General features: G+C 39.7%; 1 non-coding gene and 1 pseudogene across 1 annotated transcript; both read left to right on the top strand.

Annotated features, from left to right (window-relative positions):
• Positions 1-10,041: 10,041 nt before the first annotated feature.
• On the top strand, positions 10,042-23,375 carry LOC110148667 (phosphatidylinositol 3,4,5-trisphosphate 5-phosphatase 1 pseudogene; annotated as a pseudogene).
• On the top strand, positions 21,624-21,730 carry LOC139032290 (U6 spliceosomal RNA). The gene has a single exon (XR_011484825.1). It is a non-coding gene; the product is annotated as a U6 spliceosomal RNA (small nuclear RNA).
• Positions 23,376-65,230: the final 41,855 nt, after the last annotated feature.

The following is a 65,230-nucleotide window of genomic DNA, read 5'->3' as shown; positions in this document are numbered from 1 at the left end:
GATTAGGGTATCCGGTCCCATCACTTCAAGCAAATAGATGAGGAAACAACAGAAACAGTGAGAGGCTTTATTTTTTGGGGCTCCAAAATCACTGCAGATGGTGACTGCAGCCATGAAATTAATAGACGCTTGCTCCTTGGAAGAAAAGCTGTGACCAATCTAGACAGCATATTAAGAAGCAGAGACATTACTTTGCCAACAAAGGTCTGTCTAGTCAAGGCTATAGTTTATCCAGTAGACATGAATGGATATGAGAGTTGGACTATAAAGAAAGCTGAATGCCGAAGAACTGATGCTTTTGAACTGTGGTGTTGGAGAGGACTCTTGAGAGTCCATTGGACTGCAGGAGATCCAACCAGTCCATCCTAAAGGAGAACAGTCCTGAATATTCATTGGAAGGGCTGATGCTGAAGCTGTAACTCCAATACTTTGGCCACCTGATGAGAAGAACTGACTTCTTGGAAAAGACCCTGATGCTGGGGAAGATTGAAGGCAGGAGGAGAAGGGGACGATAGAGGATGAGATGGTTGGATGACATCACCGACTCGATGGACTTGAGTTTTAGCAAGCCATGGGAGTTGGTAATAGACAGGGAGGCCTGGCGTGCTGCAATCCATGGTGTCGAAAGAGTCGGACACAACTGAGTGAACTGAAGTAGTCACAGAAGAAAATCACCCCGCCACACAGTCAGCATGTTTTCCCTGTGGTTGAGAAGCATTATAAAAGGAGGCTTTAGCGTCCTCTAAACTTTATCATTATATTCACTAAAACCACCACTCTGCATCAGGTGGCCAAAGTATTGGAGCTTCAGTATCAGTCCTTCCAACTAATATTCAGGGTTGATTTCCTTTAGGATTCACTGGTTTAATCTCTTTGCTTCAGAGTCCAAGGGACTCTGAAGAGTCTTCTCCAGCACCACAGTTCAAAAGCATGCACAACAAGGGATGGCAGTGAGACAGGCTGGGACCTGAGACCTCCAGCTGCAGTGCTGCAACGCTTCTACCTGGACACAACTTTCCTCCAGCAACAAAATACAAAGAAACTATATGGAACTAAAAATAACTATGTGCATGTGCAGCTGGGGCAAATTCTGGACAAAAGATACAAAAACACTGAAAAACCCCTATGGCCACTTTGGAAGAGCCAGGAGCACCAACAGGGTGTTGGGAGCAAAAGCAGGACACTATGCATGTCTCCTGCACTCGACAACACCAGAGGGTTGGGCAAACCACTTCCGCCACCCCTCCTCCAGAGCCCTGGACACACCCCTACCCTCATCCCATATAAGGACATCCCCCCACAAGCTCACCCCCTCCTCAGTGAGCAAGAGAACCTATTGTTTGTTCTCCCTTTCCTCTGCTGTAGCAGGAACCCCACTAAAGCCTTGTCTGAATTTCTTGTCTGGTTTCTAGTCAATTTCTTTTCTTTTTTTGGGGTGTGTGTGTGTGTGTGTGTGTGTGTGTTTGTGTGCGTGTGTGTGTCAATTTCTATTGATTGGGGAAGGCAAAGAACCCTGGATGGTATCAGCAGGGCTGTAACAAGACAGTTTCATTTTCCTACAAAATGAAGTGAAAGTGAAAGTCGCTCAGTCATGTCTGACTCTTTGCGACCCCATAGACTGTAGCCTGCCAGGCTCCTCTGTCCATGGAGTTCTCCAGGCAGGAATACTGGATTGAGTAGCCATTCCCTTTTCTAGGGGATCTTCCTGACCCAGGGATGGAACCCAGGTCGCCTCCATTGCAGCCAGATTCTTTTAATGTCTGAGCCACCCAGGAACCCCTTCCCAGGTGGCATAAGTGGCAGCGAATCTGCCTGCCTACGCAGCTTTCCTGGACTTTAGGCAGAAACTGGGTTCAGAAAGCTTTTCAACTTCACAGAACGCCTTCTCCTTTCCTTTTTCACATGTTCAATAAAATGGCAGTTTGTTTTCTGAGATTTCCTGGCTGTTCTTCCTTGCATCCCTTTTCATCTGAACCATCTCTTTTCTTCATCTCCGTTGCCCCAGTTTTATTCAATTTTGCTTTTCTTCTAGTAATTTCTCTTCAGGCTGGACCCCTGTTCTGGAAGTTAGCCCGAGGGCCAGTCGTGTGCGTTCACAGGGGCTACCCTGCCCCAGCCTCTTCAAGACTCCTTGGAAAACTCCTTCTTTGAATCCACTGCTGGGGTAGCCATGACCCTTTCAAGCTGTGGACTTCAAATGGACCCTTCACGTTTCCCAGGGAAATCTCTCTACTTTTGTGTTCTTTCCTCTTCTCAGATTTATCAGATGCCCTGATGCTTCCCTGTGCTTACATCTATTCAGAACCAATAACATACAGATATAGACTAGGCCTTTGGCAATTTGGCCCCATTCACTTATATTTTGGGGTATAAGCCTTTTCACATAATTTAGTTTTTCTCTTGTTTCTTTTCTTTTTAAAAAATGTTTATTTATTTAGTGCATTGGCTGGGAATGTTTTGTTTTTAACTGAGGTGAAATTCATATAACATAAAATTAACTACTTTAAAGTAAGTGTACAGTCCAATGTCATTTAGTACACTCACCGTGTTGGGCAACAATTACTGCTATCTACTTCCAAGACATTTTCACCACTCCAAAAGAAAATCCCATAGCCATGAAGCAATCTTTCCCTGTTCTCCCAGGGCCCCAACCTCTGGCAACCACCAATTTGCCTTCTTTCTCTGTAAGTTTATCTATTTTGGACATTTCATATGAATGGAATCATACACTATGTGACCTTTCATGCCTGGCTTCTTTTACCGAGCATAATGTTTTCAAGGTTCATCCACTTTGTAGCATGCACTCTTACTGCATTTCTTTTCATGGAATATGGTAATATTCCAATGCAGATACATAGCATGATTTATTTACTCATTCATCCTTGTCACTTAGTTTTATTGAAATGTCTGTGAAGTTTTGATTTTTCTTTCCAGTTGCTCTGTAGTTTTGTGTAGGGATTCAGGAAGATCCCCAAACTGCTGCTGTTATTTCAGCCATTTCTCTAGAACCCTATGGGGCTTTACTTGAGGTTTTAAATGCCTGCATCAGATATTGTTAAAAATAAAAGGAATAGCATTTGGTGGCACATGAAAGGAAAAGTTCACAAAATCCTGCTGAGACCCTGGTGCTCTCCTTTTCTTTATTTTGAGGCTGATTGTCAAGCTTTCCTTTGAATTTCCTAAGTCTGTATCTTTATTTCCACCACCACCACTTCCATTAATTTTAACCAGTTTGGGTGGGTATCTGTCATTTGCAGCCCAGCAGGCCATGACCATCACCCCTTACCCCAGTCTAGGATTTGTGCTTCTTCTGCAATTCTCCCTGGGTTCAATTCCTTCTTGGGAACAATAGCAGCAATACCTCTGAGTGTGTGATTCTTCTCCAGCTGACATGTTCTTTAGCAACCTTCTAAAGTAACAGATGACTTTCATACATACTTTGTATGTATGAACATACATATCTTTCTTCTGCTTTTATGTTTGGTTGTTTCCTCTGCTGCTCCCTGGCTTTGACTGGATTTGTTAGATGCCAAACCAGAGACAGTAATTTTTGAGCAACTAATTTATTGAGGCACTGCTTTCAAGTGGACACTGGCAGGGAGTAAGTGTAGCAGACTGAGATGGGAGACAGGCAGAATGTGACTTTAGCTGAAGCCCAGCCTCAGTTTGACCCCACATGGACCTCTGGGGCATGAAAGACACCAAGAGTTGTCCCACCTTGAGAAAGGGAGGCGGACCTTTGGTTTGGGATTCTACCAATTTAGCATATTCTTTGTGACCCCATGGACAGAAGCCTGCCATGCTCCTCTGTCTGTGGAATTCTCCAGGCAAGAATACTGGAGTGGGTTGCCATTCCCTTTTTCAGAGGATCTTCCCAACCCAGGGATCGAACCCTGGTCTCCTGCATTGCAGGCAGACTCTTTACCATCTAAGCCACCAGGGAAGATGCCTCTTCTCTAGTTAGGGGTAATTTGATGGAGAAGGGTTCAGCACTGAACTGTTAGCCCTCATCTCAACTAGTTGGGGAGCACCACTTCAGTAATGAGGATCTTGGTGGAGGACCAGTTGTGTCTACTACACTTTTGTCTAGCTTGACACATCAAGAAATTTTTCTTTCCTCTACATATGTTTATCTGTATCTATAAATTCCATGTGCATGTAACACATGTAAAGATATACCTATGAATCTTTGTATTTATGTATATGTTGTGCACTTGTATATTTGTATGGTTATAAATACATGCCTTTTAATTTTGGTGCTTTTCCCGTTCTCCTTTTAGTCTATTTAGACAAACTTGTAGTACAGAAGTGTCATCAGGTACAGGCTTGAAGAAGGTGTGAGGCAAGATTTGTCCTCCGGGAATAGGGTCTGGCAACTCCAGTGACTTCTAGGAAGGTGCTGCCATGAGAACTGGTACATAAACGGCTGAGGGAGGGCAGTGGGATGGGGGGAAGTCTTTCCAGGAAGGTGAGGGGTTGAGGGGTTCCTTAGGAAGGCTTAGCACTGCTACCTGTGAGTGTGGAATCAAAAGGGAACAGGAAGTGGCCATTTATATACATCGGTCACTTGTAAGTTGACTTTTCTCTAAGAGGCAGTTGTGTGTTTTGGAAATTTGTGGTATCTCATATTCTGAGGCTTAAACAGAAAGATATTCTTTGGGTTGTGGTGTGGGGTAAATGTGGAGGCAGGAGGAGCAGGGAGGGAGGGAGTAATTAATGTCTCAAGGTCAATTTCGTCTTTACAATTTGTGGTTCTGTGGCTTCTCTTTGATTTTGTTCCTTTCTGTAGTAAAACTTGTTTTAGAAGCAATGGTGTTATGGAGACCCTTTTATGAGAACTTCAAGTCAGCGTAAGGCACCATTAAAGGTCTTTTGACAGTTTACATTATTTAGTTCAAATGTGTATTTTGAATTTTTGTGGTGAGATATTACACATATTTGCCTTTTTAAAGAGATGTATGGGCTGCTTATGACATGTTAAGCCCCCCAAAACTGTTTAAACACTTCGATATATTAATAAATTATCTGTAACTATCTACATATAGAACTTGACATTCCCTATCCAAATGGGTGAAAAGGAGGGGGAGGAAAGGCAAAGACATTGCTGTTTTTCGTTTTCTACTTTTTAAGAATTATCAAAACCTCTTTGTTTCTTTTCCCAGCATGGACCCCGCAGGCAGAAGTGGAGGGTAATTTTAGGACTGGATGATACATAAGGGGGCCAAAACCCCAGAGGTCATGACCTATGGCTTCTATAAGTGAAGAGTTTCTATTTTGGGAGAGCAGTGTTTGCAATGTTCTCTTATTATCTGCAGATCTCACAGTGAGGAGTGTCATAATTGGCATTCAACTTCATTTTCCTACTGACTTTCTGAGGAACACAAGACAAGCCCATCTGGTATAGCCTTTCTCTTTCTACACTTCTGCACTCCTGCTTCTCTCATAGTCTGACATATTTTACAATATTTTGCTAATATATATTAATATAATGTATATATACATTATACATAATATAATGTGTGTGTGTATATATATATGTACGTGTGTGTGTATATAAACAAATGGTATGTGTATATACATACCATTTCACTGGAGACTGCTACAAATTTCTAGCTCATTTTTGTGGTCCCTTTTTTTCCCCACTTGGTGTAGATCCTGTTTTGAATTTCCAGCAAGAACCTTGTTTGGATTATAAGGATCTTGATAAAGGACTTTGTCTCTGTAATTACTCTTCCGTTCAGGCTTCAGAGCTCCAAAACTGTAACTTTCTGGCTATTGGGCAAGAGCTGTCTTCCCTCACAGAAGATTCAGCTCATGTTTTTCTTTAATAGGCTTCTAATGTTTGAAGCTGGTTGAAATAAAAGAGCTTTCATCAGTTAAGAAATGTCAACAGTCCAAATGTCTTAATCCAGCATGAAACTGAAGTAGAGTGTACTTTTTAAGTGCTCTTGGGAAAAGGTGACATTTGAAATAAATAAGTGAAATAAATTAGAGGATGATGGCCTCCTGAGCCTCAGTAGAGGTTCCTGGAAGTTAACTTTTAACCATGTGATATGAGATAACTTCTTTCCAAAGAATGGGTCCATTTAGGCAACAAGGCGACCCTGTTTCCCACGACTAGAAAATACTACGCAATATTTTTGATCACATGGTTTCATAAATATGTTTCACGCCTAAGTGCATGGGACTGGAATTGGGTGTTTAAAGTTTCCTTAGTTTAAAACTACCAAGGCATCAGTTCAGTTCAGTCGCTCAGTCATGTCCTACTCTTTGCGACCCCATGGACTGCAGCACACCAGGCCTCCCTGTCCATCACCAACTCCTGGAGTTTACCCAAACTCATCTCCATTAAGTCGGTGATACCAAGTCATAGAACTTGTTTTTTCCTGTGGTTTAAGAAGTGTTCTGAAGCCCCTTTATACTTTCCCATTGCAAAGCAGACGTGCTCCTCAGCGAGAAGCTTGTAGTTCATGGTAACAACCTGTTGGGGACAGAAAGTCACAAGGCAGATTCTCTGACAGCAGATTTTTTTCTATGAAGGGGTAGAGAATAAACATTTTAATTTTTTCAGGCTAGCAGGCAAAATCAGGGATATTATGTAGGTACTGATGTCACAAAACAGAAACATTTTCCAAAGATTTTTTTAACTGGCAAGATTAAAAATATAATAATCATAATACTCACTGTGTATAATTTTTGTAATGCAGGCCCACTAATGAGAAGAATGTATTTTTTTTTGGGGGGGGGATAGCATTTCATTTGTGGGCTTCCCTGGTGGATCAGTCGGTAAAGAATCTGCTTGCAGTGCAGCAGACCGTCTGCGATGCAGGAGATGTGGGTTCTATCCCTGGATTGAGAAAATGCCCTGGAGAAAAAAATGGCAATCTACTTCAGTATTCTTGCCTGAAAAATTCCATGGAGAGATGAGCCGGCAAGCTACAGTCCATGGGGTTGCAAGGGTTGGATACAACTTAGCAACTAAACCACCCCCACTGCTGCTGCTGCTGCTAAGTCACTTCAGTCATGTTCGACTCTGTGCGACCCCATAGACGGCAGCCCACTAGGCTCCTCTGTCCCTGGGATTCTCCAGGCAAGAATACTGGAGTGGGTTGCCATTTCCTTCTCCAATGCATGAAAGTGAAAAGTGAAAGTTAAGTCACACTCGTGCCCGACTCTTAGCGACCCCATGGACTGCAGCCTACCAGGCTTCTCTGTCCATGGGATTTTCCAGGCAAGAGTACTGGAGTGGGGTACCATTGCCTTCTCCGAAGCCATCACTACTACTCAACATTTCATTTAATTGGGGTTCCAAGTTAGCGGTTCATCATCAAATCATTTGTAAATGTTCATTTGTAGGACCTCTTCTTGACCGAGGGGGTCATATGCAAACAGGTGGCGGTGGGATTTGGTCCTCTGGTGCTTCACCAAGGAACCCATCCTAGGCACTTCTTTCTAAGTGCTGTGTTTGTTTGTTTCTGCTTTCTGAAGAGGCATAACAAAAGTAGAGAAATATACATGTTTAAAAATGTGTATGTATGAAGGAAAATTATAAATCATCTCCAATTCCTTTTTGTTTTTTAATTCAAAACACACAGTTCCTTGTGTATTTGCTCACAGTGATACATTCTAGCCCCCCTCTTTTCCAGTGTGTGTTAATCCCAGTTCACCCTTCGGCTAGGTGTGGCCTTTGGTTGCAGATAATATTGTGTCTTTCTCAACGTTTCCAATTGCCTGACCCATATCAGGTGGTGGGGATACAGTGGCAAGGAGGGGTGGTAGGTCCTTACTTTTAGGAACTTGCATTTCAGTGGACAACTGGCCAGTCAACGTTGGCTGTTGGCGTCTACCAGTGAGCCATGACTAGGTTCAGCACTCCATTCTCAACATCATATTTAGTTCCTACAATAACCCCTTGATGTCCTATTTTCATTCTCATTTTACAGACTGGAAGTAGAACTTTAAGGTAATGGCTAATGATAACTGGGTACTTGGTTTGTGTAAGACTTGGATCTAAGTGCCTCACATACATTTTCTCATTAAAACCCAACTCTTATGTGGCTGGTGGGCTTCCCAGGTGGCACTATAAAGAATTCACCTGTCAATACAGGAGACTGAGAGACGTGAGTTTGATCCCTGGGTCAGGAAGATCCCCCGGAGGAGAGCATGGCAACCCACTCCAGTATGGAGAATCCCATGGATAGACGAGACTGGTGAACTATGGTCCATAGGGTCCATAGGGTCACAAACAGTCCAAAATGACTGAACATGCATGCAAGGCATGTGATTGGTATTACTGTCCTCATTTTATAGACAAAAAGAGGCAAAAAGAAGTAGGGAGCTGCCCAGAGTTGCTCAGCTGATCAGAGGTAGAGCCGGGATCAAACCCAGGCAGTCTGTGCTCTAGCATCTAAGCACTCAACATCCTGTTTTTTCAATCTTAGAAAGATTCTGTTACTTGCCCAGGATCACACAAGTAGTAAATGGTGAAACTGAACTTTGAGCTAGAGGAGACTGACTCCAGAATTTTTTCAATCACTCGCTGTATGCAATGATTCCCGTTTTCCAGTTTGTCACTGGGATTGATCCTTCATTCATGAACGAGTTCCTTCCAAGGTAAAGGGAGGGAGTGGGTCTAGTTCACTAGGAGATAAACACAGGCAGCAAGGATGACAGAGTCCCATTCCTACAGTTTCTGTATCAACAGAGAGAGAACCACAAAAAATGGATGCTCCATGGATCCTGAGCTTGACTCAGGGAAGCTTGACTGACCTGCTTATTCTTTCCATTTGTTGTTGATCTTGGACAAATCACTTAACTTCTCTGATTTTCAATGCCTTTACCTCTAAAATGCTGCTAATAAAACATTCGTGAAAAGGAATGTAATGAGAAGTGTTTAAAACATTCTCATCTTCTGTGATGCTTCGTTTTCTATGTCAGCTTAGCTAGGCTGTTACCCTGAGATTTTTTTCTTGTTGTTGTTGGAGTTTAATTGCTTTATAATGTGTTAGTTTCTACTGTGCAACAAAGTGAATCAGCTCGATGTATATACATATCCCCTCGCTCTTGGACCTCCCAAGCCAAGCTCCCTGTGCTAAATAGCAGCTTCCCACTATCTTTTTTTATTAGGTTGGGGTAAATGTGGTTTTGCACTGTTGAACTTTGCTGTTTGACACTGGAATGCATTCTTAAATAAATGTGGTTATGTTATACACCATTTTAATGTGCATTTCTCCTTTTATTTTCTTTGTTAATGACTTATTACTTGCTGTGTATTTTATATTTATTTTAGACTATGGAAATCATGTTAAATAAGAAGCAAATTTAAGCAATCATCTTATTCAAATTCAAAATGGGTCATAAAGCAGTGGAGATAACTCACACCATCAACAATGCATTTGGCCCAGGGACTGCTAATGAATATACAGTGTAGCGGTGGTTCAAAGGGTTTTGCAATGGAGATGAGAGGCTTGAAGATGAGGTATATGATGGCAGGCCACTGGAAGTTGTTAACTGAGAGCTTCATCAAAAGAACTCAATGTTGACCATTTTATGGTCCTCAGGCATTTGAAGCAAGTTGGAATGGTGAAAAAAGCTTGATGAGTGGGTGCCTCATGAGTGAGTGAAAGTTGCTCAGTCATGTCCAACTCTTTGCGAACTTATGGACTGTAGTCCGCCAGGCTCCTCTGTCCATGGGATTCTCCAGGCAAGAATACTGGAGTGGAACCCCATTCTCTTCTCCAGTGGATCTTTCTGACCCAGGGGTTGAAACCAGGTCTCCTGCATTGCAGGCCAATTCTTTACTTTCTGAGCCACCAGGGAAGCCCTAGAGTGCCTCATAAGTTGACCAAAAAAAAAAAAGAAAAGAAAAAAACCCATCATTTTGAAGTGTCATTATCTGTCTATGCAGCAACAAAGAACCATTTCTTGATTTGATTGTGATGTGCGACGAAAAGTGGATTTTTTGTGACACCAACAATCACCAGCTCAGTGGCTGGACTAAGAAGTTCTAAAGCACTTCCCAAAGCCAAACTTGCACCAAAAATGGTCATGGTCACTGTTTGGTGGTCTGCTGCCTTTCTGATCCACTACAGCTTTCTGAATCCTTGCAAAAGCATTACATCTGAGCAGTATACTCAGCAAATTGATAAGATGCACCAAAAACTGCAAGGCCTGCAGCCAGCATCGGTCAACAGAAAGGGCCCAATTCGTTTCCATGACAATGCCCTACTGCGCATCACACAATCACCGCTTCAAAAACTGAATGAATTGGGCTACGAAGCTTCAGCCACCATATTCACCTTAGCTCTCGCCAACCGACTACCACTTCTTCAAGCATCTCAACAACTTTTTGCAGGGAAAACGCTTTCACAACCAGCAGGAGGCAGAGCATCCTTTCTGAGAGTTCGCCAAATCCCGAGGCACAGATTTTTATGCTACAGGAATAAACAAATTTATTTCTCATTGACCTTTGTAAAGGAGACCACCTTTGATAATGTATGCAGGCTTCTTTAAATCAGTTGAAGGCCTTAAAGGCAAAAACTGAGGTTTACTGGAGAAGGAGAAATTCTCTTAGCAGCATCGACTCCTGCCTGAATTTCCAGCTTGCCTATCTGCTCTACTAAGTTACCTCTCAGAAGGACCTTGTACGTGGTCACTAGGTAACTATAGCTATCAATGTCCTAACCTAAGGCCTGCAGAAAATCTTTGAATCTCAGAGATATAAATAATGGAAATATCCACATTTTATTTTATGTATTGACACATTTCAGGCCTGTAAAATAAAAGCACTCCTACCTTTGAATTTCATTCCAATTATAACTTGTATTCACAACACAATTTTCTTTGAGCTGTACCGCTATGGCAAAATACAGATAGACTTCCATCATCATAAAGCCCGGCTGATGTGCTGATTAAAGGAAAATGGCATGGTGAATTGAAAGATGTTTTAACTACTGTATCTAATTACAAAGAAGAACATGTTACTTACCAAAATTCAAATGTGTTCTATAATAAAAACAAGGGCAATTAACAATCAAACAGGCAACTGCTTTCTTGACAGGCAGATGACACAGAACAGGACTAAGAAAATGCAGAAAGTCTTTGCTTGAAGAGGAAAACTGAGATTTTCCTTCAAATTGTAAGGTAAGATCCCAAAAGCAGATGACTTTGTGGTTATAAGGCCAGGAAGGCTCTCAGGAAGCATTGGAATTGCTATGTTTGGTTCTGCGTTACTGAAGCAAAGTCCAATTTATTTCTAAAATGGGGGGAAATATGTATTTACAAGTTTCTCAAGATATTGGATGCAAAAGACATTTTATTTCCTTGTAATTTTGCTTGGAGATAAACTAGTATAAATACCTATTTTAATATATATATTTCATTATGGTATTATCCTTTAGCATGTTTAAGTTCAGAATTTCATAGTCTCGCCTTCTGACAAGCCCATAGGATTCTGTCCGGTTAAAGAAGTTAACATCCATGAATTAACATGAATGCTGAGAAAGTTTCAGAAAAGTTAAAAATTTCCTAATAAAGCCAATTCTTTTCCTTTTCAGGTGAGTATATGTGATGTGATCTCTTTTTCCTGGACATATAGCTGCTACTTACCCTGACAACTAATCTTAGTAAGTCTGAGAATGGGCTAATGAGTTTATTATTGTCAACCAAGGGGATGGATCTTTTATACTCAATCTTTGGTCTTGAGCGCAAGGAGTGCATATGATAGCTTAGATATAGGCATATTTTCTGGCCCACAGGCCCTGGTTTTCAAGCTGTAACATGCACAAGAATCACCTGAAGAGCTTGCTAGAAATGTAAAATCTTGAGCTGCACCTTTAGAGATTATGAATCAGCAGTTCTGGGGTGAAATTCAGGAATTTTAATTTTTAACAAGCATCCTAGGTGACCCAGAGGCAGGTAGGTCATGGACCACGTTTTAAGAAATATTCATTGGAGTGGGTTATCTACCTCTCCTTTTTTTTTAAAAGCTAAACTCCTAGTAGTAATATTATTTGTAACTTTATTTACAAATAATTTTATTTTTAAATAAAATAACTTTATTCACAAATTACCTAAAATTACATATTGCTTTTTTATGTACACACATTCTGTTCATCATAAAACATATATAATAATGGAAGTTAAACATTTTAGGATGCTCTCAAGATGAAACAAATTATATTTTATAAATTTTTGAGCCTTATCTTATTCATTATTCTATATAGTTTACTCTTTTTGCTCTCACTAGAATTATTATTAACATATTTAATTCAGTTAATACTATGTTTTAATGAGAGCCATGTGATCATACACGCTCTATTATTTTGAAAATATGGTAACTATATCATGAAACAGTTATCTAAAAATCATCTCAAAGTCCAGTTTATTTTGACCCTTGGTTATAACAGATTTCATAGTTGGAAGAAAAACCTTTCAAAGATGCACTGATTCAAATGAAAACATACATCTATGGCTGGGCTTTCTAAACTATGATATTCATTTCTAAATTCCATCCATCCATCATGTAATATTTTTGTTGAAATTTTGCTGATAAATATCTGTATTCTCTGATGTCATTTAATGTTTTTCAAATTAATTTAAAAAATTGCTGAATTTTTACATTTTAAACAACTTTTAAAAAATTCTGAAGTTTCTCATTTGGAAGATTTCAAATCAGGTTAGAAAATTCTCTTCCAGGTTTGAGTACATAAATCTTAATTTTCTTAGTGATGTATTTTTTTTTCCTTCCACAAGTCATGTAACAATGAAAACATTTTTAAACTTTGTTTTCAAATGCTTAAAATTCATAGCTTGAATTATTCTCTAAAAGCAACAGCATTACCCAGTTATTATTGAACTATATAAGTCACCTTCACTTTGGAAGAACAGATGAAATTTAAATATGTACATTTACATTCTCCAGGGGATCTTCCTGACCCAGGGATCAAACTCAGGCCTTCTGCATTGTAGGCAGATTCTTTACCATCTGAGCCACCTGCGAAGTCCATGCACATAGACAGGTAGACAGAAATACATAGAGATAATATGATATAAATCCGTTAGGTAACATGCAACTGAGAATTACTGGTTATTACAGAAAATGTTGACAAATTTGAAACATTCGTGTTGTAGTAAAATATATATATATAACTTTTTTTTTAACTGAGAAACTCACAATTACTTAATTAAGGGACAACGAGGAAACCTCTGTGGTACCAAAGCTTTACACTGTTACTCTGTCTCATGAAAAGCATGATGAACATTCTGTTATAGGAAAGTGCTAATTTTTGGAAAAGAAGGCCCTTGAAAGGCTTCCTTGGGAACTTGGTGTGCATCTGACTTTCACTTTGTTGCAATAATTCTGAGTGGGGTGGGGTCCAAGTTTCAAGCGTACTAATATCCCTGTAATCTTGGTCCAAAATGATGTGTTTGTGCCAGAAAAGCATTCTTCTCTTTCATTATCATACAAGAAACCTCAAAAATGACTTCAAAACCTTTCCCATTAAGTTTCAGAGACATTTTGTAAAGCCCCAATTGAGTATTATGTGTCTATTCTAAAACTGTCGAAAAAAAGTCACAGTTTGGATTTCATGTTCTTGATGCTTAGGTTTTAAATTGCCTTCTTAATCATTGTGACTGAAATCCATTATCAAATAATATCTCAGGGCCCATCAAACACATTGAAGGTAAAGGCATTGATGAATATAGGGGATAAAAACTCATACTTCAGAGTTTTGACTGTGTCCAGTTTTTCTGGCGGTCCTCTCATCAGATCCAATTAGACTGTCATTATTTTTACTGATGTGATTCCAAAGAGTTTTTACTGGGGACAGGAGAAGTCTCAGCTCTGCCTTTTATTTTAATTGTTCCCTTGTATTTCATTATTTGTGTTATCTTCAATGCATACTCCTGTTTTGTTTTTTTGCCAGACTCTTTTTAATCCACTTGTCCATTTTGTTAAAACCGGATAATGTCACTCCTAAAACAGCTTAGTCTTGCAAGCATAAACTGCAGACTTTTCCAGTCTGCTGCATGTGAAGGTCAGAGCACAGGTGTTACCTGCAAGTCCCATTGGGTTAGGAGGCTTCTGTTCCTCTCTCAGGTTACCCTATGTGGCATATAGACTAGTGCCAACCTGTATATGAAATATTAGCAAAGTATCATATATCTGTTTTAATATTACAAACTATAAGTACTGCCTATCTCTTTTTTAATATTACAGTCTCTAATATTACAAACTATAATGTCTGAAGTTGTTTTCCTCCACCTCAGTCATCACTTCAAGCATCCCTTTGGGTGCACAGTACCACTCCTTTGACATGACAACTGGAGAGGATAACTGGGGCAAGTGCTCACAGATGTAGGACAGACGGATACAGGATGTTCAACCCTGATCCTCTGGGATGTATCCCCAAGTGGTGAGGCCCTTCTGAGATATATACGACATAGCATGCTACACTTACTCCACATATGTGTGTGTGCATGTGTGTGCACATACATGGTTCTATCTTCCTAGTTGTTTTGACAAAGGAAGCATGTATTCTACATTCCTTGCAAGGTTGCAGATTATTATAAACTACCTAAGTTAGACAACTTATCCAAAGAATTATACTGGCATGACTATGATTTAAAGATAACATATCAAAAATATGAAGAAAATGACTGTTAAGGCCTTAGTACTGATGGTATTTTATATAGTCCTCATCCTTCCCAGATATACAGAAGCCTATGTTCCATGAAGGCAGACTCATGTGTCTTGTTCACTGCACTGTCCCATCTCATGGAGATGATCATTTTTATTTATTCAGTAAAATTTGTTGAATTAATGAATGAAAGAATAAACAGCCCATGCTTCATGTACTTACTCCTTTCCTGGCTTCACATTATTTTCTTACCCTTGTTTTCCTTTTGCACTGATTTACTTGTGCATTTATTTCATCTTGTTTATTTCATACATATTTATAAGCTTTCTTGAATCAACTAATAAGATGATAGAAATGAAAACAATTATAGGTATCCTTTAATGAGTGAGTGCTAAGTGTTTTGCTCAGTACCTCATAGACAGCTGCTTATTTAATTCTCACACAGCCCCGTGAAGTAGGGACAACTAGTTCAATTTTATAGCAAGAATTAAGTTTGGAAAAATTATATTACTCACTCAAAATCACACTGGGATGAATCTGATGTTCTGGGATTTAAATTCTGATCTATTTATTTCCAGATCTTATGTTTTTAGCATGTTTACAATTGATGAACTTGAGATTTGTTAAAAACTGCGGTGGGGGAATATGTTAATAATAGTAAGAGTCTTTGATTGTTTGCAAATCCATGTTTCTTCTAACAGCATGTCTTCTTGGATTTATTGCTTTGACATGTCCTTTAAGATTTTCTCTGCATTTGGGCTGATTTGCATGTAACATATCTTACGTGGGCTACTTAGATTATAGTTAACTTGATATTATTACTTGAATTTTATATAGCTGTCAAAATAAAGAATTTACTTTTTCTTAGGAAATATTTAAAAAATCAGTCTTGGTTATATAGTTAGTACCTTCATTATTGGGAAAACTAATATTCACCCTTCATTTAGTTTGTGAATCAAATGATGACTTCCTAGATTTGGAAGGAAGCAATCAAAAGCTGCATGAGGGTTTTCAGAAAGACACTATGTTGTTTTTTTTTTAATCTAGGGATCTCTATACCAGAACACATTTAATTGAATATTTCAAATCTGAGTGTGAAAATTTTTTTCCCATCCTCTGAGCATGAGCTTACATTAATAAGTTTATCTTTAGGCTACAAGAGTCTCATGAAAAGGATTTGTCTTTTTCTCCTTCAGATGTCTGCCATTCATTCTAGGTTTTCTCAGGATAAATAGCTTACTTTTTATTTTGGAAAACAAGAATCGTAGGTTTTTCTCTCTTCTTCCCCATCTCCTCAAAATGTGAAACCATCTGCAAGCTTGAGTGTTGTGGAAATTACTCACCCTCGGAGAATTTCATGGCCAAAACCACAGCCACATTCCAGATAAATTAAGTGTGCATGAATTACTGCAGCTCTGATACTCCACTCATTCTGCACCTTCCACTGTTGCTCTGTGTCATTAGCATATCAGACGTCACAATCTTCCTTAATCCAGTGACATACACCTCCACCCAGGTCTCTATGATTTCAAGGCAAACTCTTGTTTTTTTTTGTTTTTAGATAAAACACCAAGGCATAAGACAACTTCACAATCTCTCTAGTGGGGTTTCCCTGGTGGCTCAGTGGTAAAGTAGTCACCTGTCAAAGTAGGAGATGCAGGTTTGATCCCTGGGTTGGGGAGAAGGCCCTGGAGGGGCAATGGCAACCCACTCCAGTATTCTTGCCTGGAGAAATCCATGGACAGAGGAGCCTCTCGGGGTCGCAAAAAAGTCAGACATGACTTAGTGGCTAAACAACAACAATAATAATCTCTCTAGTAGGTTCTGTAGGGTTTAAAAACAGAAATGAACCAGTTATGTTTGAAAACGTGAAGGAGATACCCAAACTGATATCATCGGTGGATCTTGAAAACTTGAGTGTCTGAATTGCCCTTAGATTTCATGCTGGATCTCTTGTGAAGGGACATATGATTAAAAAAGCATGTAAGTCAAGGCAAAAGATGGTTCTTTGAAAAAAGAAATAAATGTATCTGATTATCGATATGAAACTGTGTGAGCCCTAGAAATGGATCTCACTGGGGCAACTGTTGTAAGAACATATCTTCCGTGATATTTGCTTGAGGCTGAAAACATTTTCATCTACTTTAAAGAGTTAAGTACTTGAAACAGCACTATTTCCTTATGTTAAGATTCATATGACTTATCACATGAAAAACAAAAAGGGTAGGATGAGTTTTGTTGGAGGCCCCCATCCCCCCAATTATTCCTTTAAAAACATGTTTTCAGAAGGCTAGAGGGAGAAGTCGCATACACAGAAATGGTTAAATTCTTACTGGGACGTCCATGGGAATTAGCAGTCTGTAGACCAAGGCCCTGGCCGAAAATGTCATGGTTGGACCATGACTTCCTATGGGGTTGCTGTTCATGGCCAGCTTCTTGTTTTTCTTTCTGCAGTGTGTATATATGCCCAGAGGCTATTTGTAATGGGAGAATTTTAAGAAATTCATAAATTTAAAACACCCCACACATACAAAATTCTTTCTGAATGTGTCATCCTAAAATTCTTTTCCCAAATCCACATAAAATAAAACAGCATAAGAGCCATTTCTTTGTAATGGCCTATCTTATGCTTATTTTTTATTGATCTTGACCTACAATACTAGGTAACATCATGAATAGAGCAATATAAATTGACTATCTGAGTTTAAATGGCAAAAAAAATAATCATCTTTTTATGTTTATTTCTTTGAAATAAATGCATCTTGCATTTAATTTCAGAGGTAACAAACATAGCCTAAAGAAAAATAAGAATTTGTATGCCTGGACAAAAGTTTTAACATGTACCTTTAAACATGTATTTATACAATATGAGTTAACTTGCTTTGTATACAAAAGAAATATAAACTCTTCAAAGAGCAAGCATCTGATCTTTAAGAACAGAGTTCATTGAGGTTAAATTGTGCTCAGAGAGTTTAAAGGAAAAAAGAAAGAAAAAGGAGATTATACCTCTGCTCATGGCAGGAAAAAGCTCATTTCCAGGGTAGAAACTCCTGAAATCCATAAAATATGTTCCAGATCTGAGACGTGGTGAATTTGTGCATCATATCTGAATACTTCTGCTAAAGAAAGACCAGGGACCAATTTCCTTTCTACTGAATTGGGATAAAAATGTCCAAAGTATATGTGAGAGACAAGTTTAAAAATTAAAGTAACTAAAATTTTGTTCTGTTTAATCCTAATGAATCTGACTGCAATGCAGGAAATGTGGGTTTGATCCCTGGGTCAGAAAGATCCCTTGGAGAAAGGAATGGCTACCCACTCCAGTATTTTTACCTGGAGAATTCCATGGACAGAGGAGCTTGGTGGGCTATAGTCCATTGGGTTGCAAAGAATTGGACATGACTGAGCAACTAACACTTTTATCCCTAGTGTTCTCTTTTATAATTCCAATATTTGAAACACTGAGAACTCAAAGCTATAATGTGGGACAAACCCAGAAACACAGAACATTGATGAATCTCTGCTAAACCAGTAGTAAAATATTCATTAAAATTCAAGAAGGAAGATATCTGAATCCCATGGGTTCTTAAGCACTTTCATGCCATGGACCCTTTGGCAGTCAGATAAGTGGTCCCTTTCTCAGAATATTGTTTCTAAATGCATAATACAGAACACACAGGATTACAAAAAAAAAAAAAAAATCAATTATGTTTAAATAAAATGTTGATCAAAATATGTTAAAAAATATCAAATTTGTGACATAGCAATATCTGTGGTTTTTTATGTTCTCTGTGTGAAAGTTTTTTTATTGAGATATAGTTTATGTACAATATAAGTTCTGAGTGTACAACATAAAGTCACAAATTTTTAAAGTTATATACCCATTTATAGTTATAAAATATCAACTATATACCCTGTGTTGTACAATATAACCTTGTAGCCTATTTATTTTATATGTAGAATTTGCCTGCACCACTGAGTGGTCTGCAGGAGTTCCCCCAACCAGGGGTCACACTTGTACCCCCTGCAACAGAAGTGCAGAGTCATAACCACTGGACCACCAGGGAAGCCCTTAGCTTGTACTTTTTAATCCCCTATGCCTAAATTGTGCCTCCTCCCTCCTCTACACACTGGTCATCACTCGTTTGTTCTCGATATCTGTAAGTGAGCTTCCCTTTTGCTATTTTCTCTTCCTTGTTTTAGTTTTTATATTCCACATATACATGATATCGTACAGTATTTGCCTTCATCTGACTTATTTCACTTAGCATGAAAGTGAAAGTGTTAGTTGCTCAATCCTGTCTGACTCTTTGCAACCCCATGGACCCGACAGAGTAGCGTGCCAGGCTCCTCTCTGTCCATGGGATTCTCCAGGCAAGAATACTGGAAGGGTTGTTACACTCTCCTCAAGTGCATGCTCTCCTCAAGTAAACACTACTCACTTGTTAAGATGCCCCAAATATTAGGCTAAATATTAACCAAACTCAAGCACATGGAGGTCAAGAAGCAACAGTTAGAACTGGACATGGAACAATGGACTGGTTCAAAATTGGGAAAGGATTACGTCAAGGCTGTATATTGTCACCCTGCTTATTTAACTTCTGTGCCGAGCACATCATGTGAAATGTTGGACTGGATGAATGACAAGCTGCAATCAAGATTGCTGGGAGAAACATCAATAACCTCAGATATGCAGATGACACCACCCTCATGGAAGAAAGTGAAGAGGAGCTGAAGAGCCTCTTGATGAAAGTGAAAGAGGAGAGTGAAAATGCTGGCTTAAAACTCAACATCCAAAAAACAAAGATCATGGCATCTGGTCCCATCACTTCATGGCAAATAGATGGGGAAACAAGGGAAACAGAGACAGACTTTCTTGGGCTCCAAAATCACTGCAGATGGTGACTGCAGTCATGAAATTAAAAGACACTTGCTCCTTGGAAGAAATGCTATGATAAACCTAGACAGCGTATTAAAAAGCATAGACCTTACTTTGCCGACAAAGGTCCATATAGTCAAAGCTATGGTTTTTCCAGTAGTCATTTATGGATATGAGAGCTGAACCATAAAGTAGGCTGAACACTGAAGAACTGATGCTTTTGAACTGTGGTGTTGAAGACTCTTGAGAGTTCCTTGGACTGCAAGGAGACCAAATCAGTCAATCTTAAAGGAAATCAGTCCTGAATATCCATTGGAAGGACTGATGCTGAAGCTGAAGCTCCAATACTTTGGCCACCTGATGAGAAGAGCTGATTCCTTAGAAAAGACCCTGATGTTGGGAAAGATTGAAGGCAGGAGGAGAAGGGGACGACAGAGGACGAGATGGTTGGATTGCATCACTGACTCAATGTACATGAGTTTGAGCAATCTCTGGAGGATGGTGAAGGACAGGAAAGTCTGGCGTGCTGCAGTCCATGGCGTCGCAAAGAGTCACAACTGAGTGACTGAACAACATCTGATCAAGTAAGTTGTTACAAATTCTTCAAGGGGAGAAACGTGTCTTATGTTTTCTTTTTGTGTTTAGAATATACCTTGCAAAGTGATGTGCATAGAGCAGAAACTTACTATTTTCATATTGAAAGAAATGACAGGCTATAAAATACCAATATTCATTGTGCACCCTTTGAAAACCTTAATCATAAATAAATCATAAATTATTTGAGCTTTTACTTCATTCATCCTTTTACTCTTCAGAAAGGAAGATGTGAATGAGAAAGAAGACAAATAGAATGGGGCTTCCCAGGTGGCACTGGTGGTAAAGAACCCACCTGCCAAAGCAGGAAATGTAAGAGATGTGGATTCAATCCCTGGGTCGGGAAGATCCCCTGGAGAAGGGCATGGCAACCCACTCCAATATTCTTGCCTGGAGAACTCCATGGACAGAGGAGCCTGGCAGGCTGTGTGGTCTATAGGGTTGCAGAGCTGGACAAGACTGAGCAATTTAGCACACACACACACACACACACACACACACACACACACACAAATTATTCCATAGAAAACTTGTGAGTTTCATGAAACCTTATCATTGTAAATTAATAGATTGTTTTGCCCAGTTATCTGCCAGATTAACACCACGTTTTTACTATATGGCCACCTAGCTCTAAAGACTCTATGGCAGGGAACTGACTACTTCTTGAGACAATTTTTTGTAATCATGTGCTGTTAGGAAGCACTTCTTTAGAATGAGGAATATTTGTCTTCCTTTCACTTTTAGGAAATCTTTGTGGAAGAATAAGCTGCAGAGTACCACGAGTCAAGAATTTTGCCTGAAGGGTTCTCTGTCTGAGAACTGGAGGAAACAGAAAAACACATTGATTCTCACTGTAGCCACAACTAAAATGATGGCAACAAAATAACTTTTAATGATCCCGTGTGACTAAGTCATCATCTTTTGAAAAAGATTCTATTGCAGAGTTTATCAGATGACATGTCTGAGTCAAGCATAACAGATCTGAATCCTTGTTTTAACTTGATGAACTGCTGTAAATTACTAACTGCTTTTTAAGTTGTCAGTCCTCTGAAAAGTGGCAGTAGTATTATTTCTGGGCTTCCCAGGTGGCATGAGTGGTAAAGAAGTTTATTATCCCACATAATAAAAAGTTTGGAAGTGGAGATATTTTAGGGTTTGACTTACAGGATTCAACCACGTCATCAGAGGTCCAGGTTGTTTTTTCGTCTTTCTGACTTGGCTTTCCTCATCAGGTTGCTTTTATTCTCCGGCTTGTCAAGATGTTCAAACAGCTTCAAATATCATGTCTACACAATAAGACCACATCAGGTCTTCTCTTGTATCTCCCTGGTCAAGATACATCATCACATGCTCATTTCATATACCAGTTATTGGAAAGGGGATGAGATTACTGTAATTGGCTTAATTAATAAAGTATTACCTTCTGGGGCTGGGAAGGATTACTCCACCCTTTTCTAGGAGGTGGCTACCTGATTACTGTACAAAGAATATTAACAAAGAAAGCATGGGTGCTCGCCTCGGCAGCACATATACTAAAATTGGGATGATACAGAGAAGATTAGCATGGCCCTTGTGCAGGGATGACACGCAAATTCGTGAAGCGTTCCATATTTTGACGCCACACTGAAGACCAAGTCCCAGACCAAATTCTACCTGGAGTTCCACTCCAGCTGCTTGGAGAGTTTTGTCAAGAGTCAGGAAGGAGAAAACAAAGAAGGAAGTGAAGGGGAGTTGGTGGTGAAGTTTGGCGAGACCCTCCTGAAGCTGAAGCCCATCATCTCTGACCCCAAGTACCTGCTGGACCAGCATATGCTGATCAGCATCAAGTCCTCCGACAGCGACGAATCCTATGGCGAGGGCTGCATTGCCCTTCGGTTAGAAGCCACGGAAACTCAGTTCCCCATCTACACGCCTCTCACCCACCACGGAGAGACGATGGGTCACTTCCGGGGGGACATTAAGCTGCAGACCTCCCAGGGCAAGATGAGGGAGAAGCTCTATGACTTTGTGAAGACGGAGCGGGATGAATCCAGTGGACCCAAGTCCCTGAAAAGCCTTACCAGCCATTACCCCATGAAGCAGTGGGAACCTGCCAACAGGGTCCCTCCATGCAGTAGCTCCGGCATCACGGAAATCATCAACCCCAGCTACATGGGGGTGGGGGCCTTCGGGCACTTGAAGCAGACCCTGTCCCCTGACCAGCAGCCCACTGCCTGGAGCTATGATCAGCCGCCCAAGGACTCCACCCTGGGACCTGGAAGGGGAGACAGCCCCCCAACACCACCCTCCCCACCACCCGTATCACCCAAGAAGTTTACATTGTCAACGGCAACCCGGGGCCCCTGCCTCAGGATGCAGGAGTCAATGCCCGGCGATGTGGCAAAGAGTTGTAGGGGAACCTTTGCCTCCGGAGGAGCCGCAGCTGACCAAGCCCGAGATGTTTGAGAACCCCCTGTACGGGTCTGTGAGCGCATTCCCGAAGCCGGCTCCCAGGAAAGAGCAGGAGTCCCCAAAGATGCTGAGGAAGGAGCCCCCGCCCTGCCTGGACCCGGGAATCGTGTCACCCAGCATCCTCCTCTCCAAAGCCCAGGAAGCCGAGGGCGGCAAGGGGACCGGCAAGCCGGCGCCCCCGCCCACCCACTTCCTCAGCCCCACGCCCCGGGTCCGCTCCTTCGCCTGCTCCACCTCGGATGGCCGCCCGCCGGGCGGGGACAAGAGCCAAGCGAAGCCCAAGGCCCCGGCCGGCCCGCAGGTCCTGGTGCTGCTCAAGAGGCCCATCAAGCCTTCCAGGTAGGAACTCAGCCAGCAGCCCCTGCCCGCCCACGGACAGCGGCCGCCCCTCCCGGTCAACAGCCCGGCCGTCCTGCACCTGCAGCACTCCAAGGGCCGCGACTACCGCGACAAGGCCGAGCTGCCCCACCACGCCGAGCACCGGCCGGAGGACGCGCCGCTCAGGCGGAGCGCCATGCCGTGAAGCCCTTGGTGAGCCGCCAGTGAGACAGGAGCCCAGAAGAGCAATGCGAAGCCACTAGGACCCTCTCCCAGGACCCCTGTTCACTCCTCCTACCCAGCTTCCTGCGCAGGGCTTCGTGTTTTTCCGGAGAGGGCCTAGCTTCTGTGTGGTCAGCAGGGCGCACTGGCTGTGAAACCTGACCGTCGGTGCGGCACCCAACAACCGCACACCTGGGCCCCCAGCTTGATCTTGGTACTTGGGACCCAAGAGCCTTGTTGCAGCTCGCATTTTGAAGAAAGGAACTAGAGTGCTGATTCCTGGGTGGAGATACAAGTAACAATAATATTAATAATAATAATGGCTACATGTGCGGAGCACTCAGCACCTGCCAGGTACCGTGCTAAGTGCTTTATGAACATTACAAGTGGAGTCCTCAGTCAACTAAAACCACATTCCCAGACCACCCCACCCCTTCCAGTTCAAAACAGTATGTCCTGAGTGGTTTGGACAAAGCATTAAAAATGAAGGCCAGTGCCCTCCTGGAATGAGGCAGGGCTTGACCTTTAGGGAGCTCTGAGTGTGTGTTTAATTTGGGTACAGTGAACCTGGCCTTGTCTAGCTTCAGTGATGCAAACTGCTATAGCTAAAGCTGCTGGGATCTAGCTGAGCCCGTGTGAACGGGGATCTCTCTGGGTCACCCGAGTTCTTCGGTCAGAAGTAGAAGGAAAATAAATTCCTGCTCTCCAGTAAAGAGATCCGGCGTCAGCCCACACTGGCGATGCCAGGCTTGTGCCAAGTCCCCTGTGCCCTGCTCCAGGTGGGCAGGCACCGCGAGGCCGTGGAATGAGCCGCGCCACGAGCAGTTTCTCATCGCGCTGATGGAAAAGTCTTTGCTGTTCCTTAGTTGCTACAGAAAACCAGCTTTCCCACTCGCTGCTGGGGAGGGTGGGCCTCTTGGTTCCTGGCCCTCAAAGCAGTCTTTTCTTTCTGAACTCTGTGGCTTTTGGCCCTGCTTCCTTGGTTACTAGGAGGATGGACTGGTGACGTTTTTGTGTGTCTGTTGCTTTTTGACCTAACGAAATTAATGTAGGAAACCAAATCCAGAAGTGTGCGTGAATTCAGGAGGATGGATACGCATCTCACATCCCCACGTCTGTCAGTCCGCGTGACCAATAAATTGTGCTTTTCTCAGCTCCAAAAAAAAAAAAAAAGAAAGCATGGAGAAATGAATGCTTGAAGTTAACCATTAGTCTGCCATATTGCCCTTCATATGCTTCATTGTTATGAAATCAAGAAAAATGTAGCATTATGGTGCAGTGGCTATAACATAACTCCACTAAATCTTTATTGTGTCTGGTCTTGGACAAGTCATGTAGCCTTTCAAGCCCTAGTGTTTCTATCTGGAAAATGGAGGTGAATAATTATACCTTAATTATACCTTAATAATTAGACTCTCTTCAATTTTTATTTAAACTTGTAAATAGTGTATTATAATGACATGATGATTTCTTATGAAGATTAGAATTATTCCACTTTTTAGTTTCAAAGTTGACAATTGAAACTGGCTGTTTTATGGTTTCTCATATTGTAAAAATAAAAAGGGATAACTGTGTACTATAATCAAAACTTAGAAAAGTGCATACAATATAAAGGGACAGATTAATAAGTAGATGTAAAATGAATACTTGTGTAGTCCCTGCCCAGAAATATCCATTTGAGTATCCCAGAAGCTCCATGTCTTCATAGAATCTTTAAACACACATTTCTTTTTTTAGCAAATCAATACAGTTTTTAAAAGTACCTAGTAGTTTGACATTGTGTCATAACTATCTCAGACTATTTTATATTCTTTATTGGTCATCATTTTCTATATTCTCCTGCAGTAATAATTATCATTGCACAGCATTTATTGTGTGTATGTTTGGCACTGTGCCATGCGTGATTCTTTCTCTTCATAAAGACACTCCTAAGTATGACATTCTTCCCACCATGAGAAGATCAAATTATTATAACTGTGACCTTTTTCTGCTAGTTCCAAGTCTCAAAATTTCAGATTATTGTGAATTAAAGCAAAATTTTCACATTTGCAGAATGATTTATCTCCAATTTTTTTTTAACACAAAGACTTGTCAATGATTAACAAATGGTTAACAAAATTGTCTTTTAGAAGATAAGTTTTCAGCAGACTTTCTCTTTTTTCTATTCATTTGCACGCACGCTAATTCCCTTCAGTTGTGTCCAACTCTGGGTAACCTTATGAACTATAGCCTGCCAGGCTTCTCGGTCCATGGGGTTCTCCAGACAAGAACCCAGGGGTCAAACCTGCATCTCTTACATCTCCTGTATTGGCAGGTGAGTTCTTTACCACTGGTGCCACCTGGGAAGTCCCTCTGTTCATTTAGTCTTTCTTTTCACTCATGAATAGCACCTCCAAACTTTGCATTATGCCTTGGTGCTCATTGCTGTATAAATTTTTAAGTAGTTTAGTAATGATTGGACTTGAGAACTTCTACTTTCAATGAAAATTGAGTAATAGGGATTGGATTTACCCTCCCTCCTTAAACAACTAAAAACTGGATAGTGAAACGACAACCCTCAAGGTATTGGACATCAGGCAACGAAGCCTGCAGTCCCTGATAGATGGAAAACAAATAAAATGATCTTTGCAACTGTCCCAGTTTATTTCCTTTAGGAAGTTTCTAGATTTCAGTACATAAAGTAGAACATAAGAAGATGTACCCAGTCTCTCTGAGGTGAAGAGGCCATCTGGGGAAGACAGTGCAGCTAGAATGGGAAGGACAGAATACCAAACATGAGAGATCCTAAAAGGGAAAAGAATGACAGAGATGAGCAAGCATGTGGCAGGAAATTCAGGGCTGGGAAAGAACCATTCAAGAGCATTAAGGAAAATAGTGTCTGAAGCTCACACAGGGTCAGGAATAATACCTGTTCCCAGTGGCCAGAGTGGAAAATCTCATAATTCAGGAGGTATCAGATAGAGTACTAAGAAGGGTCTTTTCCTAGTATCACAGAAAATAAAGTAAAACCTAGACTAAAGCAAAACCTAGACTAAACTAGGTAGTTCTAGTTCTACTAACTAAGCAAGGCCTGAAAGGCTCAAACTGTTTTCAAGTAATTTAACTTCACAGAATAAAGTTCAAAAATATTTATAGGAATACAAAAAAAAACTAACATCTAACAAAGTGAAGTTCAAAATGCTGGTACCCATAAAAAATTGTCAACATGTGACGAAGCATGCAAATACAGCAAATAATGAGGAGCAAAATCAATCAAAACTGACACTGAAATGACACAGATGACAGTATCAGTTGACAAAGACATAAAAGCAATCACCATCACTGTATTCCATATATTCAAGAAGCCAGAAGAATTTGTTAAGTAGAAACATGGAAGATATACAAATCATCCAAATCAGTTTTCTAGAGATAAAAACCATAGTGTCTGAGATAAAAAAAATATATGAAATGAGATTAAGCATAGATTAGATATTGTAGAAGAAAAGACCAATAAATTTGAAGACACAGCAGTAGAAACTACTCAAAATGATACACAGAGAAAAAAGACCGAAAAGAACAGAACATCAGTGATTAGTGGTACAACTTCAAATGGACAAGCATACATGTCATTGTAGTGCCCATGGTAAGGATGTAGAATGAGGGAGGGCAGAAAATATAGTGGAAGAAATGATGGTTAGAAGCTTTATAAATTTGATGAAAACTGTATATTCACAGATATAAACAGATCAACAAATTCCAAGCGCAAGAAACTTGAAAATTACATCAAAGCACAAAACAATCTATTTGCTTAAAACCAGTGAAAAAAAGAATATGTTAAAAGTAACTACTGAGCTTGAAACTCTTCTGATTTCCCCAGATCAGTTCATACACATACACACATGCACATTTTCTGTCTTTCTCTCCTTCATAACACACACACACTCTTTAATTAATTTGAATGAAGTCCTTCTATCCCCAGCAATTGTTTTGATTAAAACTAAGCATATACTTTGTGTAACTGCAGAAGGACAGTCTGTATTTTAATTCGTCTAATCTGATTTGGAAATAGCATATCTCCTTAACTGTAAGAACTTAAACTCCAGGGAGACAGCTGTTTCCATGTTCTTGCCTGGGAATCAGGCCCCCAGCAAATGTTTCACATGCATGTACATTGCCTTTAAGCTCTTGATCTTTATCTACAGCTTTTAGGGTGCTTTGACACCTGGTGTCTCCTTGATGAGATCTTTCATAAAAGTTCTAAAGTGTTAAGAAACAAAATGGTGAGGATGAGCAGCCTCTTTGATGGAACAAAGGGCCCTTCATCAGATCAGACAACTGTTGAGGAACAGAACAGACATTTCCAACCGTGGATGATAAGGGGAGGCACTGAAGAATCACGAAATGAATGTAAGAGATCAGTTTGCTTTCTCTTGCTTCCCTTGTGCTCAGCTGGTAAAGAATCCGCCTGCAATGCAGGAGACCTGGTTTGATCCCTGGGTTGGGAAGATCCCCTGGAGAAGGGAAAGGCTACCCGCTGCAGCAGTCCATGGGGTCGCAGAGTCCGACAGGACTGAGTGACTTTCACTTTCACTTTTCTATAGTTACAAAATAACAGGAGCCCCAGGAGCCTCTGAAACTTGCCTGGTTCCTAGATTAGAAATCCCTGACTGATTTAATGAAATCACAATTTGACCAAATTATTTGATCATCTCCTTCATATTGATTGCAGTGGAGCTTGTGCCAAATGTTATTGCCAGGTAAACGTTTTAACGTTAGTCCTTGACCACTTGAGGCCCAAAGTCCTTAACAATGGCTCCAAATAACTTATTCTGAAATTTTCAGACCATGTTGAAGTACTTTGATTATTCCTTGTCCACACTCTATGTTCCTCCATAATCTGTTTTCTCATGTCTCCTGTAATTTTGCAATAGCTGTTTTCATAAACAAATAACATACCAGGTAACACTGCAAATTCTTTATGATGTGAAAATGCCACCTTACCATTGAACAGTACATACGCCTTCCTTCATTTTGTCACTTCACAGTTTCTGCTGGGGCTATTGTGTCTCTAGGTAGATGGAGTGCCAATCTTACAACCATGGTAAGATTACTCATCAAGCAAGAATACCACAGAGCCTACTCCCATATCTATTGGTATAAAATCTGAGGAAAATGAAGTTGAGATACCAATAATACCTACAATATGTGAAATCAAAACTGAACATTTCTGTTATTTGGAATCTTTAATTACAGAAGCACCACTTATATGCATTTTGGCCAAAGAAATCATCACACCGGAAATGCTTTTTTTTTTTTTTTTGAGTGAGGCTTTTTATGACTTCATTCGAAAAACGATTTTAAATGTGTACTTCTCTGGAAAAGTTCTTGGGTTCTCATGTCAGTTGCTTCCTAGAGTTCTCTGAGATTTGTACCTGGTGGTTGTTGGCTTTTTTCTTTGACCTTCAGGAGCTGGGGCAGACGTGAGGGAAGATACATACTTTCACCAAGAAGGAGTCTTGAGCCCAGACTTGGAAGTAAGTAAGCCAGAAAACACCACAGTTGTTGAACTCAGAGTCAGGAGAGTTGCCTGAACATCCTGGTCATCTGTGAGGTGGTCATGTTGCCAACATGAGTTGTCACCTCATCCATGCAACTATCATTCTTTCTACTTACCTTTCCACTGGCTGCGCGGCACTGTTGATGAAATCGCTGCATTTTGTGCGACTGTATCATACTCCCACGCTGCAGTCCCCGGGGTCGCAAACAGTGTGACAGGACCCGGGCCATTGAACAACAATGTTATACTGCAGCGCCTGTCTTTCTGACGCATGCGCAGAACTGAACTTTTCAGCCGCAAGTCCCCTGCTGTCCTGCTATAGGGAATTGGCACTGAGTCTCCCGAGTAACCAGGTCAATTCAAGGACCTTTGGATTGGGCCTTTTCTGTCCCAGTCAGGTGGGGGAGAATGATGGCATGCACACCAGAAATGTTAATGCTCAATTGTTTTCTATTCTTTTTGATTCTTTTCTATAGTTTTTAATGCTCTTTTTTTTTTTTTTTCTGGACTGGAATCTCCCTAAACTAATAGATCATTATCAAAGCATAACTTCAATATACTATATTTTCAAAAGTTAAAAAACTCTTTAAGTCCATGTCTGTATGAAAGAGAACAACTTGAAACATTTTTGTTGAAAGCTGCAGATGGTATTTTTTGAAAACAGAAACTCTATACATCTGCCTGTAAGAAATGTCCACTGCTAACAATGACTAGGGACCAGGATTATTCTGCCTGTTTTCTTTTATTGCATTTTCCTGTACCTCTTGGAACCACACAAGTGGATAGGAACCCTTTTAGCAATTGTGATAGGTCCCTGCTCAGCTGTTTGGCAATTCCTGTAGCCTTGCTCGCTCTTTGCCTGCTTTGCTATACCTCACTGAGGGCTGCCGTGGCTTCTCTCATTGGTTTCCAACCTTTGGCTCTGCTTCTGCTTAGCAAACTTGGATTTGACTCAGTGGGCTTTAGTGTGAGTGTGTGTGTGTGTGTGTGTGTGTGTGTGAATGTGTGTGTGTGTGATGGTCATATGGTTTATGTGCTTTGTCAACCATAACCCTGTGTAAGAACTGACCCATTTATTTATACTTTTATCCAGACTTTGCCAACCTTACATGTTTTCCTGACAAGAGAAGAAGGCTGTCATAGTGAAGTGAAAAGCCTTAAAATACCTGGAAATGAATCAGCACGTCTCATATATCTGTCTTAATTGTCTTCAGATATTTTTAAGAACTTTGGTTGATACAGTTATTAAAAAGAACTGTGGATTACATTAAATGTGGGTACACAAAACAGAAATCAGTTTTGCATTCTGCAGGTTTTGCTGAGCCACCATTCACTTATTCACAAACAAACTGACCCACTCATTCACTGAAAAACCTCTCAAACATGTTTGAGGTGCTGTGCTCATTGTCATGGGATTATGCCTCTTTTATAGCACTTAACTACATTAAGCTTGCTATTTGTACAGTGGTCAACTCTGCTAGTCTCTGAGTTCTCCCAATATTGGGATTGTGCACAGATGAATTTTACAAATTTCTTGGGTTAATAAGGATATGGCAACCCACTCCAGTATTCTTGCCTGGAAAATCCCATGGACAGAGGAACCTGGCAGGCTACAGTCCATGGGGTTGCAAAGAGTTGGACATGACTGAGCAACTTCAGTTTGTTTGTTTTGTAATCTGGTATCTAGTTTTCTTCCCAAGGTTCCATTAACATTACAGGTAATCAATTATGATGATCTTTATTTATTTTTTCGTGTAAAAAAGATTTATTGTGGGGTAACATTGCACGGAAATCGTTGTAAATGGATTATATGTAAGTAAAAATCTGTAATGTATTTTAAAAAAATTTTATTGGAGGATAACTGATTTACAATACTGAGTCAGTTTCAGGTATACAGCAAAGTGAGTAATTTAGACACATATATCTATCCTCTCCTTTAAAGATTCTTTTCCCATATGGGCCATTATAGAGTATTGAGTTTCCTGTGCTATACAGTAGGTCGTTATTAGTTATCTATTTTATATAGAGTAGTATGTATAATTTATCATGATCTTTAAAACCTCTATTTTTCATTAATAATAATCTATTACCCTGATCATCACCTATCTCAACTAAACTCGATGTTCCTTCCTCCCTGTTTTTGATACCTATCATTGTCCTAGCTACTCTGAAGCAAAGACTCAAACTCATTCCTCTCTTTCCTCTTCACTGCTTCCTGCTGAGTCCATCCAGTCCAAATAGTAGGGTTTCTTTCACATGATTTCCTATATTTATCCCCTTCCTTTTCATGTCTTGTTTTTAGCTCATTGATTCATCCCTTAGTTCATTCATACTTACTTGTTTCTTCTGGAAAACTTTGAAGTGCTTGTGTGTGCTTTGCAAAGTAATCTTGCCACTGAAATTTAAAGATAATTAAGATATAGTTTTCATTCTTTAGGAGTTTAGAGACTAGCCACAGTGACCAGTATATAAAGAATTACATTCATAGTTCAGTGGAAGATAGAGGCAGGTTTGCAATCCCTGGGTTGGGAAGATCCCCTGGAGAAGGGAATGGCAACCCACTCCAGTATTCTTGTCTGCAGAATTCTGTAGACAGAGGAACCTGGCAGGCTGTAGTCCTTGGGGTTGCAAAGAGTTGGCGACAACTGAGCAACTAACCCTTCTACTTTTTTTTCCTTTGTAGAAATTTAAATGATTCTCCTCTAGGAAGTATCCAGAGTGTTTGCACAATTAAATACAAACTCCTCACCCAGGCATCGAATGCTTCTACAATATGGCATCAATCTAATTTTCCAACTCCCATTTTTTCCCTGTCTATGTGGTACCCTAGGCTGTGGCCAGATTTTCCCTCTCTGATACCTGAAAATATTGTCTGCTGTCTCTCTCTTCTGTGGAATCTCTTCCTCTGCATTTTCTGTGAAAATACCACCCACCATGCTCCCTTGGAATGCTACCTCCTGTCTTTCCTTCCTTCTTGATGTGATCTCTCCCTCCTTTCAATTCACAGAGCATATTTTTCACACATTTCTTATGTCATTATGTCATCCCCATGTTATACTTATGTACATGTTGGATTGCAGGTATTTGAAGCTACTTATCTTTGTTGATTATATGCTCAAAACTGCATTAGATTGAATCATACATTTGAGAAGAAAAAATTATTATATAAAAAGAGGGCTGAAAAGAGTGAGAGTGTTAGAGTCAATTTTCCGACCAGTTTGTGACAAAGATGCCCCCAAACTGCTTAACCTCACAATCTCTATATACTTACCAACAAAATGGGAACATTAATACCTGCCTTATTTATCTTTTAGGATGGTAACACATAAAAACTTAAAATGCAGGTATGAAAATACTTGAAAAGTGTTATAGACATCTGTCGCTGATGATAGCACCAAAGTTAACAAGGATTTCTATGGAAAGTTTTAAAATATGTCCAATACAAAAATGTATACTTAGTATACTAGGCAGTATACTACTACTTGGTAGTTTTTAAGTAAGTCTATGGTTCAAACACTTTGAATATCCAGGAGCTGTCGTACAGATCCTAAAAGGTTTTTGCAAATAAATTTTGATCTGAGAACTTCTGCAACCAGTTCTTTGTTTCTACTTAGCTATAAATATATGATTCTTTCTCGAACTTCAGGTCACATCTTACTTTATTGAAACAGCAAATTGTAGTGTGTTCTGGAGCGGAGTCTCTTTCAACTGGGAATGTTCCATCATTAACTGACTTCTACATCCTCTAGCATTTGTCATCACTATTGTTATAACCAAGTTTCTTGACTCTTACTACTTCTTTCTTTTCTAATCATTTTTCTGGAATTTAGAGTTTTTGTTTGTTTGAGTTAGCTTTTTCTCAAAAACCCCAGCATTTCCATAACACTTGCAAGAAGTCTTCCTTTTCATGTCACCTCACCATGGTTACTTAGGTATAGCTAAGATGAAAACACTAATAGCATAATCAAGAAGCAAGGCATTGGCATGTGTTGAGTAACCACCGTGACACAGGCTTCATGCCAGACAATTTACATACTTAATCACACATAATCCTCACACTTACCCCACTGAGTAGGTGTTATTATCCCCACTTTATAGAGGGGAAATCTGAAGCTCAGAGGGATTAAGAGGCTCTCCCAGGGTATGTCTTGATTGAGTCCTGGTTTGTCCTTTGATGATTCCAAAGCCAGGATTCTTATTTTCTATGGTGCAATGCCTCCCAGATTTTCTTAAATTGCAGAGATATTTCTTCAAGGGCTGTCTTGACTTTAGTCTATCATAAATTTGTTGATGACAAACTTTGGGATTTTCTGCTTTTATATCCTTCCAAGTCCCTAGTAAATGTTGAATGAAGTGTGTCAAGGAAAATCTTTCATTTTATAAGCTGTGCCTCAGTTACATTAATCATTTTGTTAACGTTATTCTTTTCCTTGATCTGGTCTTACAGACTAATGGATAATCTTTAAGTTTTTCTATAATGACTTATAACCAGTTAACTTATGTGTTGCTTCCTTGGCTTTGTATTCATGCATTGTTGGTTGCTGGAGCCCATCAAGAATGTTCTGAACTTCATTTGATTTGAAAAAAGTTTCTGAAACCTTTTATAGTCAGCTGGTCCTTTGGTACAGGATTTCTCACCAGTAGCGCCGTTGACATTTTGGTCTGGACAACTCTTTGTTGTTGGGGACTGTCATGGTAGTCTTTTTAGCAGCATCCATGGCTATACCCACAAGATGCCAGGAACTCCTCCATGATGGGACAAAAATGTCCCCAGACCTAGCCGTCTGTGCCCTGGGAACAGAATCTCCCACCTCCAGTGGAGAACCGCGCCTTTAGTATATTTCAAACATGTAGCAAAGTAAAGGAGAGAGAAAAAAGAACAAAGACTTCTGTCTCTACCACAAAACCTAGACTTCCTATTCAAAGGTGTCTTTTGCTAATAAAAATAAATGGAAAAAAAAAAAAGGTGTCTTTTAAAGAAACTGAGTATGTCAATGCTTAAAAGTGGATTTCATTTGCTTAAATTTGAAGCCTGAAATTAGGTCAATAGCCACTTTTCCTTAACTTTGTATGATACTCACTGGATTGAAAATTAGGTAAATTTTTAATCTATCTTAAATTTAAATCTCCTGTTCTGTGATAAAGAATTCTAGGATTTTTTTTATTCTGCTCCACCCCCACCCCCCCTTCAAACTGTGTATTTCAATCATGTTAGTGAGAGTTGAGAATATGGTTGTTACTGACAAACATTCAGAGATACTTAGGTCAAAATGACTGTGATTTGTCTCTTTCTGAGTTAATTTGTCTCCCCCCCCCAATTTGTTATTCCATCTTATTTTTCAGTTTGAAGCCATTTTCTCCTTGACATGTAAAATGTACTCTACCAAACAGAACAGTTAATTACCCAAAGGGGAAACACCCTACTTGGGCTGAAATCTGGAATGCAAAATAATTAGGATCTATGTTTTCACTAAGCTGTTAAATCTATTTTCGGCCATAATTTTGGCAACCCCCTGATTTTCTGTTGAAGTCTGCATTCTGATTGTAAGATTGATAATGAATGTGGTTTCAGAGTATTAATCCTATCTCTTTCAGAGTAGTTGTTCTCAGTGTTTACATGTTTTGATAATAGAGCTGTCTTAATACTTAGGGGATTATCCAATTACAGTGTATTTCTCATTCTTCAAACATTCAATGTACTTTAAATACAAAGAACATATCTTTAGGTAGTATTTTAAACTTTGGGCAGCATTATTTCATTTAGTCTTCATAAAAAGTCCTGTGAGATAGATATTTTTATTGCCATGTCAAATAGTGAAAATGAAAAGAGGTTTAGCCAGTTTAAATGTTGGACCCAAGAAGCCACAGTTTTTATATATGTGTGAATGCATGTGTGTATTTAATAAGCATTGGCCACCTAAAATGTGCCAGTCATAATCTGAGGTCAACAATGCTCTATAGAAATAGAATGTAAGCCACATAGGTAATTTAAGCTCTTCTAGTCATATTAAAAAAATAAAAAAGTAAAATTAAGTAATATCGTATTTAACCTTATAGATATTACCTTTTGTTGGTAAATATTATCATTTCAACAAGTAATCAATACAAAAATTATTCATGAGATATATTCTTTTCTTTCTACAGAGTCTTTAGAATCAAAGAGTACAATACATCCCAGTTCAGAAGAAATTGAATCACCATGGATGGTGACTGCAGCCATTAAAATTAAAAGACACTTGCTCCTTAGAAAAAAAGCTATGACCAACCCAGACAGCATATTAAAAAACAGAGACATTACTTTTCCTACAAAGGTCTGTATAGTCAAAGCTACGGTTTTTTCACTAGTCATGTACAGATGTGAAAGCTGGACAATAAAAAACGCTGAGCACCAAAGAGCTGATGCTTTCGAACTGTGGTGCTGGAGAAGACTCCTGAAAATCCTTTGGATAGCAAGGAGATCAAACCAGTCAATCCTAAAGAAATCAACCCTGGGTATTCACTGGAAGGACAGATGCTGAAGCTGAAACTCCAGTACTCTAGCCATCTGATGTGAAGAGCTCACTCACTGGAAAAGACCTTGATGCTGGGAAAGGTCTTTTCCACTGACCTTTGGAAAAGGCAGGAGGCAGGAGGAGAAGGGGACGACAGAGGATGAGATGGTTGGATGGCATCACCGACTCAATGGACATGAGTTTGAGCAAACTCCGGGAGATGGTGAAGGACAAATAAGGCTGGTGTGCTGCAGTCCATGGGGTTGCAAAGAGTTGGACATGACTGAGTGACTGAACAATGACAACAATTCAGAAGAGCAGCTATTCAGGTGTTATAACTTGAGGCTGTAATTTTGGGCAGCACCTCTCCAGGCACCGAGGATGTGGAAGGATCTAAGACAAGCTCTCTGATTTCATGAGGCTTTCTCTCCCAGTACAAGAGTACTGGGAGAGATACAAGAGAGAGCAAACAATGAGTGAGCAATTGAAGCAAACCCACGTCTTTTGACTCAAGATCATCAACATTTTGGGGAAGTGTGATGCAGATTTTCAGACTGAGCATCTGGGCTGGGGTTGTCCACTGAAAAGAGGAAGTGAAGTGTCTGCTGAGAAGAGCTAGGGAGAGTCGAATGGATCGTGGGGCTGGGTGGCTTTGGGTTTGGTGAGGGGGGTGCTCAAGTCTGAGACTTCAGGGAGCTGACAGATGGAAACAGGAAAGGATATTCAAGAGAAGAACATCCTGTTGGAGGCTACAAAAGGTGGGAGACCCTGAAGCCAAGGCCCGGGGGTCAGGGACATAGAATAAAGAGCCACTGTGGATGGACACTTTCTCCGAGAGCCTGGCAGGCAGCTGTGGGCTACACTGATCTCCACTGTCTGTCCGGAAATCCACCAGCTTTCAGTGGACAACCTGTTGTTGATCATTTCATTTAACTGGTTTCAAAAGAAAAAGCTGCTGAGAGTGTGCCTTCATTTTTTTATTGTTCAAAACTTTTTAAAGTCTCTTTCATTATTTGTTGTTGTGTTTAGTCGCTAAGTTGTGTCTGACTCTTTGCGACCCCCTGGACTTCAACACGCCAGGCTTTCCTGTCCTTCACTATCTCCCAGACATGCTCAAACTCATGTCCATTGAGTTAGTGATGCCATACAACCATCTCATCCTCTGTTGCCCCCTTCTCCTGCCCTCAATCTTTCCCAGCATCAGGGTCTTTTCCAGTGAGTCAGCTGTTTGCATCAAGTGGCCAAAGTTTTGGAGCTTCAGCTTCAGCGTCAGTCCTTGAAATGAATATTCAGTGTTGATTTCCTTTAGGATGGACTGGTTGGATCTCCTTGCAGTCCAAGGGACTCTCAAGAGTCTTCTCCAACACCACAGTTCAAAAACATAAATTTTTTGGTGCTCAGCTTTCTTCACAGTCCAACTCTCACATCCATACATGACCACTGGAAAACCATAGCCTTGACTAGATGGACCTTTGTTGGCAATGCAATGTCTCTGCTTTTTAATATGCTAGCTAGGTTTGTCATAACCTTGCTTCCAAGGAGTAAGCGTCTTTTAATTTCATCGCTGCAATCACCAACTGCAGTGATTTTGGAGATCCCAAAAATAAAGTCTGACACTGTTTCCACTGTTTCCCCATCTATTTCTCATGAAGTGATGGGACCAGATGCCACGATCTTAGTTTTCTGAATGTTGAGCTTTAAGCCAACTTTTTCACTCTCCTCTTTCACTTTCATCAAGAGGCTTTTTAGTTCCTCTTCACTTTCTGCCATAAGAGTGGTGTCATCTGCATATCTGAGGTTATTGATATTTCTCCCGGCAATCTTGATTCTAGCTTGTGCTTCTTCCAGCCCAGCATTTCTCGTGATGCACTCTGCATATAAGTTAAATAAGCAGGGTGACAATATACAGCCTTGACATACTCCTTTTCCTATTTGGAACCAGTCTGTTGTTCCATGTCCAGTTCTAACTGTTGCTTCCTGACCTGCATATAGATTTCTCAAGAGGCAGGTCAGGTGGTCTGGTATTCCCATCTCTCAGAATTTTCCACAGTTTATTGTGATCCACACAGTCAAAGGCTTTGGCATAGTCAGTAAAGTAGAAATAGATGTTTTTCTGGAACTGTCTTGCTTTTTCAATGATCCAGCAGATGTTAGCAGGTTGATCTTTGGTTCCTCTGCCTTTCCTAAACCCAGCTTGAACATCTGGAAGTTCACGGTTCACGTATTGCTGAAGACTTGCTTGGAGAATTTTGAGCATTACTTTACTAGTGTGTGAGATGAGTGCAATTGTGCGGTAGTTTGAGCATTCTTTGGGATTGCCTTTCTTAGGGACTGGAATGAAAACTGACCTTTTCCAGTCCTGTGGCCACTGCTGAGTCTTCCAAATTTGCTGGCATATTGAGTGCAGCACTTTCACAGCATCATCTTTCAGGATTTGAAATAGCTCAGCTGAAATTCCATCACCTCCACTAGCTTTGTTCGTAGCGATGCTTCCTAAGGCCCACCTGACTTCACATTCCAGGATGTCTGGCTCTAGGTGAGTGATCACACCATCGTGATTATCTGTGTCATGAAGATCTTTTTTGTACAGTTCTGTGTATTCTTGCCACCTCTTCTTAATATCTTCTGTTTCTGTTAGGTCCATACCATTTCTGTCCTTTATTGAGCCCATTTTTGTGTGAAGTGTTCCCTTGGTATCTCAAATTTTCTTGAAGAGATCTCTAGTCTTTCCCATTCTGTTGTTTTCCTCTATATCTTTGCATTGATCGCTGAGGAAGGCTTTCTTATCTCTCCTTGCTATTCTTTGGAACTCTGCATTCAAATGGCAATATCTTTCCTTTTCTCCTTTGTTTTTTGCTTCTCTTCTTTTCACAGCTATTTGTAAGGTCTCCTCAGACAACCATTTTGCATTTTTGCATTTCTTTTCATGGGGATGGTCTTGATCGCTGTCTCCTGTACAATGTCACGAACCTCCGTCCATAGTTTAGTTCCTGGCAAAACTTGGGCCGAGAGTGCACAGTGGCTAGGCTGGTCTCATACAAACTAAGAAACTTGGAATAAAAGACTTGGGTTGATGGGAGGGGAGTTTGGAGGAGAATGGATACATGTATACGTATGACCGAGTCTCTTTGCTGACCACCTGACACTATCACAATATTGTTGATGAGTTATACTCCAATATAAAATAAAAAGTTTTTGTTTTTTGGTTTTTTTTTTGAGAAAAAGAGAAAAAAAGAGACTTGGATGAAATGTGGAACAGTTGTGAGAAGAGGTCCAGATAAGACCCCTTTCTTCTCCCGATCAATCTTAATATGGTTGATGCCTACTTTGAGCTCACTCTGAAATAGTTGCACTGGAATATCCTAAAAAGTGCATTTTTACAAGGCCTTGTGAAGCCTATCACTTTTTACAGAGAGATTCTCACTGTCTAGTAGAGCCTTGAGTGGGGGATGGGTACTTCCGGCACACAGCAGGGCTATCGTTATGGGTGGAGCTCTCGTGCCAGAGGTGGAGCTGGGCAGACCGCAAGCCGTTTGGTACCACTGCCGATGGAGCAGGTCCAATCCTATTTGCATTGTGGGAATGGCAAGGCCATTGGTCTTGCCAATGGTCCCGCCCCTCACAAGATGAGCTTACATGGTGACTTCCCTCTCAGGGACACCTGTGTCCAGTGAGGAGCGGGACCAGTCTCAGGAAGGTACCAGCATTCCTGAAGGGTCTCTGCGCTGTCCCTCCAACTTGTTGACGATGCTTAGCTACCCGCTAAGGTTGTAGAGGAGAGTTGTCACGTGGTATAGATTTCTGGCAATGAGAAACAGCATTCTCCATAAATGCTTCCCTTCTGATCTCTCCCTGGTGGAGTGGATGCGTGTGTTACATATGTGTGCTTGAAGAGTGTTTCCACACCAGCCGGTCACTTAGTTTCCATTACTAGGAACTCATTTTCTTTTTGTTTCCATACAGAGCCCCTGGTTGGAAACGTTTACCAAGCCAAAGGACCCTCTTGCATTTATTAACGAATTAAAACATTACTACACAATTGATGGTCTTTGTCCAAATTAAAGTCATATAAGAGTTTAGAGTAGAAAATATAGGCAAAATACTCTCTGACATAAATCACAGCAGGATCCTCTACGACCCACCTCCCAGTGTAATGGAAATAAAAGCAAAAATAAACAAGTGGGACCTAATTAAACTTAAAAGCTTTTGCACAATGAAGGAAACTATAAGTAAGGTGAAAAGACAGCCTTCAGAATGGGAGAAAATAATAGCAAATGAAGCAACTGACAAAGAATTAATCTCAGAAATATATAAGCAGCTATGTAGCTCAATTACAGAAAAATAAATGACCCAATTAAAAAAATGGGCCAAAAAACTAACCAGACATTTCTCCAAAGAAGACATACAGATGGCTAACAAACACAAGAAAAGATGCTCAACATCACTCATTATCAAAGAAATGCAAATCAAAACCACAATGAGGTACTATTACACGCAGGTCAGAATGGCTGCTATCAAAAAGGCTACAAACAATAAATCCTGGAGAGGATGCGGAGAAAAGGGAACCCTCTTACGCTGTTGGTGGGAACGCAAACTAGTACAGCCACTATGGAGAACAGTGTGGAGATTCCTTAAAAAACTGGAAATAGAACTACCATATGACCCAGCAATCCCACTACTGGGCACACACACCAAAGAAACCAAAAATGAAAGAGACACGTGCACCCCAGTGTTCACTGCAGCACTGTTTACAATAGCCAGGACATGGAAGAAACCTAGATGCCCATTGGCAGGTAAATGGGTAAGAAAGCTGTGGCACGTATAAGCAATGGAATATTACTCAGCTTTTAAAAAGAATGCATTTGAATCAGTTCTAATGAGGTGGATGAAACTGGAGCTTATTATATAGAGTGAGGTAAGTCAGAAAGAAAAATACCAATACAGTATATTAACACATATACATGGAATTTAGAAAGATGGTAACGATGACCCTATATGCGAGACAGCAAAAGAGACACAGATGTAAAGAATAGACTTTTGGACTCTGTGGGAGAAGGTAAGGGTGAGATGATTTGAGAGAATAGCATTGAAACATGTGTATTATCATATGTGAATTAGATCGCCAGTCCAGGTTCGGTGCATGAAACAGGGCGCTCAGGGATGGTGCACTGGGATGAACCTGAGGGATGGGATGGGGAGGGAGGTGGGAGGGGGTTCAGATGGGGAACACATGTACACCCATGGCTGATTCAAAAACCACCACAACATTGTAAAGCAATTAACCTCCAATTAAATTAAAAAAAAAAAAAGAGTTTAGAGTAGAAAGTGAAAGACCCTATTTATCTGTCCCCATTTTCCTTCCTTTCCTGGAAATTACTGCTGTTATCAGTTTAGGTTGTTGTTGATAAGTTGCTAAGTCATGCCTGGCTCTTTGCCACCCCATGGACTGTAGCCCTCCAGTCTCCTCTGTCCATGGGATTTCCCAGGCAAGAGTACTGGAGTGGGTTGCCAGTTCCTTCTCCAGGGGATCTTCCCAACCTAGGGTTTGAACCCATGTCTCCTGCATTGGCAGGCAGATTCTTTACCACTGAACCGCAGGGAAGCCCACTAGTTCAGGTTACTTCTCTCCTTTATTTTTAAAGCAAATTTGCATATTTCTATTAGTGCACTGGGTATACAGAGATTATGCATATCTCTATCCACATCTTCTTAACCTAGGTGAGAGCATAAGGCACTTAGTATGCAAGGAATAAATACTGTTCTGTGACCTGTGTATTTTATTCTATATTTTTCTATATTTTAGTCTATAACATATCTTGAAGTGATGCCTGGCCTTTTTTTTAGTTAGATAGTATTCTGTTTCATGAATAGACTATAGTTTACATAGTTATTCCTTTATTGTTGAGCATCTAGTTTCCAGTCCCTACCCTTTTAGTACTATAACTATAATGCTGTAATAAGCATAAACATCTTGGCACATATACCTTTATGATATTAAGTAATCATTATGCTTTTTGAAACTTTTTTATAACCAAAGACATATGCAATTCCCAATCAGTCTTTCTGATCAGGATGAGATCATGAGTATTACTGCATTGAGCTGAAGTAATTTTGGTCTAAAGCTTAAGAATGTGGTTATTTAGTTAGCTTGTTCTGCCTTATCTAGTAGACATATTTGATATTTGTTAGACTCTTTGAAATGCTGAAAAATAGTCTTCAGACCTTCCCCTGACCCCACGTACCCCATTACGTGACGACCTTAGAGAACATAAAAGATCTGACCATGTTTGTGAATGTATTCTAAACACTCATGTAACTTACAGGGAAATTAAAAATTCAATGAAAAGCATAAGCAATTTGGCTGACTTTAAAATTTTTTTTTCTTTATTTTTGATTGAAGGATAATTACAATACTGTGTTGCTTTCTGTCATATTGATTGACTTTCTTAATAGAAGTTTTGAATTTGCCTGACTGAACTAATTTACTTGATAAACTTAATCAGCTTTTTCTTTGGCATGTTGTAAATACAATAATATGTGGACTTAGCCACTTATGCCCAATATACTACTAATTTTATTATTTTCGATCATAAATTTCATGATAACCCAGTGATTTTTATCTTTTGGAACTTTTATAGATGTGCTTTGTAAATTATAATTTTATTGGAAACTCTTAATAATTCTGACCTAGTGGAAATAACACTATAGTTTGAATCCTGGGTTTGAATTTTGTTTATACTCTGATTAGTTGCTTGGACTTGGGAAAGTCTCTTATAGCTTTGAATCTCAGATTCCTCACATGTAAAAAATGGGTCATAATGATGCATACTTTAACATGAAGGTTGAGGATTTATTCAGTGATGTCTTTAAAAATACCTAGTTTATTGCTTGATGTATTAGAGTCTTATTTTTATTAAGCTATTATTATTAGCTGATAAGCTGGCCATGTGTTCATATATTTAGAAAAGAGATGACTGAAATCAGAAGATGCCTCATTTGGCTCAGTAAGGAGACTTGCTCTGAGAATTTAAAACAGTCTTTACAGTGTCCCTTCATGAATAAAGTGGTTACTATGCCGGTCACTTTACTGAAACATTGTGAGATTAAGCAGGCTCCCATGGTAATGCAGAGAGTCAGGTGTGGAACCAGAACTGCAATTCCAGTGGGGCTGACCTCAATACTTGGCTGTTGGACACACTGCTTTTCTTTTTTTACTTCTATTTATTTGTTTTTCCAAACTGTAAGCTTTTTATTTTATATTGGGGTATAGTCAATTAACAATGTCGTGATAGTTTCAGGTGAGCAGCGAAGGGACTCAGGCTTCCGTATACAAACTCTCCCTTCCATCAGCCTGCCACATAACATTAAGCAGACCTCCACGTGCTGTCCAGTAGGTCTTGTTGGTTTTCCATTTTCAATAAAGCAAGGCACACTACTTCTTTAAAGGACAGTGGGCCTTTGGAACCTCCTTTAAAATATTGGAGTTGCAAGATGAGGTTGGTGGCCGTGAAATGGCTGGAGGCAATCACCCTATAATCACCCTATAGACCTACAGAGGCGGTCTACTTAGGTGAACATACTTAGACCCACAAGGCATCTAAATCTTTGAAATCCATGTGTGTGTGTGTGTGTGTGTGTGGGTGTGGGTGTGTGTGCATGTTCAGTCGTGTCCAACTCTTTGTCAACTCCATGGACTGTAGCCTACCAGGCTCCTCTGTACATGAAATTTTCCAGGCAAGAGTATTGGAGTAGGCTGCCAATTCCTTTCCAGGAGATCTTACCAACCCAGGGATAGAACCCTTGTCTCTTGCGTCTTCTGTGTTGGCAGGCAATTTTTTTTTTTTTTTTTACCACCTGGGTGCTTTAACTAGAGTCTAATGTATTTTAGAATTCTTTTATAAAGACTATGATTTTTCTTCTTCAAGTATAATTTTTCTAATCTGCATTTTTGATCTTTTGCATTGAATCTTACAAACATCTCAAGTGATTCAAATCAGATAACATATCTTTTACTTCTAAAAAAAGGTTTTATTTATTTTAAAATATTTATTTATTTGGCTACAATGAAAATAGGTTTTAAATTAAGTTTGTGAACCAGCAGTGGTCAAGGAAGTAACTACACACACATACACACACACACAAACACACATACACAGATGTTTGCCTATTCCTCAAGCTTCAAGTCCAGCCCAATGTTTTACAGATAGCAAGTATTAAAGGGATATTAGTTAAGAATCAGATTTGCAGAAGGACAACACTTGGACCAAGGCTTTATACTTGCAGACATCCTGGGCCTCAGTTTCTTTAAGGAGTGATGGAATTTGAACCCCTGTGTTCTGGGGTTTAGATTGACTGTGGAGTGGATGGGAGGGAAGAACAGATAAAACTCTGTGGATCAACCTGGGGAAGAAGAACACTTGTATACATACCATTTCTTTGCGAATTGTTTTTTTTTTTTTTTCTTTTTCATTGTGGATTCTGAGTCACATCTCATTGGCTAAGTGTTTCTTATCAAGCTTGGAGTGTACCACTTTGAAATCGATAAGTATAAAACCTTAATTAGATGTTTTTTCTAAACCACTTTTCAAGATTTTATTGTGGTGCCCAAGAGGACCATTCCTGTGCAAACTATTCTGGTTTCTAGGGTCTCTAATGGGTACGCTTCAAGGAAGCAGAGTCTAGCCACCCCAAATAAAAGTGGAATATCACCTTAACCACCACTCTACTGTTTGGTTTGACTGCATGTGGAGATGTTTTTAGGGCCAGAACAAATATGTCACCCTTCCTTTCAGGGTAGATTGTATCTTAAGAAAAATACATAATTATTGCTTTAAACTTAAGACAGGAAATGTTTCCAAAACTAGCCAGTAAACAGAACACTGTAATCTAGCTTGCTGTATTTGCATAGTTTAGAGAAATGTTGGTCATATATTACTTAAAATTTTAAGGAGTTGGCACCACCCAAATACAGAACAGATTAATTTCATGGTTTCTATATGCATTTGCACAAATTAAAATATAAATCTTCACTTGTTTTTTTGTACCTCTTTCTTCAATTAGTTCTATATGCAGAGCGGGTAATACACAGTTTTTAGCAGTTTTCCAGTTTCTTCTATATGTTCTTTTCGTAGAGTCGAATTTCTCTATGTTCTGTATGTCAATGTCATGGAAATGATGCCTGAATTATGAGTTAATTACACTGTATTAGTTTGTCCCAGTGGCAAGTTCTGTATCCCCAGAGCTGCAAAATTGTGAGAAAACTTTCTGAAGAATTCTTCTTTTATATTGAAGAGTGAACATAAACTTCTTATGGATAGTATGAGATTTTCCTATATCTAAATGTCAAAGAAATGACTCTTAACTTTAATCTTTTTAAAAAGGAAAGCCAATTCTTGGTTAGAATATTTAATTTTACATTTTCAGTTCAGTCGCTCAGTTGTGTCCTACTCTTTGCGACCCCATGGACTGCAGCACACCAGGCCTCCCTGTCCATCACCAACTCACAGGGTTTACTCAAACTCATGTCCATTGAGTCAGTGATGCCATCCAACCATCTCGTCCTCGGTCGTCCCCTTCTCCTCCTGCCTTCAATCTTTCCCAGCATCAGGGCTTGTAAAATGAGTCAGTTCTTCGCATCAGGTGGCCAAAGTATTGGAGTTTCAGCTTCAGCATCAGTCCTTCCAATGAATATTCAGGACTGATTTCCTTTAGGATGGACTGGTTTGACCTCCTTGCAGTCCAAAGGACTCTCAAGAGTCTTCTCCAACACCATAGTTCAAAAGCATCGGTTCTTTGGTGCTCAGCTTTCTTTATAATCCAACTCTCACATCCATCCATGACTACTAGAAAAACCATAGCTTTGTCTAGATGGACCTTTGTTGGCAAAGTAATGTCTCTGCTTTAATATGCTGCCTAGGTTGGTCATAGCTTTTAAAAAAAAATCTTACATTTTAATAACCTTTAAATAAGTCATTGATCTTATAAAGCATCCTAATAGTTAAATAATGGACCCCAAAAATCAATTCCAGTGGCCTCAACTGATGGTAAGGAAATTAAACTTGGGAGGTTAGGTGAAAATTAACTTCGTCATCAGTAAAACCCATGGGCTTCCCTAGTTGCTCAGACAGTAAAGAATTTGCCTGTATTCAATCCCTGGATTTGGAAGATCTCCTGGAAGAGGGAATGGCTACCCACCACAGTATTCTTGCCTGGAGAATTCCATAGACTGAGGACCCTAGCGGGCTACAATCCATGGGATCACAGAGAGTCAAAGAGCCAAACATGACTGAGCGACTGACGCTCTCACTTTCACTTTTTCAGTAAAACACAGGTTTTACTGAGCCTAAAAACTAGTTATCTTGTTACTGTCCTTGCTATTTCCTCTAATAATGGCACTTAAGAGGTGGAGAAGTGTGTTCTTCAGTGATTCTTAGGGCAGAATAATTAGTGAACTATGTTTTAATTCCGTATCCCTCTCTTGCCCCTTCCCCTTCACTGCTCCCACTGGTAACCACTAGTTTGTTTTCTATATGTGATGATATTATTTAACCAATATTTCAGTCATGTGTCTGCCTATTGGAAGAGAGAGTAGAAACTCTTAGGCTGGTTGACAAAAAATTCATTCATTCATTCATTCTCTCATGAGTCAACAAAAAGATTTGAGTGCTGTATTCCAGATACTGTGCTAGTAACTGGGAAAACAGTTATCTGGTGTTGATATCTGGAACACTGGTATCAAACAGATAGTATACTACTCTCAGGAACTCAAGGCTGGTGGGAAAGTAAATAGTTTCACAAATAAGTATATAATTATAAGGTATGATAAATGCTATGAAGGAAAAGGATGAATGCCAAGAGAGAGTATTATAAGGAGACTTGATTTAGATTGGGGAATTAGAAGAGGTTTCTCCAAGAAGTAAAATTTCATCTGAGAACTGGAGGATGCACAATGGTTAGGCAAGGAGTGAGAACAGGACCACCTGTGAAATGGATGCAGGAAAGAGGACAACTCACTTCAGGTACTGATGAACGTCAAGTCAGAGCCTGCAGCTGTGGGAGTCAGAGGTGGAGCCAAAGCTGGGAGGTGGTTACACAGCTTCGTGATTGGGTTCCCAGTCTATGCAACCATACAACACTCCTTCACTTACATGCTAAGTCGTATGTCACAGGAAGAGGATCTAAAGAGTTTAAGATGTAGGAAGGCTGACATTGGTTATTGTTGGCTTCTTCTCTTATCCTTTTTGATGCCATTGTCTACCTGTTGCCCTGGGTGTTCTCCAAATCTGCAGCTGGACCATACAGATCTTGCTTCTGTTAATTACCCGTTTCTGTAGTTACATGGATTACATCAAATTATGCCTGGATATTTGACAACTCTAAAGCTCAGAATTGTGCTAAATCAGAAACCTGGAAGCAATAGTGGTCTTCTGCTCTAAAATAAGATTAAGTAGCAATTTTCTCCTTATTTTAACAAGGATGACTAGAGTAGTGCAAATCACTCATCAATAAGAGTATAAAGTCAGGTAACAAATTGTATCTTGGCATCTTTCTCCTGCCTCCTTCTCCTCTCTTTCCTCCCCTCCATCTTTCTCTTCCTTCCTTCCTTTAGAAAACATGTATAGAGAAGTTCATAAAATGTAGATATTCTGTTTAATAATTATAGAGCACAATCTTCACACAATCTTTATCCAGGATACAAGATAGAATGTTCTAGCACTCCAAAGTCCCCAGGGAGTCCCTGCCTTAAGTAAGATCCTCCCTCCCTGCTGGAGATAATCACTACCCTATTGTGGAAGTAAAATCATTGTAACCCTGCAGCTCACAGGCAAGTGCTGGTTGCTTTTTGATGGGTTTTTGTAAACTTTTTCAGTCAAATATATGTTGACGTAAGTAGAACCATGCTGCAGATACTGTTTTACATCTTGCCTTTTCGTTTTTCACTTATCGTTGTGCTTGGTTGTTTATAAAACTTCAGCTTTCCAGGACCACTCCATCTGCCCTATGGATGTCCTGTAATTTAGTTAACCAGTGGCCCTTGTTGACTTCTTATGTTTTTTTTCCCTCTTTTACCTCATTAGATCAGATTTCTAGGAGGCTAGAACTTTGTTTTAAAGGAAAAAATTCAGACCTGTGGGCTCCTTGAGCTTTTACCAGTTACTGAGTGTGTCTGTATGATGGGTGTGGCTCTGAAAGTGCATCGGAGAAGGCGATGGCAGCCCACTCCAGTACTCTTGCCTGGAAAATCCCATGGATGGAGGAGCCTGGTAGGCTGCAGTCCATGGGGTCTCGAAGAGTCGGACACAACTGAGAGACTTCACTTTCACGTTTCACTTTCATGCATTGGAGAAGGAAATGGCAACCCACTCCAGTGTTCTTGCCTGGAGAATCCCAGGGACGGTGGAGCCTGGTGGGCTGCTGTCTATGGGGTCGCACAGAGTCAGACACGACTGAAGCGATTTAGCAGCAGCAGCAGCAGCATTTTGGGATTATGCTGCCCCCATACCTACAGCTACCATACAGCTGCAGAGTTTTACCAAGTTTACCTGGTGGGAGCTACCTGATGCCAAAATGGTGACCCAGAAGAAATAAACGCTCTGAATAATCAGAGTTGCAAACCCAAACCCACAGAATGACTGGAATCGCGATTAATTTCCTTGCTTTTCTTTATAATTTTACATCTAATTATGCAGGTTTAAAGAACACAGTTTAATTTCTCTTGGTTTGCAAGTTTATATAAATGGAATTGGGCTTCCCAGCTGGCTCAGTGGTAAAGAATCCACCTGCCAATATAAGAGATGCAGGAGACATGGGTTTAATCCCTGGGTCAGGAAGATCCCCTGGAGGAGGAAATAGCAACCCACTCCAGTATTCTTGCTTGGAGAATAATACAGTGATTAGTTTATAAATTTATATTCATACAATACAATCTACTGGCCATAATACAGCTTTATTAAATAATCCTTTATAGCAATTTTCCCCTTCCAGTGAAAGTTTCTCTTTAGTGTAGGACGTAGTTTAGGGTCAATGGTTGCGTTCAGTTGTCATATCTCTTTAGTTTTCTCTAATCAGGGATAATTCCTTTTATATATATATATATAATAATTTTTGTAATATATACATTTCCTACTCCATTTTAAATAGAATTTTCCTCATTTTGTGTTTGTTTGGTTCGACATTATTTCTTAAGATTTATCCATGCTGTATTTTTGAAGTTTCTTCATTTTTATTGCTAAAATCATGTGTATCATATTTTAAACACATGGATGCAAATGTCACAGTTAATAATTACTTCACATGTGTGGTTATAACTTTTGTTAAAGAAATTAACTGAACTATTGTAATACTGAATTTTCCTTATTTGAGAAAAATTCCCACCAGTACATCTACAGAGATGCACCCAGTTTACCTGCTGGAAGCTACCTGATGCTAAAACGGTGACCCAGAAGAAATAAACACTCTCTGAATAATCAGGATTGCAAACCCAAACCCACAGAATGATTGTAATCACAATCCTAAGGCTTCAGTTTTAAGTATCTGTTCTGAAAAGACACAAAATTATCAGTCACTGAAGCCATTGAACTAGGATCAGGGGGTATTAGGATGTGCAGTTAATTGGAAAATGACTAGTGATGGATAAACCTCAGAACTCTAATATCCAGGGATGCTTATGTGAGACTTTTAAAAATACTTTTAATCAAATGGGCTCAAATCCTTTTGGTTAAACCCTTTTCCTCAATTATGGGTTCTCTTTCTACTCAAACCAACCAGAATTCATATGTTATTTGCCTCGCCTCCATCAAGATATTCTTTCTCATGTTGAAGAGTGATCGTCTTTGTTGATACTTCACTTTGAAGTCGGTACAGGGTTGCAGTACATGACGACTCTTATGATAATAACCTTACATTCAAGCCAAAAGAATTCCAGAAACTACTTTGGTTCCAGGAAGTGGTTTTAACTTTCATTCTTCCATGTTCAAATTCTATATTTATCTGTCACTTGCTTTGAAAAAGGTAGATGCTTGTACTTTTAATATGTATATTTCCAACTTCTCTGGAACTCTAGCTTTCTTTGTAATTCTTTTCAATTGATTCAGATTTTTGGCTCATAGACAATATTTCCTTCTTTCTGGACTAGATGCCTCTCCTTACGAAATTGATTACTGATGATTAGAAACAAAATCTGACACAGTGGTAGGTAATTCTGGCTTGATCCTAACAAAGGTGTTGACTGGATTGAGAGATAAATGGAAGGCAGAGGATTATTGTAGCATTGTGGTCATAAATAAAAGATTTTGATTTAATGATATGTTAGAATTTTGATTATCTTTAGAGATTCTGGAGAGAATTAGTGATAATAGAAATTATTGGAGAGAAAAACTAATACAGGTATCTTTTTGCAGTGGCGTGAAAGAAGAAGTAAAACATTGTAATTTAAAGACAGCAGTTGGGCAGGCAAAAGGGTTTCCACGTCCACAGATGACTCATATTGGGAATAATGAGATGTAAGTTTCGAACAATGCGGCTATACAAAAGTATCAGATTTCAAGAAAGTAAATTTTGGGGAATTAAGAAATCTGGTGAATAAGGTGCAATAAGAGGAAGTATAAAATTCATGAGCATGAAAGCAGCTGAAGAATCTTTTGAGACACCATAATTAAAGCTCAAAGAACCGCAGGCCTTCTGAAAAAAAAAGAAGAATGTGGGACTTAACAAAAATAGTATGTGCATAACACATTGGGGAAAGAAAGGAGAGTTGTGTAAAGATCTGAGAGAGAAACAAATCATTACAGAACGATTGTCTTGTTTGCTAAGTGCAAATGATGGGGGAGCTGGGGAGGGCTGCACAGAAGAGAATTGAACACAGAAAATTCTTTGAAGACTGCTAAAAAAAATGGACAGAAAGAAAAAAAATTGGATATTTTTAGTCATTGGTGATGGTTGGGGAAAATGGTGGTAAAACAATTTTTAATCCAGAATAAAAAAGGAATTAAAAACAAAAAGACAAGTTTGAGAAGAAAAACCTAAAATTGCTAAAATGATTGATTTTAAGCAATCAGTTTACCTCTTCAAAGGAGAAAGTATATGGACAACTGGGAACAATTAAACTGTAGCTTAATAAATAAATTATGCACTTTCTAGATCTGGTTAGATGAGTGATTCAAGTGCATAAGGCCGTGAAGTAGAGGATTTGGGGAAAAGTTCAGGAAGATTTGTTCAGTCCAAAGAAACAAATGGTTGGGTCTAAAAGAGACCTAAGAGCAGAATCAGCATGGAGAAAGCCATTTGGAAGGAAGCAGGAAATGGGACATTTTCCCTTATGTGCGAATAAAATAGACGATGGTTCTTGGAAATACTCAGATAAACAGAAAGACATGTAAATAGAATATACAAACCAATTGTTTTTCTTTGTGATGAAATTAATCCCACTCAACATTTGTTGTATTCTCCTTCCTGGTTAGATATTACTCATCTCTAAGCTTTCTCTAATGCTGACTCTCAGAGATATAACCATCAGAGGAAGAATGAGGAGCAGGTGATAGAATCTGGATGGCTGAAAGAAGTCATATATTATTGAGGAGACTAGTGTGCTACAGTCCATGGGGTCACAAAGAGTCAGACACGACTGAGTGCCTAACATACACACACATACATGATCACGGATCCTGTGGTGTGTGCTAACATGTCATCTAAAATGCCAGCAGAACCAATCACACCTCACACATCTTCAAGGGAGGAGCTCAGAAACCAAATCTGCAGCAAGCCTCTTGGGGAGATTTAGGGATGGGAACAAATTTCTACCTGGATGAATGCTATACCTGAGGAAGGCTGAAGAGTTACCTTTAGAAAATGGGTCAATTACTGAAACAGATTCATGTTGTTTGGATTGAGCTAAGAGTTTTTTCACTAACCAGATTGATGTATATTCATGAGGAAAACCAACCATAGAAATGAAGGAGTCATACTGTCTCTGCACATCTGAGGGTGAGCAAGACAGATCTTGCTGTGCTAGGGGCTGCTTGAAAGAGGTATATTGTCTTTGTTCACAACAACTAACTTCTTGCCTTGAAATTAGCTTTCAGGTGAAACAAATTTAACTTCCTGAGGTGGGAATGATAGTTTCTTGAAGCAAAAGGTTGCAGTGGAAAATGTGGTTTTAGTAAGGACATCTCTACTCATGGGCTTCCCTGGTGGCTCAGATGGGAAAGCGTCTGCCTGCAATGTGGGAGACCCGGGTTCCATCCCTGGGTTGGGAAGGTCTGCTGGAGGAGGAAATGGCAATCCACTCCAGTACTCTTGTCTGGAAAATCCCATGGATGGAGGAGCCTGGTGGGCTACAGTCCAGGTGGTTGCCAAGAGTTGGATACGACTGAGCAACTTCACTTTTACTTTTTCTCTACTCATCTTCATAAGACTGGAAGGCTAGGAGAGACCTCCAAGATCCTCAAACCTGTTTCACTTATTGTCCAGATGAGGCTGGGTGTTTAAGTAGTCTGTGCTAGGTCTTACTGATAGGTAGAAGAGAGTCTGAGCCTCAAGCCAGGACTCCAGCCTTCTAGAATAGTGTGTCAACTCTCCTAGGCTGAATCTGGATTCTTATATTTTTAGAAATTATTTTATTTTATTTTTATTTTTTCCATTTATTTTTATTAGTTGGAGGCTAATTACTTTACAATTTTGTAGTGGTTTTTGCCATACATTGACATGAATCAGCCATGGATTTACATGTGTTCCCCATCCCGATTCCCCCTCCTGCCTCCCTCCCCATCCCATCCCTCTGGGTCTTCCCAGTGCACCAGCCCTGAGCACTTGTCTCATGCATCCAACCTGGGCTGGTGATCTGTTTAGAAATTATTTTAAATTGGAGGATTATTGCTTATAATGTGTTGATATCTGCCATACAACAACGTGAATCAGTCATAAGTATAGATGTGTTTCCTCCCTCTTGAACCTGCCTCCTACCACCATCCCATCCTACCCCTGTACGCTGGGTTGAGCTCCCTATGCTATAGAGCAAATTCCCACAAGCTATTTTACATGTGGTAATATGTATGTTTCAGTGTTATTCACTCAATTCATCCCACCCTCTCCTTCCCCTGCTGTGTTCACAAGTCTGTTCTCTATGCCTGTGTCTCTACTCCTGCCCTGCAAATAGGTTCATCAGTACCATTTATCTAGATTATGCATTCTTTGATTTTCATGTTCTGTAGACCAAGACTTGAGGTCATGGACTTGGTTATGATTTCTCTTGGCATTATATCCCAGTATGTGAAGTATGTGAACTGTGCATTTGAAATAAACTAGCCACTAGGATCGGTTGACAGTGTGTACCCAAAATAGACTTGTGCAATGAAATTAATGCTGTGCAAAATCCTCAGTCCTTTTAAGAATGTTTCTCTGAAAACTCTTTGGAAAACAACCCTCTTTAAAAAATCCAGTTCAGTCATCACCATTCCAGTTTGGAGAATTCTTTATCTATTAGTGTTTTTACAGGGCATAAATTAAAATGCATAAAACAATTGCTATTATTTTCCCACACCACTGAATGGGAAATTAATAGAGTCTGGGGTTGAAAAGGACTTCCCAGTTGGCGCTAGTGGTTAAAAAAAAACCTGCCTGCCAATGCAGGAGATGTAAGAGATGTGGGTTTGATCCCTGGGTTGGGAAGATCCCCTGGAGAAGGAAATGGCAACCCACTCCAATATTCTTGCCTGGGAAATCCCATGGACAGAGGAGCCTGGCAGGCTATAGTCCACAGGGTCACAAAGAGTTGGGCGTGATTGAAATGACTTAACATGCAGAGTCGAAAATGATATAACATGATACAAACCTACTGTTTAAAGAAAATGAATATAGCAACTGCATAAAGTTCTGTATTTGGAAATTCATTAAATTCATTCATACCCCAGTGAGTCTATATCCACTCATGTACACAAAGAAAGAGTATTCTTCCTAAAAGAAATAAGTCAGGTGGAATTGTGGGATGAGGGAAATAGAATGGGGGAGAAGATCAATGATTGAAAATTGAACAACCAGCTAGGACAAAGGAAATACTAATACATATTTGTAGAGGAAACTTCAACATTCTCATGAAATGAAGCTTCTCTGGCCTATTTAGCCCCTATTCTCAGAGTCTGGAATTTCAAAATTATTTATGTAGAGAGTAATTACATCTAGTTAGGGACCTTCCTTATGTTTCTGTGCCTTTATGCAGACCTGACAAGCATATGCCCCCGGTAATGTCACTCACTACCTCTTCTGGCTATCATGTTCTAAGTTGGTGGAGAAGACTTCCTACCCGACCATGACAGTAGCTTCTGTAACATCTGAGGTCTAATGAACAACACTGATATATGGAGTCTTCATGGCCTGTAAGGGTTTCCCAGGTAGTGCTAGTGGTAAAGAACTGGCATACCAATGCAGGACATGAAAGAGAAATGGATTCTATCCTGGCTTGGGAAGATCCCGTGGAGGAGGGCATTACAATGTACTACAGTATTCTTGTCTGGAGAATCCCATGAACAGAGGAGCCTGGTGGGCTACAGTCTATAGGGTTGCAAAGAAATGGTCACAACTGAAGTGACTTATCAGGTATGTGGCCTGTGAAGAGTTGATCACAGTGGAAATGAGTTTCACAAAGGAACCATCATAAAGACAACTCAAGTAACACTACAGTTGTTTCTCTTTAGGCAAAGAACAGGACGTACAAAGTATGATGAGACTTTTTGGCCACCCATCTCTGCACTCATGGAAAGACTAACTTACGGAAAAGCCAAGGAAAGCCTTCTTCTACTCAAAGCTTGCCAAACGTGAAATGAAAACACAGCGGCACAAGTGAAAGGAGCCTTGTAACTCTCTTAACTATTTCTTGCCTGAACTTCCAGAAAAGGTTTATGCAAATGCTAGTGAATATATACAACTATGCTGCTGCTAAGTCACTTCAGTCATGTCCAACTCTGTGTGACGCCATAGATGGCAGCCCACCAGGCTCCCCCGTCCCTGGGATTCTCCAGGCAAGAACACTGGAATGGGTTGCCATTTCCTTTTCCAATGCATGATAATGAAAAGTGAAAGTGAAGTCTCTCAGTTGCGTCTGACTCTTAGCGACCCCGTCTGCAGCCTACCAGGCTCCTCTGTCCATGGGATTTTCCAGGCAAGAGTACTGGAGAGGGGTGCCATTGCCTTCTCCGATATACAACTGTATCTATGGATATAACTGTATTTTTCTCCATACCTGTTCTTTTCTTTGCTTGTACAAATGAGATTGTTGTTGTTCAGTCACTCAGTTGTGTCTGACTCTTTGGGACCCCACAGACTGCAGCACGCCAGGCTTCCCTGTCCTTCACCAACTCCCAGAGTTTGCTCAAACTCATGTCCATTGAGTTGGTGATGCCATACAACCATCTTGCTCTCTGTCATCCCCTTCTCCTCCTGCCTTCAATCTTTCACAGCATCATGGTCTTTTCTAATGAATCGGCTCTTTGCATCAGGTGGCTGAAACACTGGAACTACAGTTTCAGCATCAGTCCTTCCAATGAATATTCAGGATTGATTTCCTTTAGGATTGACTGGTTTGATCTCTTTGCAGTCCAAGAGACTCTCAAGAGTCTTCTCCAGTACCACAGTTCAAAAGCATCAGTTCTTCAGCGCTCAGCTTTCTTTATGGTCCAACTTATGCATCCATCTTATTGGAAAAACCATAGCTTTGACTATACAGACTTTTGTTGCCAAAGTAGTATCTCTTCTTTTGAATATGCTGTCTAGTGATTACAGACTACATATTTCTTGTGCTTTGATCTTAGGGGAATTTTTTGAAATAACATATATAAATCTAATTACCCTCTTTTAACAGCTGCTCAATATTCTGCTGTAGAGAGGTATCATAATTTCTTGGTACAATTAATTTTTTTTTAGAATTTTGGTACACATTCATCTGTTTATTCAGGAGACTATATCCATTGCATTTGTTGAGTCAAAAGCATGTATATTTAGAATTTTGATAGATATTGCCAAACTGTTCTCTCAAAATGTTTCACTATTTTATATGTTCATCAACAATCAATGAAAAAAACCTGTCCTGCAAAGCATCAGACATGTATGACTTTCATTAAAGTTCTATGCATTTATAACCTTTCATTATATAATTGAGAAAATAAAATAATCCCACTGTTTTGACTTGCATATATTTAACTATGTGTGAAATTAAGCTTCTTTTACATATTTTTAGCTATTTGTATTTCATCTTCTTTGAACCACCCATTGATCGTATTTTTCTTTCAAGTTGTTCATTGTTTTTACTGACGGTGGAAAACCTTGCCTTTTTCTGTTTTTCATTTGTTTTTTGAACTATCTACCTCCTACCTACATATACTCATAAACATTTTCCTTTAGATGTTTCAAACTTTTTCTTTATGCCTGGTACATTTTGTGGAATGCTAGAAAGCTTTTAGCATTAGTGAACTTAAAAACTGGATTTAAGTTCAATTTTAGTTCAATTTTTTCTTTGTCTTTTTCACTTTTTCTAAAATGAAGCATCCACGGACCTCTCCAACCAATGCCAATTTGATAAAGTTCAAGAGGTGAAGCTCTGTAGAGGTGCAGAATGAAAATATCCATCCCTTTTGGGAATGCTGATTAAATTCATTAAGGAAGGAATGCTGCTCTTCTTCCACAAGAGGGAACTCCTCTTTTCTAAAGGGGGAAAGGAGTTAGGCTTAAAGATTATCATGCTTAACTCTACAAAGAAATGGTCAGCAAAGGATTTGCCACCTGAACTTGAGAAAATTTTCAGTATTCCCTCAAGGAAGAATGGCTTGCTCCCAGATGGCAAAATGGGGACAGCAGCATTATTCAGGGTGAAGAAGGTCTCTGTCATACGTCAAGTTTACATACCAGAAAAATATAGTGTATAGTGAGAGACTTACACAGTTGGATATATTCTCATAAGAGCTAATATAAAAAATTTAAATGTGCTCTGACTACCATGAGGCAACAAACACACACACTCATCCATATTACTCAAGCTCATTAAATAACATACAATTTATATAAATAACAAAAATGTTGAAATTTTATGATCTTTCTTACCTTAACATAGTTGTTTCTGAGCTTAACTAAAGAGTTAGTGGGACATCTAAGATGTTGGAACAAAGACAAGGGCTATATAAGCTATTATAAAGGCCAAGGGTCATGGAAGGACCATCCACCTCCACCCCCACCAATTCCACACCTACATCCACATACTGATAGATGAGGAGAGACCTAGGGTGATTGCAGCCTGCAAGTCCTTGCTCTGTCTTCTCTTCACCCTTCTCTGGGTGCCTAAGCAGTGTTTCTCTAATAAATCTTAAACTGTTGAAAACCACATGTGTTTTCCTCTAAGCCAGAGTGTTCTAATCCTTACCAGTGCAAAAAACAGTACTGTAAAATTTGTCCTACGTAATTAAATGATGTAAATGCAAAACAACTGGTAGATTAAAAAATTTTGTATTTCCAATTTTTAAAAATTTTATATAAAATTATATGCTTTTTAAAGGTTATTTTCTGTTTAAGTTACTGGTCCTACAAAATATTGGCTATATTCCCTATGTTTGCTATATATCCTTGAGCCTATCATATACCTAATAGTTCATACTTCCCATTCCCCCACCTCTATATATTCCCCCTCTGCATCTCTCCACTGGTAACCACTATTTGTTCTCTGAATCTATGAGTCTGCTTCTTTTTTGTTACAGTCAATATTTTTAAGATTCCACTTATAAGTGCTACCTTACAGTATTTGCCTTTCTCTGTCTGATTTATCTCACTTAGCATAATGCCCACCAAAGTATCCATGTGGCTACAGATGGCAAAATTTCATTCTTTTTAATTGACTAAATAGTATTCCATTCATCTTCATCCATTCATCTATTGATGGACATTTTGGTTTTTTCCATATCTTGGATATTTTAAGCAATGCAGTTATGAACATTAAGGCACATGTATCTTTTTGAATTAGTATTTTTGTTTACTCAGGATTGGAATTACTGGATCATATGGTAGTTTTATTTTTAGTTTTTTGAGAATACTTTACATTGTTTTCAACAGTAGCTCACCAATTTACATTCTCACCAACAGTGTAGGAGGGTTCCCTTTTTTCCACAACCTTGCCAACATTTGTTATTTGTATTCTTTTGGATGATAGCATTCTAACAGGTGTGCGGTGATATCTCATTGTGGTTTTGATTTGCATTTCCCTGATAATTAGCGATGCTAAACACCTTTTCATGTACCTGTTGGCTGCCTGCATTTTGTCTTTGAAAAATGTCTGTTTGGTTCTTCTGCTGGTTTTTAATTGTTTTTCTTTTTTGAAGTTGAATTATATGATCTGTTTATGTACGATGGATATTAATGCCTTATCAGTCTTATCATTCACAAATATCTTCTCCTAATAAGTAGCTGGTCTTTTCATTTTGTTGATGATTTTCTTTGCTGTTTGAAAGCTTGTAAGTTTAACTAGGTTCTATTTTTGTTTATTTTTGCTTCTATTTTCTTTAGCAGGTAAATCCAAAAAAAATAGTGTTGCAATTTATGTCATAGTGTTCTACCTAAGTTTTTCTCAAGGAGTTTTATAGTATCTGGTTTTACATTTAGGTCTTTAATCCATTTTGAGTTTATTTTTGTGTATGGTGTTAAAGAAGGTTCTAATTTCATTCTTCTACATGTAGCTGTCCAGTTTCTTTTTAGTACCACTTTTTATTTTTTATTTATTTATTTTCAGTACCACTTTTTAAAACCCTGTCTTTTCTTCATTATATATTCTTGCCTTCTTTGTCATAGATTAATTGGCCATAGGCATGTGGGTTTGTTTCTTGGCTCTCTATACTGTCCCATTGGTCTGTATGTCAGTTTTTGTGCCAGTACCATACCATCTTGATTACTGTAGCTTTGCAATATGGTCTGAAGTCAGGGAGTGTGATTCCTGCAGCTTGCTGTTCTTTGTCAAGGTTGTTTTAACTATTTGATGTCTTTTGTGTTTGCATACAAAATTTAAAATTAAAGAAAGAATAGGAAAAGCAGCAAAGGAAAAGCAACAAATCACATACAACGGAACAGATGGTATAAGGCTATAGCTGACTTTTCAGCAGAAACTGCAGGCCAGAAGGGAGTGTCACAATATATTTAAAATAATGAAAGGGAAAAACCTACAACCAAGAATACTCTATCCAGCAAGTCTTTTGTTCAGACTTAGTGGAGAAATCCAGGGCAGGAAGAGAGTTGCATACGTAGAGAATGGACATATGGACATGGGGGTGAGGGGAGGAAGGGAGGGTAGGATGAATTGGGAGGTTAGGACTGACATATATATACTACCATGTGTAAAACAGATAGCTAGTGGGAACCTTCTGAATAGCATAGGGAGCTCAGCTGGGTATTCTGTGATGACCTAAATGGGCGGAACGGGAGGTAGTAGGTGGAAGGTCCAAAAGGGAGGGGATATAGGTATACACATAGCTAATTTGCTTCATTGCACAGTACAAACTAACACGGTGTTGAAAAGCAATTATATTCCAATTAAAAAAAAGACTTACAGACAAGCAAAAGCTAAAAGAGCTTAGCACCACCAAACCAGCTTTACAACCAATGTTAAGGGGACTCCTCTAGGTAAAAAAGAAAAAGCCATTACTAGAAATAAGAAATTATGAAATGAAAACTCTCATCAGTAAAGGCAAACAGACAGTAAAAGTAGGAATCAACCGCAAATAAAGCCAGTAGGGAGGGTTAGGAAAAAGGTGGTAAAATCATCTATATCTACAATAAGCAGTAAGGGATACACAGAACAATTAGATGTAAAAGATAACATCAAAAGCAGTAATTATGAGGGAAGGAGAGTACAAATTCAGGGTTTTTAAAAAAATGCATTTGAAATGAAGAGATCAGCAACTTAAAACAGTCATGTATACACAGACTATTATACAAAAACCTCATGGTAACCACAAACCAAAAATCTGCGATAGATATACATAATAAACAAAAAAAGGAGTCTAAACATGACACTAAAGATAGTAATCAGATCACAAGAGAACAAAAGAAGAAATGGAAAAAAAGACCTGCAAGGCAAATCCAAAAGAATTAACAAAATGACAATAAGAACATACATATCAATAGTTACCTTAAATGTAAACAGATTAAATGCTCCAATTGGAAGACACAGAGTGGCTGAATGGATACAAAAACAAAGTCCATATATATGCTGCCTACAAGATACTCAATTCAAATCTAGAGACACATACAGACTGAGAGTGAGGAGAAGGAAAAAGACATTCCATGCAAATGGAAATCATAAGAAAGCCAAGGTAGCAATACTTATATCATACACTATAGACTTTAAGATATAGACTGTTAGAAGAGACAAAAAGGGCACTACATAAGAACCAAAAGAGCAATCCAAGAAGATATAACAATTGTAAATATACACGGATCCAACCTAACATCTCTTCAATACATAAGGCAAATATTAACAGACTTAAAAGGAGAAATCAACAGTAACACATTTATAGTAGGGGACTTTAACACCCCATTTACATCAATGGGACAGATCCTCCAGACAGAAAATCAATAAGGAAACAGAGGTCTTAAATAACACATGGATCAAATGGACTTAATTTATACAGAGAACATTCCATCCAAAAGCAGCAGAATACATACAGTTTTCAAGTGCATATGGAAGGTTGTTTTGAAATGGTAGTTCAAAAGAAGTGTCCTTATTATGTGTAGTTTGTATTGCAGGCACTGTTACAATAATTTTTCCACAAAGTTCAGTTTGTTCTCTGGGGCAGAGATATCTTCCAAGGTGATGGAGAGGGGACCACTGTCAGGGCTGTAAAGAAGAGCCAGACTTCCCAGGAGCACTGGAGCTAGGTGAAGCCTACGGGATGTATGAGGTCCTGCAGCGGCCAAATAGACAAGGGGGTTAAAACTGTCTGGAGGGAAAGAAGGAGGATTGAAGAAGAAGGGAAATTGGCCTGAAAGAGTGGAAGCTGGTTTTAGGCACATGTTACCAGCAGTACTGTTTCCACTGTTTCCCCATCTGTTTCCCATGAAGTGATGAGACCAGATGCCATGATCTTAGTTTTCTGAATGTTGAGCTTTAAGCCAACTTTTTCACTCTCCTCTTTCACTTTCATCAAGAGGCTTTTTAGTTCCTCTTCACTTTCTGCCATAAGGGTGGTGTCATCTGCATATGTGGTGTTGGAGAAGACTCTTGAGAGTCTCTTGGACTGCAAGGAGATCCAATCAGTCCATCCTAAAGGAGATCAGTCCTGAGTGTTCATTGGAAGGACTGATGCTGAAGCTGAAACTCCAGTACTTTGGCCACCTCATGCGAAGAGTTGACTCATTGGAAAAGACCTGATGCTGGGAGGGATTGGGGGCAGGAGGAGAAGGGGATGACAGACGATGAGATGGCTGGATGGCATCACCGACTTGATGGACATGAGTTTGAGTAAACTCCGGGAGTTGAACCTGGCGTGCTGCGATTCATGGGATCGCAAAGAGTCGGACACGACCGAGCGACTGAACTGAACTGAACTGAACTGAACTGATCCAGCAGTACTGACTGGCACTGGGGAAAGCACAACAAAGAAGAAAGTTCCCATGGATCCACCTTAAAGAGATCATGCTTTGTCCATTCAGTGGGGAAGGTAGAAACAAAAGTATTAAAGTAGAAGCCAGAGGGATAAATTGTGAAGGGGAGAGACTGTTCTTTCAGGGGCTATAAGTTGTATGGGTGGGATTCGCTGGTCACCCTCTCTCTTGCTCTTGGTCCTTTCCCTCTAGTTTTAACTCTCTTCCAGGGGTTTTCCATGTCTTTTCCTCTTTTTAATCCTTTGGCTTTTTTTCATGTTCTCAGAGCATGTCTAGCTTTTCCCAACATCTACTAATGGTGCTCTTCTAGCATAAAATATGACTACTTTTGCTAGATTTTCTCTTTTTTTGCCCCTAAAAATAGGAAAGCTCACCAAAGTTAATTCTAAGTTGCTTTGGTAAAAGCCTGGTTGTTTGACTGCCCCTCTATTTTCCCACCTTTACAGGACAGACAGACCTCTCAACCAAAATTGTCAGCTCAGTCCCAATCTTAGCACTTAGTAAGTTCATGGTCCCTAGTCTACAGTGAGGTGAATCAGCAACTAGTCATCCTACTGCTAGCCCTGCTCTACTGCTGGGATGCTGGGCGTGTCCCTGGGTTGCTTTCTGCCTTGTTCTTGAGTTCTACTGTGTAACCTGGGTCATACATTCGAGTTCTTGTTTCGTTATGTCCAAATCCTGTTCACGATACTCTGACAAGTTCTTTAAGCCTTGCAGGACAGGAGCCTTACTTGGTTTTTGCCAGAATTGAAGGAATGAATGTTATCCCATTTGGGTTGCATAGTAGCCTGGTTATCTAACATCCACTTTGGGCCGTGCTGTTAGCCTGACTGCTTATCGTTTCCCTCATCTCCGTTGTCTAGGTATAATTCCCAGGGCCCCTCTAGCTCTGCATCAACCATTCTGCAGAGTATCCCTTTACTTTTGCCATTTGAAAATGCTAGGTCTGTCTGTATTTAATAGAAGGCAAGCAATTCCATTAAGCACAGTTAGGTACCTTTATTCACAGCTGAATGCATCCAGTGATTCATGATAATGAAAAGATGGAATCCCCTCTTCCAAAAGTGGCTTGAAAGGATCTTCCAGAGTTAGCCATGTGTAGGGATCTTTCATATACTAAAAAAGACAAATACAAATTAGCTGCAATGGGGGTCACATATTCAATTATTCTATTGAAAATACTGTTGTAGAAAATAGTTCCAAAGAATACATCAATATTAACTGTTTTCTTCTTTTTATACTGAATTAAGAGAATTTTGGAAAAGAAACAAACCTTTTAATTGATCTAGTATAGGATTTTCATGGTCCAGAAAAGGGAAATGGATTCCAAAGAGATTAAATGAATTGGTTAAGATTATGCAGCTTGGAATAAAATTGGGTCTAGAACTTGAATTTCCTGGTACTCTAGTGCTTTTTTTGTTGTCACACTCTTCCCAATCTCATCCCAGGTTAATAGAGAATAATGTCCCAAGAGATAATGAGCTGCTTTCAATGCTGGTTACACATTTAGAACCTTCAGAGAAGCTTTTAAAAATACGGATGCCTGGGGCCTATCTTCACTGATTCTCACATTTACTTGGTCCAAGCTGAACTCTGAACTGGAGTAGTAGTTTTAAAAACTTCCCCCCCACGTAATGACAATTTATATCTGGAGTTGAAGCTCATTGGAATAACAGATCATCGCTTCTCGCCTTTTGGCTAAGATCAAGTGTGCAATAACAGATCAGGCAATTCTGTACATTTCTCTTTTAAACTTCATGATTTTTGTTGGTATCACAATACCGCAACCATTTGTTGTTAAGCTTTACACCATGCAAACCTTTTACTTTTAACTAATTTTTGTTTAATATTAAGTATTTATAAAAATAAAAAGAATAATAATTTATAAAACATCAATGTCTCCACCATCCAGCATTGACACTTGTTCATATTTAATCACATTTGCTGAGTCTTTTAGAATTATATTAATAACTGAAGTCAAACTCTTCAGACAAAGTTGAATCATGCCCTTTGGGGCTCTCATTTTATTCCCAGGTTTTCCTCTGTTATGATTACCTTAAAAGTCCAGACAAATGATTCACTCCCTTCTCTCCTTTTCCCTCCTAAGAATCCAGAGGAAGGGCCTATTTTCAATAAGGAAAAGACCTGCTGAGCTGTCAGAGAGCTTTAAGATTCTCCCAGTAAACAATGACACCTTGATGCTACGGAGTGCCCCAGCTGAGTCAGGATAGTAAATAGCTCATCCACATTTTGGTAGGAGAAAAGTGGCTTAGTGAGAAGTTTATGAAGGTCAATTTTCACACTCATGAAAGGACTTGGGAATCACAGACCACAGTCATGTATTTCAGAATGCAAAAATCCAATAGCCAAAGATATGCAGAGCTATTATTTTTCTTGGCTGAGACTAATCATTTTCTTCTTTTCCCCATAAATTGGGGTTTTAAAATGTTGTTGCTACTGCTTATTTCTCTTGGCACATGAAATGACTGAGTTTCTTTGTTCCCACTGCATTTTCTGTGGACCCTCTTACGCTCCTTCTCTTGAGTAAATAATCTAGCTTTTCGGTGGCTTTTATAGCAGCTTAGCACTCCTTCGGTAATTTTTTTTTTTCCTCTGGCTATGGAGTTCTGTGGACCATGCTCTTAGTAGATATGTGTTTATTCTTTAACTTCTGAAGTTGAGTGTTTTATTTTATTGTACTCCAGTGGACAATTGTCTTTTCCCTGTCTACTCTTCTGTAAGCACCTTGACCCAGGCTTCTATTCTGATTTCACACTCTGTCCATTTATAGTCAGGCAGCGGCTCCTCCAAATGAAGTGATTTCCCTGGTATGCTCTGTGTGGGGTATGTTTCTGTTGAATGGCATCATGTTCTGTACTCTTTATTTTCTGCTGTTAAAAAAAAAGAAGACAGGTGAAAACCTCCATCCTTAATAAATTTCAGTTGTCTCTTTAGGTTTCATTTCAGATGTAACTTCTCTCTCCTTCCCTCTCTCTCTCTCCCTCAAGATCTTGTTCTTTATATTATGTTGCATACCACCCCAAATGAACTTGGGCTAAGCTAATTGTTTTCCCCTTTTCAGTTTTTCCACTCAACACTTGCTGCATCCTCCATAGCTGTCAGATCAAATTTTTGCCAAGAAAGAACAGACTTGGAGGATCCAAGAAGTTCCTGAAAGCAGAAACATGTGTTTTTATAGGTTAACATCAAGTACATTGAAATATATGAAGAAGAGGAAGGAGACCATGAGTGTGCAGTAGCTTGAAACACCACATCCACCCATTTAAGAAACTGTAATACTGAAAATGCAGAGACCATATTTGTTCTGATCACAGAAGTGACTGGCTTTCTTTTGAAAGCCTTTGAATTTTAAAGTAAGAGCTTATTTCTCTGTTCCATAATTGGAAGACTGTGAAAGTGCAAAGTGCTAGTTGCTCAGTCCTGTCCAACTCTTTCAGATCCTATGGACTGCAGCCTGTAGCCCACCAGGCTCCTCTGTCCTTGGGATTTCCCAAGAAAGAACACTGGAGTGGATAGTCATTCCATTCTCCAGGAGATCTTCCTGACTCAGGGATTGAACCCAGGTCTCCTATTTTGCAGGCACCAGGGAAGGCCAATTTGAAGATTATGGCCAAATAAATGCAAAGAAGATAGGATCTGTAGCATAAGAATGAGCTCTTTAGGGGGAGAATGGGATGAATTGAGAGAGCAGCACTGACATATGTATCCTACCGTGTGTATAATAGATAGCTGTGGAAAATTGCTGCACAGAACAGTGCTCTGTGATGACCTCATGGGTAGGATGGGGGGTGGGAGGGGCTCGAGTGGGAGGGGATATATGTATATGTATAGCTGATTCACTTTCTGGCACAGCTGAAATTAACACAACGTTGTAAAGCAACTATACTCCAATTAAACATAAATTAAAAAAAATAAGCTCCTTTGCTAATGGTTGGGAAGCATTTATTTCCTAGAGAGGTGCAGGAGGCTGAGAGCACCGCCTCTCCAGGCATTTCCTCTTCCTCTGAACCTGGAAGGTGGTCGAGGATATAGCTCCAAGTCATTGGGTCCCTCCATTTGTCTTTGGTATGCCTCTCAAAAACATGTCACGGGATGCTACACTGGGTTTACACTTTCTGAGATTAAGCTGAGCGGGTTCTGGTAGAGGCACTTGATGTGTAGGGTGGTGAATTACACCCATATCTGCTTTAGGTTGTTCAATTGTATTTTGCATTCCAGCTTTTAAAATAGCTTACAAATGGCTCCTAGTCATTAATGTTGTTTTCCTTTCAAAAAGTTCCACTGCATGCTAATGAGCAGTTTAATGCTAACAGAAGCTAGTGCATGGCTGTGCAAGCTGAATTCTGCCATATGCTTAACTCCTGTTTCACACAAGCACTAAGTTTGCAGAATGCAGGGTTGCCACAAATATCCAAGTGCAGAATTAGGTCCCATGGACAAGTATGTGAGTGAA

Source organism: Odocoileus virginianus, chromosome 30 (genome assembly GCF_023699985.2).
Source record: "Odocoileus virginianus isolate 20LAN1187 ecotype Illinois chromosome 30, Ovbor_1.2, whole genome shotgun sequence".
In the NCBI taxonomy this organism is placed as follows: domain Eukaryota; kingdom Metazoa; phylum Chordata; class Mammalia; order Artiodactyla; family Cervidae; genus Odocoileus; species Odocoileus virginianus.
The sequence above is the reverse complement of the archived record's forward strand: the minus strand, read 5'-3'. Positions and strand labels throughout refer to the sequence as shown.